The sequence below is a fragment of the Cucumis melo genome, chromosome 5 (genome assembly GCF_025177605.1).
Source record: "Cucumis melo cultivar AY chromosome 5, USDA_Cmelo_AY_1.0, whole genome shotgun sequence".
NCBI lineage: Eukaryota > Viridiplantae > Streptophyta > Magnoliopsida > Cucurbitales > Cucurbitaceae > Cucumis > Cucumis melo.
The window spans coordinates 6366476-6438564 of NC_066861.1; the positions used below are offsets into that span (position 1 = coordinate 6366476).

Below are 72089 nucleotides of genomic sequence, written 5' to 3' on the forward strand. Positions count from 1 at the left end.
CAGAACCATGAAACGTCTAAAAGAAAGCAAGTTCCACGACTCAATCCAACAGTTAACAAGCTTCTGTTTTGCAGGTTTTGACGTTTTAACGAAGTGTTCCAGCGAAGCGGCTTCAACAAATATCTAGCAATATTTCACAAACATCTCGCACATATTTCACACACATCTCGCAGATATCTTGCAATATCAACATTTGAAATACTCAACTATAAATCAATTCTATACTTGTTTGAGGTGATTTAGGGTGATTTTACAACATGTTTGATGGAGCTTTTTAAGACCCGTTTGATAACGTTCTCGTTTCCTATTTCCTGTTTCTGTTTTCATTTCTTAAAAAATGGAGGTGTTTGGTAAGTTTCCGTTTCTTGATTCTTAAAAAAAAAAGAGAAACGTTTTCCATTTTATAAGGAATTATTGGGAACAAAAAAAAGTAGTTTCTCTCGTTTCATTTCTCAATTATTTCTATTGGTTTCCTTGTCCTTTTCTCAATTTATTTCTATTTGTTTCCTTTTCTCTTTTTTTTCAATTATTTTATTGATTTCCTTTTCCTTGTTCTTAATTATTTTTATTGGTTTCATTTCCCTTTTTCTCAATTACTTTTTGGTTTCCTTTTCCTTTTCCATTTTATTTTTTTGGTTTCCGTTTCCTTTTCCATTTTACTCTCCACGTGATTTTCTTTTTATTCCTATCCACGTGATTTCCTTTTCACCAAACTCTTCCTCTTCGACAAACTCTCCATGTGATTTTCTTTTCACCAGACTCTTCCTCTTCGCCACATCCATAATTTTTGTCTTCCTCGTCGCATGATCTAGGTTTTTGTTGTGGGTTTTCGTCGTCTCTCATCATCTTCCTTTACAAGCCTTCTCTCCGCCAAACTCTTCCTCTTCGTCGGATCTGTAGTTTCCATCGAACTCTTTGCTCAGATAAAGGTTAAATTTTGTTTTGTTTCTTTCAATTCTGAATATTTAGGGCATAGTAACAGATGTCACAAAATATCGATGAGGTTGTTGAAATTGATAGATTAAGAAGTGAGGGACTATGGTCAGACAAGAGTGAAGTTTTATTTGTAGACTTGATGGATGAAAATGTTGCAAAAGGCAATCGACCAATAACAATATTTGCAAAGACTAGTGGGAATTATATGAGAAGACAACTAAATTCTAGTACAGGATATAATTATTCTCATGATCAATTGAAAAACACGTTCAATAAATTAAGACAAATCTATAGAGAATTTTAAAAGATATTGAGTAATATGATAGGAAATGGTTGGGGATCCATTATTAGGCACTATCAATCTTGAAGAGGAGCAATGGAACAAACTTTTTAAGGTATAATACTTGCATTTTTTTCTATTTATAACCATCTATAGGCGAAGAAGAGAGCTAAAACATTTTCATTCTCTATAGGGGAATAATTGAGCTAAAAAGTTTAAGAAAAGTGGTTGCCCACATTATGAAAAGCTCGTAAGGATTTTTGGAGATACTACTGCAACAGGTGTAAATGCTTGCCCATCAACAAGACTTATTTTAGATTCTAAAGAAGAAAATGAAAATGAAAATGATGTTGCAAATAATACAAACTTCGGTGTTCAAGAAAATGATAAAGAAAAAAGCAGAAAATAAGTTCGAAGAAAGAAAGACGAGTTTGGCAATTTCTTTTCTACATTCATCGATGTATATGCTGGGAATGCAAAGAGAAAAAATGACATCCTTGAGAAAAGATGTCTTGGTTGTACATCTAGTCAAGTTGATGAGAGCCAAACATCAGACAAAAAAGATGATCTCAATGAAGACTTGATGGAATGCTTGAACATTTTAAATACAATGGAGGACGTTGAAGGAGAGGCTTATTCCAAAATACTGAAACTCTAGCACGAAGATCTTGTTTGAAGAAAAGTATTTTTGCAAATGCTTGATTCAAGGAGGAGAGATTTCATAAATAGTCTCCAGATGTCACTTGGGGATATTTTAGGATTATGTCACTTACTTTTTAATATTAGCTTAAACATGGATTTTGTACTTTTGACTTCATGGTTTTATGTTGTTTTTTTAACATGGCTACGTTTATTTTCTGATGAGATGGATTTATATATTTTTTGTGTTTGATTTAGGGATATACTAGTGAATTCAAATGGATTTAATTCAAGCCAATCATTTTGAGGAATCTGATTCTGACGATGATGACGATGCTATCTACATCCTTTTCACTATCTTGTACATGAGCTTGCACAAGGTACAATCTTCTAAACAACCATGTAGAACCTCTGCACTAAGAGGACATAATTATGTCATCGAGTTGTTAAATGGAAACGATAGTAGATGTTTTGATTGTTTTAGGATGAAAAAAGTTACATTCATAAGGTTTTGTAAAGATTTAAAATCCAAGACAAATCTACAAGCATCTAGGTATCTCACCGTTCAAGAAAAAGTTGTTATATTCTTATTAATCATATCACATAATGAAAGCAATCGTATAGTAGCAGAAATATTTCAACATTCAGGTATTCTCTAGCTTTTAACCTTGTTTTGAGGAAGGTTTGCAAGCTTGGACTAGAAATTATTAGTCCACAGGATATGGACATTGTACCAATGAGGATCGTAACAAATTCAAAATATTACCCTTTCTTTAAGGTAATGTGTTTATGATTATCCTTTAGAATTGTATTGGTGCAATTGATGGCACTCACATTGCTGCAAGTATTCTCCAAAATGAACAAATATCGTTTCATGGAAGAAAAACTAACACAACATAGAATATAATGTGTGCCTGTTAATTTGATATGTTATTCACGTATGTCATGTCTGGTTGGAAAGGATCGACCAATGATTCTTGCATACTTCTTGAATGTATCAAGAATCCCGAGAATAAATTTCATATGCCTAAGAGAGGTAAATAATTATGTGTTTTTAGAACTTTAAATGAAATGGATGACTTTATGATAATTTTTTATTTGCTTTGTTATATGCAGATCAATACTATCTTGTCGATTCAAGATATTCAAATATGCTAGGATTTTTAGCACCATTTCGTGGTCAAAGATATCATTTACGAGATTTTAAAGAAAGGAGACATCGTCCTCGAGGTAAAGAAGAAGTGTTTAACTATCGACATTCTTCACTGCGAATGTCATTAAACGTTGTTTTGATGTGTTGAAGGCTCGATTTCCTATTCTCAAGAAAATGCCTCAGTACCCGATCAAGACACAAAAATATATACCGATAGCATGTTGCACAATTCACAATTATATTAGAATGAATGATCGTCAAGATGATATATTCAATGACTTTAGCAATGAATGAATGATCATTGAAGATACACAAAATTTGTCAGCCAATTTGCAGAGTAATATAATTGAATTAGATGTGAGTCGTTATCATCTAAGATAAATGTCCCGAGTGAGAGATGATATTGTTAATCTAATTTGGGCAACATTTGAAGGATAGGTACAATTTTATGTTTATGTTATTAGTCTTATTTGTGCACTGGTACTTCTTTGTATTAAATGAATAAACTTTTGATAATTTTATTTTTTATATTTAATGGAGAATATATATTTTTGTTCAATGTTTAATTGAATTAGATGTGAATAAAATAACATGAATAAAATAAAAAAAAATAAATATCAAAGAAAATCAGGAAACAAGAAACAGTTATTAAACACATTTTTTATTTCTATTTTTTTTTCAAGAAACAAGAAAATAGAAACAGTTATCAAACACATTCCTATTTCATGTTCTAAAAAAAGAAGAAACATGAAACAAAGAATGGAAACGTTACCAAATGGGCCATTAACTACTTTTTTCGTATCTCGCAACTTCCAAACTTCAAATGTCAAATGTCAAATGTCAAATCAATTATATACTTGTTTTATGTGATCTAAAGTGATTCTAATCATATAATTTTAGGAAAACAGTTTGACAAGGGATTGGTTGATTCTCAACAAATTGAAGTTTTTGGAATTTTGTGACTTGGCTATGTAGGTTGGTGATTTGTTACTAGTTTGGCATTTTTGTTGACGTGGTTTTCTTATCTAATATTGTAGACAAATTTAAATATTTTAAGTTAATAAAAAATATACTTAAAAAAAGAAAAGAAAAGAAATAAGTAGCCTAACAACACAACTCAGATTTTAAGGATTGAGTTGAAGATCCTATTTAGTTTATTTGGATTGCCAATTTGATCCACACAAAAATTGGGTTAGTCCAACAAATCTCCACCCTATTCATTTAAACTTCTAGAGTGCACCACTTACATCTTGGTTCAATCCCCAAAAAGTTAGTTTTCTTTTCCTCAATTTTTAGAACTTATGTAGTTTTAAATTGAGATTTTTTTAAAAAAATATAATTTGATCAATAATTTTTCATATTAGGTATTTTACTACATGTTTTTTTTTTTTATTGTTTTGTTTTATAAACATATACAAAAAGAATCAAAGTACTCCATAAGCAATACTTAAAATTTTAAATCATTAAATAAAATTATTGTTAAACATTTGAACATAGAGTTTAAACTAAATAATTATTATATAAGTTAACACATATTAAACAACAAAGGACAACTTAGTTTAAAAAATGAAAAGTTAAAAGAGAAAAAACACTTTAAGTTGGAAAGAGAAAGAAAAGTTAGGTTGCAAATAAATAAATAAAGTTAAATTGCAGAAAAAAGTTGCGAGGAATTGAACCAAAAATATCAGAGGGAACAATCAACATATTGGTAGTAAAAAACAATGACTTGTTTGAATCACAATTGGTAACAAAATTTTTATATCTTAGTTGGAAATCATGGATTAGGTCTACCTCTTTTTGTCAATTTTTTTTCCTCTATCCATTATTTCTGTCGTCATTATACATTAAAATAATATAATGTATTAAAAAAAGTTGATAGAAACTACAATAAAAATGAAATTAAATAAAAATACGAAAATAGCTTTCGTAGTGAATAATAATATTATTCTACTTGAGCCCTACAAAACAATCATCTTAGGTCAAAATAAGACGAAGAACCCCTGTTTTGAGGATGATATATATTTTGTAGATGTGCCCCACAAGAAGACTTAAGGGCATGGACCCATGTACGAGGAAATCATGCAACAAAGTAGGGTTGTCTCTAAAACACACACACATTTATATATATATATATATGGTGTATATAGTTTAAAATATTTATCTTCAAATTGTCAACTTTTTTCTAATAATAATAAAAGATGGAGATCAAACTTTCGATCTCTAAACAAGAAAAATGTGTCCATTAGCTTAACTTGCTTTAGTCTAAATATTTGTCACCAAAGATTTTATTGACATATTTACACGATACGTTGTTTTAAAATTTAATAAATGTTTTGGAAATATTGACATATTTACACGATATGTCGTTTTAAAATTTAATAAATGTTTTGGAAATATTGTTTACATATACAGTGATTTGTAGATTATATTGCAGTGTGTATTTAATATAAGCACTCATCTAGTTTGATGCACTCTTTCATGAATTACATATTTTGGTACATTTATATGCTGTTTTTAATTTAATAAATAACACATAAACACACCAAAAAGGAAGATCAATTCTTAGTCCATCCTTCATAAATTAATTTTCTTATAATTAGACGTTACATAGAAAGAGAATAAAAAGTAGATTAGAAAGTAGGGTTTCCCTTCAAAAAATTATTGAAAATAATGACAATTAAAAATATTCATAAAAATATAACAAAACTTTATAAAACTCAATCACATAATACTAAACTTGACGCGTCTCAATTTACATTAATATCTACGTTATTTTAGTTTGATTCTATCAAATCATAAATTTAAGTGTTATACAAAGTAAATATTCTTTAGTATTTGATAGTATGAGATTTCATCTAAAAACCAATTGATAATAAGAAAAGTAACTCATCTATTTTTACAAAAATCCTTAGTCCCTTAGTTGTTTCAATATGAGGTTGGATGTGTGATCTCCATGTACACATATCACAAAAACAATCTCAATTTGACATTCAAGTAATGCAAACCCCCAAGTACATAAACTTCCTTTTTTTTTTTTTTTTTGAAATCCTAGCAAATAAACCTAGAGTACACAAATAAGTTTAAACTAAAAAAAATGATGGAACAACCTAGCAAAAACGAGGAAAAAGTGATAAATCTTTCATTAAAAATGTAAAACTCAATCAATTAAGGATATTGATATAATTGCACACCCAGGTTTGAGTTTAAATTAATATAATCCCTCTGTAAAGTTTTGAGTTTAAATTGATAAAAAGAAAAACTATTATGAAAAGGTAAAAACAAATCTCTAAATAAAAAGAAGTAATATTATATAATTTTTTGTTTTTAAATAAGTTGAATTAAACACATTGCATGCTTACGTTAATAATGAGTATGATATAGGTAAAAGGGTGAATCAGCTCTACTTTGATTTCCCTTAAATTAAAAAATTGTCTGATTATTGTCTCTCAAAATATTTGTAATAATTAATGAAAGTGAAAAATACTCCAAACTTTACTTTGCCAACATCCATGCTTTGTCGGTGAACCCATTTTTTACAAATTTCAAATTAATATATAACACAATAATTCATTTCTTTTATCTCAAACATTCATACTAATTCAAACTTCCATTTTTATCATTTTTTTTTAAAACTAAAAACCTACTTATTATTCACATCAATTGTGTAAAATTCATACCTTGGAAATTTATTTAAGTTTTTTCTCCTATATATAAAAGTTCTCCTAAATATAAAGAGTTTCGTCTACAATTTTTAAAGTTTATTTTATTAATAGGTATCTAAATTGTATAAAATGTCTTGTATATCTTAAAACTTTTTAAATATTTCTTTATTCTTTTAAATTCTTAATTCTTGTCAAATAAATTATTAAATATGTTTTAGACACAAAACTTAGTAATTCTATCCTTATTAATCGTGTCAATTTAAAGCATAATTTTGTAAGGTGAATTAAAAATTAAAGTTACATCTAAACATATCACAAAAAGAGTTAAATAGGATACGGAGAGTTTAATAGATTTTATTATATTTTATAATTAATGTCAAGATTTTATTATTTTTGAAAATGTTCACTAACATTCTTAAACCTAGTTCTTTAATAGTTAAGTAGATAAATAATAATAATAGTTTTCATTCCAGAAAATTAAATATAGTCATGTTTTCAAAATTAATAATAATAATAATGTAAATAAAAAACGTTTATTAAAAAAATCAATAATAAAACTACTATTTAGCTCATAAGTTTCAAATTTTCTATTATATAATAAGTTTCTTTTTGATAAAAACATTACTAATAAAAGAAAAAACTTTATAATTTAGATATTATTATTATTTAATTTAAGGAAACGGTTGTTTTTCAAATTTTAATATTTAGAAAAAATGAAAGAAAAGGACAAAAATTTGTTTTTAGTAAAAGCGTAAAAACGAAGGAGAAAAATGTGGTGTAGTTTTTATGTCCGGTTTGTGTTTGTGATTGAAAGAAAAGGTCAAACGATCACCGGTCTACTCCTGAATATTGTCGGCTGACGTGGCCCCCAATGGACCCACTCAACCACGTGATTGGCTCCCACCTGTCCCCTCATTTCCCTTCATTTACCAATTTTTTTCTTCCATTATTAAAATTCTCTAATTTTCATATTTAAATTCTATCGATTCTTTAAACATTATAATTCATATGTTTACAAGCCTACCACAAATAGAAATCACCTTCTCTTATTTCACTAATGTCTTAACTTTTTATTTAATATCTTTAAATACAAAATTCTAATTTTTCATAATAATCTTAACCATCATATTATTATTTAATAATTATTATTTTTGAAATTTATTAAAAAAATAATTTTCTTAATTATCCAATACCATATTTATTATATAAATTATAACTTTCATAGTTATTAATACTTATATATTTATATTTAAATATGGTATAAATTATTATATAATGTGTTAATAATATTTTTAATTATTCTACAAATTAAATATTTTCAATTTCATAATCAAAACAAAAGTATTATTCTGATGATCATCAATTCCAGCATCGTCGTTGTTCTCCAATTTCTATTTCAGAAAAAAAAAAAAATTTCTTTTTTCTTCGCTTTCGATTTGTTTCATAATATCTTGTTAGTTCTTTTTTTCCTTCATTTTTCATATTTTTTTCGTAGTTTTTTCCCTTTCGTTTCTTCTTAAAATTAGCTCCTTAATATTTTCCTGTCATGTTATTAATATATTATAGGGATGTTCTTCATTTTTCTGTTTAATTACAACACCTTTCGGTAATGTTTATCATATATTACTTTTATGTTTGACATATTTTCTTTATTTACAGCATAGTCTCGTCATATTCTTCATATTTTGTATAATTTTTTATTGTTCAATTCATCTTCCTGTCATGTTCGACATAGATTTTTTTTTATTAAATATCGTATATACTATATTATACCACTTAATAATAAATTTATATTATGTGATTTGTTACATATATATACTACTGCATATATTCAATAATACATACACATATTTTTTTTCATGTTCTTAATATTTTGTTTAATTACGGCATGTTCGTGTAATCTTATTAATATTTTCGTTTAGTAAAGTTTTCGTGAACAATATATACTTTTATATACCACTATTTAATCTATTTCTATTATATGATTTAGCAGCTATATACATTTTATTCATATTTATGTTATGTGATTCGTTACATATATACTACTACATATATTCAATAATCCATAAATTGTAGTTGAATTTCATTTTATATATCACTGCATACACAGATAATGTTATCAGTATATACATTTGTATATATACAATAACACGTATTTAGTGACACATATAGTTTAGATTTTTCCCTTCATGTTTCGTATCGTTTTCTTTATTTTTTTTCTCAATCTGATTAATATTTTCTTTGATTTATTACATATATACTACTACATAATACGTTTATGTTCTGTGATTTGATTTAAATATACTATTGCATATATTCAATAATACAGAAATTAAAGTTGTCATCCTCCCACCGAATGTAAAACGTTCAGTTGGTTGACCAAAGAAAATTAGAATTCCTTCTAAAATGGAGTTCAAGAGACACGTTAAATGTGATCGTTGTAGACGAGTTGGTCATAATCGAAAGATATGCAAGTCTTCCTTATTGAACTAGTTTTTCCTTCTTATCATTAAACTTTTAGTATGTTGTTTCATACTTTTCTTTGAAATATTCATATTCCAGTTTTTAGTTCAATTATTTTATTTCCATATTTTTTCATAAATTTCCATCAATTGTACTAATCAAAGTTACACAATTTATTATATTTAATATACTACCTTTCATACATAATCACTATTATTTCAAACCTAACTTATTATTTATTACATATAATATGAATATTTGAAATAAAATACATAAACCAATTTAACAAATTGAAATCACAACCTTTTATTCATAACATATCCTTCCCATTCAACCATTTTTTCATACAATTCTCTGAATCTTCAATTCTTTCATCAAAGTCCCTACGTCGCAAACATATTCAGTTTTTCTCAACATTACATATTACCAGAGAACATTAAATATATACTATAATTATGTGTAATATATGAAAAACAATGCAAAACGAAAGAAATAATAGATGGAAGAGATATTGGAAAGTAAAACTTTTTTAACAAAATCACCAAAAGAAAATAATTAAGAAGTAATTTTGATTATGATATTACCTTAATATAATTAATCACTTATCATATTTACATAGTCTAATAAATCACTTACCATAATAGAATTAATCACTTACCATACTTTACACCTATAACGCCTATGCACATTCCTTTATTTATTATTTATTTATTTTGTATTTTTAATGTAAATAGGTAATAAGGTAAATTGGATCATACATTTGTGAAATTTTATAGCTCATTTAGGACTTTCCTGAAATTTCTTAGTGAAAAATGTCAACTATGTAAAATGATACACCAATTTAGGCTATTCTAGTTGAAACCACATTCTTTTTCTATGAACTTAAACTATGTTATGCTCATTGATCTTAAAAAATTTAGTCTAAAGAAGCGCTTGGAGCAAGAAGTGATATTATTGTAGTCATAGATTATTATAGTTATGTTAGAATAGTTTGTTTTTATGTATTTGAGATATAAATTGTTTTAGTTTGAGAATGAAATAATAATCACTGTATCGTAAAATAAAAAATAATAAATGTGAAATAATAACAATCACAACAAATAAGAGGTTTTGAAATAAAGTTAAGAGTGGCTAATTGAAAAGTACAAAATAGTATAATTTACTGTAGCAAAAAATGATTATTATAGTATTGAATAATCCTGGCCTCAAACGTCTCGTAAAGTATTAACCGAGTTACATTCTTCCTCCATCACTTTTTAAAGGTAACAAATTAATATGTGAAGTAAGAGAATTGAACCTTAAAGTTCGAGGCTAATGATACAAACATCGTATTTATTTATCATTAATTGAATTATAACTCGTTTGTTATTTTTAATTGTCATTTTAAACATATTTTCTAATTATTTACTGTTGATGTAACTTATTTGAAATGTCGTGGTGTGGTGGAGTAAAAAGTAAGAGTCGAACATCAATTGCTTATAGAACAATTTGATTAAGTTTAAGGGATAATTTATTTTAAAACAATGATTCTTTTTCTTTATTAAATGACAACATTTTAATTAAAGATTCTATTTTACAATAAATAACAGCTGTCCGGATTAGAAAAATTCAAAAAATAGTTTTGGAAAACAAAAAGTAGGAAATTGTTTTGTAATCCTTCTTGCAAATAAGTCCTTGGCTCTCTTACTTTCTTTTCTTTTCTTTTCTTTTAAAATTAAAAGGCTATTAATTTAATATAATTATTTTTTTAAAAAAACTTTAATATTTATTATAATTATTAAAATATGTGTCTTGAACCTTTTTGTCTTGAAAATAGTAGGCAACATAAAGGTATAAAGCAAATATGAATAAAGTATGAAGAATTAAAATATGCTTTTTACTCTTAAAAAGATTACATCTTTTTTCTTTAAGACCTTAATTATTATGTATATTAATTAAGGACTAATACCTTTTCTAAAAGCTTTGTAATTATAATGCTAGATTATTACTAAAATTAAGATTAATTAATTAGGATATGGATGAGTGTCAAGAAAAGCATACACATAGCTTTATACGTGGATGTTGCATGCTTTATATAAACCTTTGTATTAAAATTAGGGATATATTTATATATAATAAAACGATCTAATTTATTTATAAATATAACAAATTTTTAGTTTCTACTTGTGATAGATTTCAATAGACATCTATCGTTTAAGTGATAGTACGAATAAATGTCCATCTAGATTTATTATGTAAATTTTAGTATGCTTATAAATATTTTCAACAGATTTGTTATTTTCGTTAAAATTAAGATTTTAATTATAATTTTTATGTTTTTTTTTAATAAATGAAGTTAATTTATAAACTTTTTTTTTTCTTTAATTGTTTTAAAATTAATTTTGAAATTTTGATTGAGTTTTTTCTTCTCTCATTTAATTTGGAAAAATGTTATGAATAGCAAAATATTGAAATCATTTACAACATAAAAAAAACATAAATAAGCTATAGAAAGTGCGATGGATTTGTTAAATTTTATTAATAATTTTAATATTATATTATTTTTGAAAATTTCTAGTGTAGAAATGTACTTGAAGAAAAAAAATTTATTAAAAATAAACATAATTTTTTCATAAAAAACCTACATAATGAAAAGGTCTCAAATTGACATAAAACTTGAAGACAATTGTATCTTAAAATTTCAGTGAAATGTAATTACAAAAAGAAAAAAAAGGAAAATTACAATGCAATATGATTTTTTTTTTCTTTTTCAAAACTAAATAAAAATAAACATATAAAAATATGGTTCTTTTAAAAAAAACATACCAAACATAATATATTTTCTAAAATACTTTGAAGAGTAAAATAGATAGTGACAATTTGAGGTTCTAATTCGATTTTAATGTCTTATGATGTTTTAAAGTATTGATATATTTATAATGATTTGATGAAAGCTCAGATTAAAAATAATACTAATTTAAAAGGAAAAAAGATTTTTTTAGATTTTTTTCTTTTAACTAAAGAGATATAATTAAGATTATGGAGATTATTATAGGTTATGAAAAAGGTTATAAATGAAATGATTTACCATCATACTAATTAAGACCAAAAACCCATAAAAATGAAGACAAATTAGTTCCAATTACACCTGTTGATACACAAAACTTAATTATTAGACAAATGGACTGCAATAAGAAACACACCAATTTTATTACATGTTCCACTTTTTCCAAACTTTTCACGTTTTGGAGTTTGGACCTTCCTATTTCAACGATTTACAATTCTCAATTCTTTCCTTTCTTTTTGCACATTTATGATTTAACTAGTTGTTTAAAATAAAATACAAATTAATTTTAGTCTTTTTTTTTTTTTTAACATTTAAAATATTGATTGGCACTCAATATACTACCTGTCTCAAAGCACTAAGTTTGCACTCTGAATATATTAGAAAAATTGAAAAGAGAGAGTGGATAAGGGTTTGAAGTTTGGAGAAATGTATTGGAAACAAGGGTGTGTATAGAGAGAAAGTGATTGAAATGAGGAAATGAATAGTTTTGTTATGAGATGGAGGTGAAGGAGATATTACTCCAAATCTTTCCAACTAAGGCTCTCTTGTCTCAGATGGTTCTGATGACTTTCCTATGTTGTTTTTATCAACAGTATTATAACATTTTGAAGGGCAAAATGTTGGATGCTTGGTCAAGGGGCATTCATGCATTAGTTTAGTCACTCTCGCACACATATATTATTGTTTTTATACCAAAGCTCATACATATCCAATGGAAGTATTCGATTATAATTCTATCGGTCTATGCAATTTGTCTTACAAAATCACCTCCAAGTCTTTTGTCCATAGATAATGTTAATTAGAGTATTTTTGTTCCTCATACATTGATTTCAAATAATATTTTGGTGGGATACGAGTGCATTGGTCATATTATGACTCATAGATAGGGAGGAAGAGTACGACAACCTTAAAGTTGGATATGGACAAAACATATGATAGGGTTGAGTGATCCTTTTTTAGAGGTATTGTGAGGCAAGATATGACAAAAAGTGGGCTTGCTTAATCATGGACCGTGTATCATCATTCATCAGTGACAACTTTTGTAATGAACAATCGAGGGAAATGCGTTTGAGCCAAAGAGATTGATCTTTGTCCCCATATCTAATTTTACATTGTGTTGAAGGCTCTTGTCAAGGGGAGAGGTTTCTTGGATAGAACAATCGTAACTTATGTGTAGAGAAGCTTCATATATATATATATGGGAGAAGTCACTTTTCTTAGGTATTTGGAATGGGAAGGAAACAAATGTGTATTGCCTCTCCATATATAGATTTCTAGGATTTATCTCTTCAAACCTATTATGTCCACTAAGCAAGGAAATAAGGCTGGAATTGGCTATTTTTTGTGTAGAGTGATTAATGCATGATTTGTGAGTTTTTTACTTTGAAAAAACTTTTGTATGCCCTATATATTTCCTAAAGAAAAATTGAGACAAAATTTACTTTACGCGTTATTTTACGTAAATGACTTAAGAATTCATTAATTTTCTAACTAAGATTTTAAGATTTTAATGATCATTTCATCCCTCACATTAATTACAAATAATATATATCATAATTAACTTATATTATATTTATTATGAATCTTAAAAGCTTATGTATTTAATGAATTAAATATATAATAATTTTATTTTATTGTTCTTATATTATATGTAAATTAATTATGGTATATATTTTATTAAATTTGGTATTAATATATTGAATATTTTTCATAAAAGTAAAATATTTGTCTTATTTGCATATTGAACAAATGTTTTCTATCTACGCGCGGTTTACTACTTTCAGTGTCTTTCACCATTGTTTCGTTCACTTTCCGTTGTATTTCACTCGATTTCCGTCTGATTTATATCCCACCGATCAATATTTATTTTTTCAGTCATCTCCTATCCAATATCTTTCACCATTTTTCGTCCACTTATCTAATGAGTGCATATTTCGATTTATTTATTCGTTCGAGTTTCCGATAAAAAAAAAAATTCACTGTGAACTTTCCAGTCATCTTCTTCAACTATTAGTTTCATGCTATTAATTTTTTTTTCTTGAATTGTGAAATATATAGTATACAATAATATATAATCAACTTTTTTTCCCTTTGTTATTTAAATACTAGTGTGCGATTAATTATGAACTTCTTTTTTAAATATAGTATATATACAATATACGATAAATTTCTTGTTCCTTTCTTAATATATACGATTGCATTATTAAAATGATTCTAGATATGATGTGCTCATTATGTACACTTTCATTTTTATAGGAATACATAAGTAGTAACACATATTTATTATATACCAATGCAAATTTCAAATATTGTTATTATATGATCATTATATACTCATGCATATTTGCAATAACACGTAAGTAGTGACTCATATATATTTGTATCATTACTTGTCAAGTATGTCCAAAATTGAAGTCTATTATAATGATTTTTTCAATAATTGTGACGACTACATTAGTTATAGTGTTTCTGAAATATTAGTGAATGAACATATGTCTTTTCAAGACTTGTACATTAGTCTTCTATCCAAGTTAAGTAGTGATATTGATATGGATAATATTGATATATACTTATATTCCTTTCAGTGCATATTTGTTTCATTATTATTATATACCACTGTATATTTAAAACAATTATGTGATATGACCTATATATACACCTGTATATTTAAAATAATACGTAAGCAGTAACATATATAGTTTTATTATTTCTTGTCAGATATGACCAAAATTGCTAAATATTATGATGGTCGTCTCCTTCAACTAATTGTTTAATGTTATTAATTTTCTTTCTAAAATTATGTAATATAGTATACAGTGTATAGTGAGCTTCTTTTTCCTTTCTTATTTAATACTACTGTGTGGTTAATGAGCTTCTTTTTTTAAGTTTTTGGACTTTGAACCATTTATTCTTTTTTAGGATCACGAAACGTACAACATAAAAAAATATATCATATAGTTTACAGTATATATCATTAAGCATTAAGCGTCATACACATAATATATAATTAAGCAGCAGACACATAATATCTCATATATTATACAATATATATTAAAATATCATTAAGCATTACACGCAAACTATATCTTTAAGTAGCAAACAAATAGCACATCATATATTATACAATATATATAAAATATCATTAGCATTACTTTTTCTTAATTGTATTGATATAAATTTGTACTTTCACATAATGTAAATTTTGTTACAAAATTAAAATACAACGTAAAATATACACCCATACATTGTTATCTAATATTATGTTAAATATACATAGGTATATAATGATCTATTTAAATCGAAAACAGTTTCAGTCATGATAATTATTTTACAAATTAACTTCCAATATATGAAAATCAATGCAAATTTGATGAAATATATTAAGTATACATAAGAAATTATTAAATTACGTGGAATATATGAAAAACAGTGCAAAACGAAAGAAAAAATGGACAAATAAAGATATTAGAAAGTGAGAGAGGTCAAACGTAAGAAAGAATTTTTAAACAAAACCACTAAAAGAAAAATAATTAAAAGATAATTTTGATTATAATATTACCATAATATAATTAATCACATATTATATTTACATATGATATCTAATAAATACAAATCTTAATTAATATCTATTTTCCTTATTTTATTTTTTTAATTTTTCAATATATTATTAATGATAAAGATGTGTAGTTTGGTCTTTTGAGTAAATATATTTTACTTCAAAAAATATGGATTGATTGTGGATTTGAAAAATAATTATAGAAATAGTGTATTGGGAGATTTTGGAAGGTGAGGTTTCCAACCCAATACCTTAGCCATCTTCCTCTCTCTCCAAGAAACCCCACCTTCCTTCTTTTTTTCTTTTTATTTTATAAATAACTAAACTAACCAACAAATGACTTTCTATATATATATACATAGTTGAAAACTCAAAACTCTTTTTCTTAATTCCTAGTCTAACTACTAAACAAACTACCACTTTGTGGATATATTTTTTTATTTATCGGGTTTAAAACCTCACATTTTATATATAATATTTTTGGGTTCAAAACATCATTTTGTATCCATTTTCTTTCTATTTTTATAGTTTGCGAACAATTTAATTAAACAAGTCACTAACTTTCTATCTTCTTTATATTATTTTTTTATTTTATAATTAATTTAACTAAACAATTAATTTAAATCAAATTGCCTTCAATTTTTAATTCTTTTTATAGATTATGTTTTATCTTTCATTGTTTGAAAAGTTATAATTATATTTTTTAATTATTTAGAAAAATATGATTCGTTTTTAATAATGATTCGTAATTAAAACACTTAAACGTAAATTAAAATATTTGTACAATATTTTAATAAATATTTCTAAAACTACAACAGACTTCTAAATATTTTTTCTATTTACTAAATTTAAATAAAACCTCTTTTTACTTTATTGCATGAAATGTCTTTTTTTTCTTCATATTCCTAGCTACAAACCAACCACTTTTTCGTTAAGATCGGAAGCATATATTGATGATACTAACAATTATATAATTACAAAAAAAAAAAAATCTAAAATGTACATACCATAATTTATTATTTTTTTTATTTGACATATTTACAAATATATCGAAAAATGTAAATGTACATCACATATAATGATATTGTTAGCAAGCATATACGATAATATAATAAACAAATTGTCTTGTTCATTCACTAACAAATATATTTTAGTTTATTTCTAGAAAATTCAAATATATATCGAAGATATTATGTTGTATATATCAAAAATATATTTTTTATTCTTTCGAAACTTCTTCCTGATTCCTACTTTGGTTTATGAGAGAACACCATTTTCTTATTTATATAAGTTTTAAAGAGAAGGTTGTTTTTGAAAAGTCCATAACTGTGAGAAACTTCTTTTACACACATCTTTTGATATATATGTATGCATATGTGTGTGTATATGTTTAACTTAATTGTAAAGAGGTCTCAAAATGTAAATCGGGTAGAAGTTTGCATAAATTAATAGTTCATTAAAATATTAATGTAAAAAATAGTAAAATTTAGACAATTGTACAAGGGGTTCTTTTAAAAAAAATATAACAATTTTAAAAACAGACAAAGTTCACGGGCCTACCATGAAAAATAATTGTTCAAATCTGGCTATTGTATAATTTCTCTCAAAATTATTTATACTTAAATTTGATTATTTAGATGATTTTGGTAACCAAATCTAAACAATGTTTTTTTCAAGATTCTTTGTCCACCCACGTTTAGATTTTTTTAGTTTAGATTTCAAGACTTTTCACAAGTATACTATTTTTTCAAAATATTTTATATTTAGTATACAATCTTTAACAACCAAATAATATTTTGAAAAAAAATAAAAATTACATCTTTTATATTTGATACTAAGAGGAAGAAAAATAAGAGAAAAAAAAAGGAACATTTAGATTATTTGTTATGTTCGTTAAAATTGAGGTAATATTTATACATATACTCAAAATTGAAGCAACACAATCCAAATATTTATATATTGCTATATATTACAATAAAATTTAATTAAATCACATAATTTATTTATTTTTGAGAAGAATAGATATCACATTACTAATTTACACATTACAAAATGAAAGTAGAAGAAAAAAACTTAAATTAAAATTATTATAATATAAACATAAAGTTGAAATTTATTTTTCCATTAATTAGTTAATATGTTTATTAGATTAGAGGAATATGATTGTTGTCGGGAAAAAAGAGGAAGCATGGATTACTGGTATGAGTGGTATGCGCACCACCAGACATCCTGACCCCATCACTTCTCTTCTCTCTCTCTCCCTCCTGCTTCAATTCATGGCGTAGACACTTCCCTTTCTTCTTCAATACCCTCTTAATTCCCTTCTCTTCCATTCCCATTTCCCATTTCCCGTTCTCTAAACCTTCCCTTCTTTTCTAATCCCCATTTTCCTCCATGGAATCTACTTTGGGCCTTTTCCGCCCTTCTCCCCTGTGTGGGTCTGTTTCTGGGTCCGCCATTAACGACTCTAATGCCTCCACAATGGACATTCTTCAGAAAGATTTTGTGGGTAACGTTCCAATTCACTCATCTACCTCTCCTGCCTCCTCTGACCTCGAATTGGGCCTTGGTTTAGCCCTTGGCGGCGGCGGTGGCAAGGTTACCGGTGCTACTTGGGGTGAGCGTGGTCGGATTTTGACTGCTCAGGATTTCCCTGTTCATTGTGGCTCTTCTTCTACTTCTTCTACTTCTTCTTCTTCTTCTTCTTCCTCTTCTCGTTTTCATGGAAGAGAGGTTACTTGTTCTGTTTCTGTTTCTGGGACTAAACGAGCTGCTGACTCTGCTCCTAATGAAGGAGGATCTCCAACTGCTCTTAAGTTCGTTCTGATTACCCCCATTTGTTTGTTTTTTATAGCTATACGTCATTTTGCATTTTGTTATAAAACTTGAGAATGTTTTAACTCCTTTTTTTCTCTGGATTTGTTATGTGTTTTTTCATTTGTTGGAGTTTTCTGATGACTTCGTTGTAAATATGTGAAGCAGTCAGGTTGTGGGATGGCCACCTATTAGAACATATAGGATGAATAGCTTGGTTAACCAAGCTAAGACAGCCAGGGCTGAGGAAGAGGATGCTGGCTGTGAGGAGAAGAAAGATCAGTCCAAGGACACTTTGAAGAACAAAACATGCGATGTTGATGGAAAAGGGCACTTGGGATTTGTCAAAGTGAATGTGGATGGGGTTGTGATAGGGAGGAAAGTGGATCTCAATGCCCATTCTTGCTATGAGACCTTGGCCCTGATGCTGGAGGACATGTTTTTCAGGTCTGCTGGAGCCTCCATTCCCAATGGTTAGTTTTTGTCTTTGGAATTTCAGCTTCAACAGTTCATTAACAAACGTGGGACAAAAAATCATTTTTTCCCTTTTGATTTACTTTTGATATTATGGTGTTTCTCAGGGAAAAGTGGAGACAAAGAACAAGCAAAGAAGCAGTCTAAGCTTTTGGATGGATCCTCTGAGTTTGTACTCACATATGAAGATAGAGAGGGAGATTGGATGTTGGTTGGGGATGTCCCTTGGGGGTATGTTGCTTTACTTGTTAGTTTAGATCTAATCTCTATGCTTTAGTATTGTAGAAGACCAAATATAGATGATTGAATTTTGTGGACAAAAGAAGATAGATTCTGCATCCGGTTGTCTGATTATGTTCGGTTTAGAATCTCGACTCTCAGTTCTAAAAGAGCAAATTTTTTTAATAAAGAAGCAAAAGCTGAACTAGTTTGATGAAAAATATTTGGGCCACTTGGCATATTAAATTCCCTTGTGATTCATGAGATGCAATTTAGTCTATTGAGGAAGACAAGTTACAAAAGAGTACGAGATTTGAGAGGATCTATATACATATCTGATCTTGTTTGACTAGATCAATGCACTATTGGCTCTCATTTCTTAAGTCTTGCTATGTCATCAAATGAAAAAAAAAAAGGTTTAGATCATCTCCAATTCAATCAACCGAAGTGTAAAGGAGATCGATGGATGGGTTGATGCTAAACATTTGAACCGTACTTTTAATTCACCTTTGCTCTTATATGTCATTTTACATAAAGTTCATGCTTTTCATGGATTAGGATGTTCGTAAGCTCTGTTCGAAGACTTCGTATCATGAGGACATCCGAAGCCAACGGACTAGGTAGTTGATGTTCTTCTTGTACTCAGCTTCCTATATTCTCCTTAGTTACGCATTTTTCCTTAACTTAGCTAGCTTCATTGCAGCACCAAGATCTCAAGACAATAAAATGAAACAAAGGAGCAAACCTATCTGAAAAATACTACTGTCTGTCTTGAGTACATCCTAGATCTACCCAAACCTGAAATACAATGCACAGTTTGACTACAGAACAGAAGTAGAGAAGACAAAGAGAAATGGGTTGCTGTTGAAAGATTTACATTTACATCTACTTTTTTGCTTTTTTGTTGGCTTTATTTTTTGGTCTTTTGGGATTTTGAAGTGTTTCAAAGCAGCTGGTTCTGTTCTTGCTGGCCTTAGTTTTTTTCCTTTCGTTTTGCTTTTGGGTTTTATAGGCCATATGATTTTAGCCCTTAAAATCTCTTATTATAGAGTGGTTACCATACAGAAGTGTATACTTTGGGTGGATGCTTTCTCATACTGTACATAAGGGAAAACACTTTGATTTGATATCAATGGACTTGAGTTTGTTGCAATTTGCTAGAAAAATGAGAAGTTTGTGGCTTTCAACTTATTCTTGTTGCCAGGTTTTTGGTTGGTTTTCCTCATTGATATGTAATTATTTATGTTTGTAGAGCTATTTTGTTATTTTCTCAAGTTTTAAGAGCAAAAGTGTGGCTCAAAATTACCTCATCATCAATTTAGTAAAAGTGAATAACTGCACATAGGTAAAACTATAAGATTTGAGGGAGCTGTTGGAGGTGAAGGAACTCCGCTCCCATCTAAGCAAGCATTGTAGCAGGCACTCTAGCTATAGGAAAAATATGCTTTTCATTCATCTGACGGTAGACAACTACTCTCGATTCAGTTGAGCTTGTGTTATGAGGGGCTTTATTGTGCAAGGTGGTAGTTCAGCTGTCAATGTCAGCCAGTCGAAACGAGAACTCATAGCAGCAGGGGAGGAAGCAATTTAAAGGGACTTTGTATTTATGTAGTTGATTCTGAATTTCTTGAAGTAGAGTTCTGGACAACTCCAAGGGGTTCACTGTCTTATAAGAGAGAGATGAGATCTAGTGCACTTGCTTCTCTGTTTTATCAGTCAATTGGATACCTACTTTCAAGCTGTGCTCTCTCTTGGGACAACCACTGACATATGTTTTCAATAATATGCTATCGTGTATTTTGGATATAAGTTAATGGATTTTTGGCTTCACTCAAAAAACTTTAGGTAATTAATTCCTCTTATATATCTTTGTCTATCATTTTAGCAATCTTTTCAAAAGAGATTTTACAAACTTTTTTAATCATTATTGGTTTAGAATAATTCAAATTTGGATTTTTTTTTTAGAAAATCCAAGAAATTAGTCGAATATGTAAAGAAAAACTTGGTGAAATTTAATGAAAATAAAAGGAAAACCTTATATTATGAATGGTCACTTTAAATGTGACAACAAATAATGTCATTGGAAATTGGATCCAAAATGTTGGAAACTTTTCCAATGAAATTTATAGGGCCACTAAAATTGCAACCAAGTCTACAGTGCAGAGACATTAATTAAGTAACATTCTTGTTTTTTTCTATATAGAAAATATTCACTCTACTTTATCAATCAATAACATACAATGGAGTATCAAAATTTATTTTCATATTCATTAATTTATCAAAATTCTTAAACTCTTTATGTTGATCTGTAACCAAAACATAAAATACTATTTACTTAATTGCAAATTATTAAAATAACAATCTTAAAAAAGTCATTAAAAAAATGTACACAACTTGTATTTACTTCTGTGTGAAGGAGATGTTGACATACACCGAGACAGACCTCTATAAAAAATGGAGGAAAATCATGTAAAGATTCTCAATATTTCTTATCACCAATTCAATAATTCCTCGTGTGTCAAAAGTGGAGAAAATGGAGGAGGAAAGTGGTGAAGATGAGGAATATGATGGATTAGAAAAGATAAGGTGTTAACCATACACTTATCAGACTTCAAAATTTTAATTTGATTAAATTGGGAGTGTTGCAATTTTTATGTTAGGAAAATCCATAAATTTCAACCCAAAAAAGCTCTAAACTCCCAAAGATCTAAACATAGACTTCATAACTCTGAATTAAATAAAATTGTAACTCTTCGTGCCAATAACTCCACTACTAAGTTCCATAGTACTGGACATGACCTTTCTCAACTCTGCTACTTGTTCTAAACTCTTCCTTAGAAAGTTGAAGTTGCGAATGCTATTTAAGGTGGATTTTTACACTAAGCGGAAGTTTAGGATTAAAAATTGATACAAACTAACCTGTGAAAGGTTTTTTTTTTACAAAATAATATTAATATTCATTAACAGATTGATAAAGAGAGAGAGCATGTTAATGATATCAATCACTCTCATGTTAAAATGGCTAGTGAGGAGTGCGATAGTAAGGATAAAAGATGTATTTTCTCCTTTTCTCCTACAAGTATACGTTTACCTGCTCTGACTTACTTCAGCCAAGTAGATGGGAGTGAAAATAGAGGGTGAAAGTGCCACCAAATAATGGCAATACAACAATTTCAGCAAAAAAATCATAATACTTTAAGAAATTCTGCAGCTCTACCTATTCATCACCATTTTTGTCCAGAGGAGCTTGACGGGGAGACCAAGACTGAAATCTGCTCCAATATTTTACAGTCATCGTTGTCTGGAGCAACCCAAATCTCAACAAATTATACGTACCCATTGAACAAAATCATCAGCTTTTCGCATTCAGTTTCTCCAGGAGGATCTTGTTTAGAAGCCCTGGATTTGCTTTACCTTTGGATGCTTTCATTTCCTGCGAAACTAGATTATTGTTTCGATAAGCATGACAGAGGAAAAACGAGAATCAGCAAGCGCGGATTTGCGATGGTGATAAATCAAGTTTTGACTAGACTTTGACTTCACCTGGCCTGCAAAAAAGCCTTGCAACTTGGTTTTGCCCCCACGATATTGCTCAAGCTGCTTCGGATTCTTTGCGGTTAGTTATTCGTGTCCTATTGTCATTATTAAGTAAAATATAAGACAGCTATCCATTGGCATCATTCCTTTTAACAATTAGTCTAAGCTATTCTAGCTTCCCTCAACGCCACTACAATATGTAGAATGAATAGATCCGCCAGTAAAAAAGCTCCAACTTGCATCAGAGTAAAATTCTATGGGGCTCTTGTTCATTGAACTATATATATAATCCTTGCTGAAGTACTATGGCAGTATATTTTTTGAGGTAAACTGAGTTCAAATAGTCCATTAAGCAATACTACACAATACAAATTATTCTTGAGTGGAAGTGTTTAAACTATTTCTCTATCCAGACAGTTACAAGTCCAAAAAATCAATCAATTTAGCCACTCAAGAAGCAATCAATTCAGCCACTCAACATTTAACATAAAAGATAATTTGAATCGAGGGAAAACAATTGACAATCAACTTTTGATAATAAACAACTTGCCTGAACCAAATCCTTTTCTTTAATCAGCCCCTTCATAGTTCCACCTTTAGCGAGCAACTCGAAAAGAATCTATACAGCATATGAAAAGAAAATGCATCAATAAGACTGAGGATGAAAATCTGTCATCTTATTAGAAGGAAAAGACGTTAACATCTAGATTAGAATCAATCATCAAATTAAGGATGCCGTAACACTATGAAAAACATTTTGAAGACTCCCATATGCAAGAAGAAAAACTTGCCTCTTTCCCAATCTTTCCACTAATAGTACCGCCTTTTATTGAAGCGATCAATTTAGCAAGCTCTTGAAGAGTGTGAGCTTTATGTCGTTTATAGTCAACTTCTCACTTTTCATGTAGGCAGCAATATCACCCATTATCCAATTAGCAGCCAGCTTCACTTCGTCCCCTCTTGCAATAGTTGCATCAAAAAACTCAGCCACCTACAATGTCACACAGCTTAGAAAAATTGTGCTTTGAACTTTAGCTTGTTTTCTTTAAGATATTTTAGAACTCAAGAACACGAAAGTACCACAGATAGAAAAGATAAATTGTAGGGGCAATCCTTCTGATTAAACAAAAAAGTTTTTCTTTGCTCCTATTTGCCTTGGAAGTTTGCTCCCTTTTCAAGAGATTTCTTTTGAAGACAGAAATCTTTACTTATATTAGGTATTGTTCTGCTCCTGCCTTATTTCTACAAGATGTAACAAGTCTTAATAAAATGGTTGGTTTTGTAAAAACTTTATATTTATCCTTACCTTCAATTCCCTTTTACAACATAGTTACATTGCAATACCCAAAACCAACTTATAGAGTGTGTAGTAGAATCTCAACTCACACTAATGTCATTTGCCAGGAAAAGTACATCCTGCATGCTCAGGCCCATACTCATATATTTTCTACGTTTCATTTCTGGAAGTTCGGGCAAAGAATCATGAATATTATCAACATATTCTTTTGTGAGGATGACTTCTGGGAGATCAGGCTCTGGAAAATATCGATAATCAGAAAGTCCTTCCTTTTTCCTCATTGTAATTGTTTTCTAAGCAATAATACACAGGTGAGCACATGAGAGGACAGGAATAGAAAGAACCATCATAAGTTATGCCTGATGATAAAAGGATAGGATACATAAACCTAAGAAAAACCTGGGCGCCTTCTTCCCAGAGTCTGGTTTCCTGTACAATTTGATCACTTTGGCCTTGACTATGGAGAAGCACTTGTCTTGAAATTTCAAAATCAATTGCTCTGCTCACCGATGAAAATGAGTTCAAGTTTTTTATCTCTACCTGAAAATCAATGTGTGACTAAATATTTAATGAGACCACACAATACCAAAACTGGTTCTTAGTCAAAAGAAAGAACATAGACTTGATAGAAAATACAAAGATCCTGCATTTCTACTACTCTGTAAATTCTTCTTACTCTCACATTTTGTCTACATCTTTACAAACAGAGCCTCCTTCCCTACAACTGCTCACCTCCTAGCGAACTTAAACAAACTACTATAAATTTAAGACTTTTTGATCAATAGATCAATGAAAATAAGCATACATAATTTCACAAACATAAGTTCAGCCAGTAGGTGCTATAATAATTGAATCAAAGTAGCTAATCATTAGTTGCTGATAATGGTATTTATAAAGAAGCTAAGAACAATTTATCATCAACCACCCATTCATCTAAAACTTATGAAAGGAAAAAGATGTTGATTGAGTCCCTTCAAGGACATCCAATACAAACATGCTTCTAGAATTTGCAAGGATTCAACTACATTCTTGCAAATTTATGCTAATGGGGACTACATACCAAATCATAAAACACTCAAGGGGTCGTTTGGATGACCAACTTCTTAAGTTGATGTTAATCAACTCAACTTCAATGTTTACTATTGAAGTTCGCATATTTATTGAGTAACTTCATCTTCCCATCTTTGTCTACTTTTCACATTTATCGAGGGAATCCATCTTAAAACTCCACACCATAAATACAAACTTCCTAACTCCAACATATTAAATCCACTCGATGGACCAAACGGTCCTTAAGTGTCTTCCAATCACCAATTACTGCAGAGAAACAATACTTGTAAGAAATAAGTTTACCTTTGTTCCAAATTGTGACTGCCCAATAGGACGGACCGAGACATTCACATCACACCATATAGAACCTTCTTGCATGTTTCCATTACTTACACCCAAATATCTAACCAACCTCTGTAATTCTGCAACATACTCCGCAGCCTCAATCCCAGTTCTTATGTCAGGTTCATAAACAATCTCAAGCAATGGCACTCCTGCTCTGTTCAAATCAACATGAAAAAAACAACTTAAAATAATCAAACTTCCAGCCAAGGAAGAAAAAAAGTTCAACATTAATAAAATTCATATATTGAAACTGATCTTAAACTTGACCAAAATGCAGGTGTGCTAAGACCGTATTGATGTGAACTCAACGATGGAATATTTGCATGTACCCGAAGGACCAATTACAAAAAGAAAGGTAAAGAAGATTCAAGAGACTTTTACATTACACCTTCAAAAACTAACAAATTCACATGAAGCTATAAATAATTTTGAGCCAAAAATTATTTACAATGTTACTTCAATGAGTCAAGATGAGAATTGATTAAAGATGACATGAAAAAAGTTCTAGAAGAGTTATTTAAGGTATTGTGAAGACTTTCTACATTTTTTAGTTTTTCAATTTGGCCTTCAATTTAGTATGCAATCTTGATTTAAGTTCCTAGGTTTTATTTTCTTTTAGAGGCATTTAAGTGTATTTGGATGGCTATTAGGCTTCCACCCATGCATGTATTTTCATTAACTAGCATTTAAGTGTGACTATTGGGCTTCCACCCAATCCATGACCATTTAGCCTATAAAATGACTTGTAATGCTCTGATAAAGTAGAATATGAACATTGAAAAGCTTATGCTTATTCAAACCTTTTTGGTGTTATTTCTATTTCAAGTCTTGCTTCCCTGCATCCTCTTCCATGTGAACCCTGGTGATACCGAATCGCCTATGCCCTCCACCATACTCAATTGGAAGATCGAGATCAATATAACCACCACTTGCAATTGGGACATCAAACTGAGATATTTGATATCCCTTAGGAAGGTCTGGGTAGAAGTATTGTTTCCTATCAAATTTTGAGTTAAAAGATAAACTGCAGTTTAGTGCAAGACCCAACTTCACTGCAGACTCAATCACTTGTTCAAAACAGGCAAGGCACCAGGAAGCCCCATGCAAATAGGGCAGATTTTAGTGTTTGGTGAAGAACCATAATGGTAAAGGAAGCTACAGAAGACTTTGGTGAGAGTGGAGGGGTGGACACGGTTTCAATACCAATAATTGCTTCATAATCCTTAGATATTTTATCAATAATCTATTTATCAAAATGTGGTGAAATGGCTATAGGTCTTTGCTTTTCTTGAGTAGCTCTTTGGGATTGTGAGGCTTTCACAGATAAATACAAAACTTTCTTCCTTCTTGAAAACAAAGCAGCAAGGTGAAACAACAATGGTAGAGTTCCAACGCTTCTTAATCCTACAAATGCCATTGTTGTAGTCCCTAATATTCTTCCAGCATCAATAGTTTAAAAAAACGCAAGAATGGACTGGAAATGAGGAAAAAAAAGTGAGAACTGAAAGCAACTTAATAAAAGAGGTAAAAATGAAGAAGCCCATGAAAAATTTCAAAGTTTTAAGGCAATTGAAATCAAATTAAGAAGCACCCATGGAACCAAAGGGGTGATTAAAGAAATCAAGAAGATTACTTGCTGTAATTTGTAGACTAACCCAAATAAAAACTTGCCGCCGGCGTGACCCGTTCAGAGTTCCGATGAGGTGGTTCGCTTAAAGAAACATCGGTCACTCTATTATCTTGCGGCTTACTAAAATTCAGAGGGAGCTGCCCAGTTATCCGTTCAATTGTTTGCGTTTCAGATAAAAGGGAAATACCCACTAGACACTATATGAGTTTGAAGAATAGCAAAATATAGGAGCGAACTTCTAAGATCGTGGGTTGAGGAGAGGGGAGACAACTAGTGTCAAGAGTGAGAAGATCAATCCTCAATGTTGTGCGATTGATGGTGAAAAAAACTTATAGTGATGGTGAAAAAAATATTTAGGTGAGTATTTCAAAGAAATTTTGAGAAATAGCTTACTTTTGGTTTTACATTTCAAAAGTAACGTACTTTTTAAAAAACTCATAATTTTGTTTTTATCAATTCTGGCCGATCCAAACACCAAGATTCTTCACAAAATTTAAAAAATTGTTTCAACGTAATTTCTCGACCCATCTCGGTCGATATCATCACCAAGTTTGTGTGTTTTTTTTTAATTTCAAAATAAAGGGTATTCTTAAATGACCAAAATACCCTTGGAAGCCCGAACGTTAGATATTCTCACAAAACCCTAAACCATGTGCTCAGTTCAACCAAGACTAAACGAGTTTGCTTCCAAAATTGAAGACAATTCTCTAATTTTTGCTACGCAAAATTTCCAGAAGTCATCCTCGAACTTAAATCTCTGAAAGTGAATTACTTTGAACCATAGTTTAGGGTTTAGTTTTTAGTTTTAGTGCTTTCTATGAAATCTAAGGCAGATGGAAAAATATGTAATTGGTTTTCTGTTGTAGTTGAATGTATAACTAAAATTTAAGTAAATACAGTTGGTTTCATTCAATGAATCTCGACAATTTCATCAATTAGGGCCCATGCAAATTAGGAATCTTGACCAAGACCGATGAAATTGCCTCGAGATTCATTGAAGGAGTTTCGAGATTTGTTGCATTTCACATGCATTTTGTGAGTAATCTTAAGGACATTTTTGCCCGAGATTGGGTCGAGATATATCACGAAATGCATGTAAAACTCTCTTATCTTGTAGCATTTGACCTATGCAATGTTACCTGAGTTCAATTAGCAATTCATGTTGTTCTCGGTTAAGAATGCTCCGAGTTTTAGGGCAGATTATTGATTGTGATTTGTTACTTGTGTTTTCTATTTTACAGATGTCTCTTGTCACTAAGATCAACCCTAAAGACTTCTTATTAGCTAACTTGACATATTGTTCACACTTAGAGACCATGTCGAACATAAAAAATAAACTAATACCCAAAGAGATACAAATGTTTAAGAGAACCCTATTTGGTCATTTTCTGGATGTTAAGCTAGTGTTTAATGGACCTCTTTACCACTACATTCTGTTGAGAGAGGTGGATGATGAATGAGACGATGTAATCAGTTTTAAATTACTTGGTCAAAAGGTCTCCTTTGGGCGAAGGATTTTGATACCATTAAGGGGTTGGAGGTTTAGGTCGAGACGTCCCATTCAATTTGAAAAGGATAAAACCCTGAGGTTGAGATGATTGTACCTAGGCGATAGGTCAAATATGAATGGATCAAAGTTGGACAAAGAATATCTGACCCTTAATTTTGAGAGCAACGAGGATGCTACGGAGATGTTGTTCTTTTATTTCATCGAATTGGCCATAATGGGGAGAGAGAAGAAACAACACATGGACTGGACCATGTTAGGTTTCATTAACGACTTAGAGAACTTTGTGAGCTACGACTAGAGGTGAGTTGATATGGATTAAGACCCTAGGTAGCTTGGAAGGGCCACTGAGGGGAAAGGTTGCCTTGTATAAGAAGAAGCCCCCAAACAAAAAGTTCGTGAAGTCCTATAGCCTATATGGCTTCCCCTTCGCCTTTTAGGTTAGTAACCAAATTCTATGCTTGTTATGTTTTTTTTTTTTTTTTTTTTTGCTTTGTGCTTTTTGTTCTTTTGTTGACGTTGTTGTTGCATTTTTAGGTTTGGATGTATGAGATAGTGTTGTCTATAGTGGGCAGGTTGTAATGTCCCCAAAATTAAGATAGTTTTAGAGCTAATTATCTTAGTTTGATTTAATTAGATTTAATTTATTGAGTGTTATTTTGAATTCATCCTATGAGAATTATTTGATTTTAGGGTTGAGTGAGGATATAGCATTGGGCCCTAAATTAATTAAGGATATAGAAAAAGTTTAAAAAAATTGCAAATATGACAAATTTTAACAACAAAGACGAAAATGTCCCTACAGATACACATTAAGCTTCTGGAATACGATTTCAAGACTTCTTCACGTTTTCCTTCCATTTTCTACTTTCTTCATACTCCGATTTGGTTTTCCGGTGCCGGTACTAGTGCCTTCCGTTGCGCTACGTTCTCCACTTCATCTTACAGACTTCCTTGCTTTGCGTTATTCACTTCGCTACGTTCTACACTTCGTTACGTTCTCCACTTCACCTGTACAATCGTAAGTTATTTACTTTTTGTTTGAAATAGTAAGTTTTTTTCGTAAGGTATCTTTGTTTTCGTTTGGTCGTAACCTGTTTGAAGAAGATTTTCTTCTTTTTCTATTTGTTTGAAATTGATTCCTTCATTTTCTATTTGGTTGGGCTCTATTTTTCAGTTTGTGTTTCTAACAGTGATGTGTTTCTATCACTAATTGACATATTTAGAGGATGTTTAACTTGTTTATGTCGGAATGTTTAACATGCTGATATGTTTTAGGTTTGTGTATTAGTGTATAGCGTTAGGGTCTATCAGTGATATATTTGTATCACTGATAGTCTTGAGGGATGTTTAGTTTGTTTGCATTGAGATGTTAGTACATAATTTAGTTTAATGTATATTTTTATGTGATGTTTATATTTTATTAGTGATATGTTTCTATCAACTTGAAGGATGTTTTACTTGTTTCGTTAGATTGTTATTAGATATTTTAGTTTAATGTCCACTTTTTATATGTTGTTGCCTAGGGTCTATCGTTGATATGTTTCAAACCCTGATAATCTTGGAAGATGTTTAGCCCGTTTGACTTGGGAAGTTAGTAGAAGCTCTAGTTTAATTTGGATTTTGTGTGTTATGTTGCTTAGGGTCTATCAGTGATATGTTTCTATCACTGATTGATGAATTTGGAGGATGTTTAACTGGTTTATGTTGGAATGTTTAATTTGTTTGTTTGATATGCTGATTTGTTTTAGGTTTGTGTGTTAGTGTATAGGGTTAGAGTCTATGCGTGATATATTTGTATCACTGATAATCTTGAGGGATATTTAGTATATTTGCATTGGAATGCTAGTAGATAATTTAGTTTAATGTATATTTTATGTGATGTTGTTATGTTCTATCAGTGATATGTTTCTATCAGCTTGAAGGATGTTTTACTTGTTTGTGTTGAATTATTATTATATGTTTGTATCACTGATATATTTTGGGGATGTTTAGTTCATTGGGTTGATGTGTTTGTTGTAATTTTAGTAGATGAATAAGAAAAAAGATATTATGGAAAGTGAACCAAATGAAAAATGTGCAAAAAGATAAGGTATTCCATTATATATATTGTTTTGTTTCTAAGTTAGTATGTTGCATATTTGTAACAATTATTTAGTTCTAAACAGGGAAATCAATTAATTATTCCCAAAGAAATGTGGAAGTCAACCTTAAGAATCACTGTGTACTGTAATCTACAAACTTCTGACCATATTATTGAAAGTTTATCACCTAGTTATCTAGACTTGTTTAAAGAAGGACCATTTTGTTATTTTATGATAGACTTAATGTGTATATGTATAAACTCTAATTCAATATTATTTTTTCAGGTTGTTTAAGAAAAGACAAAAGTGGAAATTATGGAAATAACGAAGAATATTGAAAATTCTAGGTCGAAGAGACAACCTAAACCATCAAAGAAAGTGTTGGAGAATGTGAAAGAGCAAAAGAAAGAAAAAGATCAAAAGAATGCAAGAGGCAAGAAGAATGATTCTCCAAAACCAACAAGGCATTCTCCTAGAATAAAGGATTGCACCAAGTTTTGATTTGCAAATCTCTCAATTATAAGTAGATGGATATTGTAGTGCAGTAGTTTTGTTGATATTTGTGATAGAGTTCACATTGTTTTGATGTATAAATCTCTCAATATTGAGTAGATGGATATTGTAGTGCATTAGTTTTGTAGATGTTTGTGAGAGAGATCACATTGCACCATCATATACAGTTAGTTGATTTTACCATATTAATGAAGAAAAATGTTGGATTACAAGTTGAAACATTACAAGTTTTTGTCTCTGTTTGCATTGAGATTAGTATTTATTGAACCATTCCTTTCATCAATTATCCCTTCTAGTTCCTTCAATTGTATATTGATTTCTATCACTAATAGAAACTATTGGTGATGACTATACAATAAAATCTACATTGATAGAAACTATCTGTGATAGACTTTATAGTGAATTACTTCATATTACTACTTTACAATAAAGTCACTTTTACTTTTATAGTCTTGAGAAAAAGGTAGATTATTATTGAAAGGTTTGAGTCAAACAAATAGAAAATATTTACTACACACACAAAATAAAAATTCTATATGCTCAAGCTAAAAGATTATTATAAAAAAAACATAATGTCACGTCATTGTAAAAATGGTGGAAATCTACAATTTCTACGATTGTTACCAACACGATGACAATGGCTACATCTTGAGTGACTTTTCTTCTCGTCAATTGATAGTATTCTTTGTTTTCACGGTTGTTCTGCTCGACGCTTGAAAGTTAGAGGTAGTATGTTCATGTCAATCCCAATAGACTTCCAATTAACATGGTTCCGATTGGACGAACTGATCTAGTATCATCCCACTGTCCACTATGAAACACTACTATTGGAAGATTAATCATAATTCCAAATTACTGCAAAATTAAAAAAAAAACAGTTATCATTCTAATATTACATTGAAGTATTGATAGAAGACAAAGTGTCTATCAGTGATAGACTTCTATCAATATCATTAATAGACATGTAATTCTACTAAGAAGATGAAATCATGTCATTAATGTTTAAAAATAATAATAAAAGGAACATGTAATTCTTTTAACCTAAAAACATGAAATTAACAAAAAAAAAATTCTACAAATATTCAAACTGAAAAATTATTAAAATTAGAGGAAACAACTAAAAACAAAAATTACAAAGATTCAAACGGAAAAACTAAAATAAGAGGAAACAACTAAAAAGAAAGATCAAATTTAAGAGGACGACTAGTTGGAGGCTGAAGAAGGTGTGGTTGGAGGCGGAAGAAGGTGTTCTTAACTTAGGAGAAAATCACAAAGAATATGGAGAAAGATGGTAAAGATGGAGAAGGGAGAAAATCGCGGAGAACATATTGGAGAAGGGAGAAAATCGTGGAGAAGAGGAATGACGGTGAAAATGGAGAAGGAGAAAATCGCGCCTATTTCCTTTTTAAAACAAGGACAATATTGGAATATATTTTAAAAAAAACAAAAAATTTGCTATATTTGTAAATTGTTTAATAAATTGACCTATACTTAATATTTTATACTAAAACGGTTATACGTTATAAAATCACTTGATTTGGTGGAAATTGAAATTAATTAAATATTTATTGAATGAATATTTAATTAATTAGAGATTTTGATTTATATTTGTAGAAAATTTGATTAAATTGTACGTTAAGAGATACGAAGAAATTACTTTAAGTTTATTAAACGAACCACCTACCTACCATATATATGTATGAAAAGAAAAGAATAGTAAAAAAAATAAAGATTGTATAATATGTACCCAAACACAAACTATAATAATTTGCATACCACTATTACTCTATTATAATAACAAATTATAATATCCTGTCCAGCATCCCAAACACAGGAAAGTAGTTGTAGTTGCCATGGTGAAATCAAAGTAGCTGTCACTTGTCATTAATGTTTAATCAAAGTAATTAAGACATTATTTAATACATAAACAATAAGAAGGAAACAAAGCTGAAGAGAATAACAGAGAGGAGAAGCAGTTGAACTGAGTCGAAGAATTTCTCTCCTTTTCACTACCAATTTCAGAGAGAAGAGTTTTTATATGAATCTCTTCCCATTTTTCCCAATTACCCACAAACTGATTTCCTTCATTTCTTCGGAATCATCACCTGCAGATTTCTCTGGTGTTGCCTCCAATTTGTGCGGCTTCGATGTAACCAGCTGAATGGTATTTGGGAAAGCAAAGGGAATACCCGTTGAGAGTATCTATAGAAGAAGAAAATGGAGGTCCAACAGTCATGGAGATTGAGATTCTCGTTTAGGAATGCCACCATAGCTTTGTGCTTGTTGAACCTAGTGGCTGCTTTTCTTCTGCTTCAGGGTTTTTTATCTGCTGCTTCTTCCCGCAGCAGACCCTTGTCGACAAATCAGAAACTGGGTTTGTCTTATCTTCTCCTCTTTATTTTTCCCAATTTCTTTTATAAATTCCTTGTGACGTAATCGAAATATTTGTTGATGGAGTTAGGTGGGATTTTTCCTTGGCTTTGAGTTTTGATTCCGAAATGACAAAGTAGTTGTTTGAACTGGATATTGCTTGTCGGCGATTGATAAGTTGAGGATTAAGGTGTTATATATGTACCACCAGGAAACAAGAAATTGCATCTTTGAGGACTTGAAATGTAATCCTTGAACCCAGTTAATCAGAATCTAAGAATGATGGCTGTTGTAGACTTCAACAAGATAATGAAACTTGTCTTCTTCTAAGTTCCCAACATTTACATTCTTCTGTTGTGATCAAATTAGCACTGTGAAGTTTGATCTCCCCTAGTTGTCATTGTAAATCGCTAAAGATCTGTATCTGAGATGGATTGGATATCTCATTATTGCAATTTTTGATATCCTGGAAGTTCAGACTCCCACAAATATCATAAGCACCCGAAATTTCTGCTAGCAACAGCAACTGTTGTGTTGATTATATTAGTCCAAAATTGGCTTATAAGATTTGCTGGCAACCTCTGTTATTTGGGAACAAGAAACAACTTGATAATATGAAAAGGAAGTGTTTATGGAACAAACTCCCAAGGGAATGAAAAGAAAGCAAAAGAACTTTGGTGTCCAAGACTTGTTTGCATCTTCTGTTATTTGCATGTTTGGCTTTCCTGGAAATCTCTACTCTGTCAGGTGTCATTTGTACCTAGAATTTTTTGTTCTTAAATCCTGCATTTTTGGATTAAGTTTTTTGGCAGAGATTTCCTGTAGGAGTTGAGTGAAGGTGATCTGATTTGGGAAAGCACAATTGTAACATCAAAATTTCAGTTTTTACTCCCGTTTCTTCTGTTTTAAAATCGGCCGTTATTGGAATGGAACATTATATCTATGTGTTCTCCAAATTTCGAGGGTCCTATTATTGCATGACCTTTCATTACTTGAGTTGAGATAACAGGTGAAAACTTCAGAAGATTGTGGTAGCGCCTATGTCTCCTTTCACAAAAGAAGAGAGATTGAAAGTGGGGAACATAGTAAGTCCGTTACTTGTAAGCTCCCAAACTGATTGAAACCTTACTCAAGGGTTAGAGGGAGACAATGATCTAAAACTTCGACCCCCTTCAAAACAAAAGTTTGGAACTGAAATCGGATTCCCTCCTTCATGCTTTAAGCAATCAATTGAGGTTCTTAAAAGGGACAAGTTTAGGCTCAAGGTCGACCATTATCTTGCCATGTGCGAAAGCTTAAACTTTCAAACTTTGCTTGTCATCGTTATATTTTGACATTTCACATCAAACCTTATAACTTGGCATTATGTGATGCCATGCCATAGCTATTTTGTTATCTGTATAATTGGATCAATTTTCATTCGTCACATATTCTTGGAGAATCTAAAAGCTGGCTGTAGTCAGTAAACTTGCTCAAAAGTCTGGTAGTTCTCTTAGCATATAATTTGGATCGGTATTGTTCTTTAGGAAGTTTCTATTAGAGCTTGCCAATTGTTTGGATAAATAATGATCCTGCAACCTTCAGGCCATTTTGATAACACAGTTCTATGAGTTTCTTTTCCTCTTTATATTTTGCTCCGATTGTTATTATCACCCTTGACCTGGTAATGCAAGACAACAATTTCAGCAAATATTCCCCATTAGAGGGTAAACAGTGTCACCAAATAATGGAAGACAACAATTTCAGAAAAGAAAAATCATATTAGTTAGCAACTCTGCAGCTCTGCCTGTTTCTCCCCAGTAGAGCTTGAAGGAAAGAACGGGCATAGTCTTTTGCCCTGATTGTTTGTTATCACTCTTGAACTAGTAATAGATTTATATAGTTCTTCAGACATTATTTAGATTAATATTTTGATATTTGAAACATTACTAAGCGTAAAGGTAATACTTTTTGTCTAATCTGACTTATTATCTGAAACTTTGCTGTGTGAACAAATTGTGGTCTGAATTTGGTGTTCTGTTCTACTTCGATTATTCTCTCTAATTTTTGCTGTTGCTGATGGTTGTGTGACTCAATTAGATTGCTAACTTAGATAATGTCTGAAAATTGGCACTGCAGATCAACTCAAATATATCAGGGAAGCTCAAGAGATTCGACTTTCTATGCAACCTTTGGAACTGATTAAAAGGGTAAGCACTTCATCAAGCATACCCCATAACCCATCAAAACATAAGACTTAGGTTTTATGAGTAAATTGTCAATTCAACATGGTAGTTCCAAGAAAATAAAAACCAAACCTCTCGAGATTAAGACTTTTTAGTCATTTATTTTATTTTATTTTATCTGAGTACAAACAACGGTGGGAAGAGAGATCGAACCTCTAATCAATAGGAAAAAATTCTATACAAATGCCAGTTACCATAGAGTTAAGCTCATGGCTTGACCTCTTGAGAAAAAGGATGGAGAAAGAAACAACAAACGACTGAAAAATAGACTATTTAGACTTGAATTTCCTTGAATTATCTGTTTTTCCATCCTTTTTAGTTTGCACTCCGGTGCCAGTGCACGTTTGGAATTTTCTTTTGCATTGGAGTTCAGATCTTCATAATTCTTCAGGTTAGGGAAATTCAGGAGGAAGCATATTATGAAACAGAAGCTGTACAAGACAAAGACTCCAAGCAGAATGCTGCCATTGATCTTTCTAAAAGATTGAAAGACTTCCGTTCTCTCAATGATGCTTCTAGTTTAAAAGGTACAATATTTCTGCTATGAAATTTTCTCCCTCCCAGCCCACCCTCCTTTATGCCAGCCGTAAATGAAAAGAACTGAATTCTTTTGGTTTGTCTTCAGGTCCCTAGGCTTTGAGATTGATTTTTGCCAACTTGATTCCGAAACTTCCAATTTTCAATCTTAATCTCTCTAATTTTTCGGATTTTAAAATTGTGTGGATCTACTAAAAATACAAAATTGAAATTTATATCAATTACCAATTAGTTTTTAAAGAATCTTCAAATTGGTCTTTTACTAGACGCAAAAGTGAAAGGTTAAAACCTATAAACACTTTTAAAAATTATCTCAAAGTTAAAGGAATAAACTTATACTCTAACCAATAAAAAATTGATATATTTCGCTCGATAGCTTTTTCAACCTCCATTTGGTGGATTTTTTCTTGTTGGCTTCAACCAGTTTAAGCAGCTCTGTAGTTCCATTTCAACTTTGGGTATATTTTCCCTTCAGCCCCAATTATTAGTTTGATATTGATTCTAACGAAAAAAAAAAAGAAAAAAAAAGAACAAGAAGATCAACTCAAACCACCATCTTGTATCTCATCTAATACAATGTGAATGGTTTGTGACACAGCTCTGGAGGAATGGCGCAAAAGGAAGATGGAAAGAGCAAGGCTGCGTGAAATGGAGAAAAATGGGACACTGAATTCTCCTTCTCAGCTTCGAAAACATAACATCTAAATCTGCATGAACTTTCCTTGTGCCTTGTATGACAAACTTGTCTATGTTGATTCTAAAGTCAAAAGCATCATACCTCTTCTTTTTATATCGGACTGCTCTTTTACAGAAACAGAGTTTGAGTGATTCAGAAGCTCAAAGATTATTCTATATATATTAAACTAATACAACAAATGTTTATGGACAACCTATGACAATATCTATAATGTTTTACCTGTCACATTATTACTATATTTCAAACGGTATCACAATATCTCAAAAATATCAAACTTTTAAAATCTAAAGAGGGATCTCAAGCATATTTAATTAGGGATGTTCCAAAATTCTCGAAAAGATGAGAGATAAAAAGTGAGTCACATAGAGATGAAACCATGGTAGATTGATGTATTAGTGGTTAATAAAAATTCTACTTTTAGTTGAAGAACGTAAATAGAATGAGTTCAATTTATCAGTAGTTTATTAGTTAATAAAGATCTTAATTTTAAATGAACCACTCAGAAAGAATGTATTGAATTCTCAATGACCACCTATTGATCAAATAAACTGTTTTCTAGAACAATAAATCTGAGTGAAAGAACTAAAGATGATATATTTGTTTCCAACTAAATAAATTATGAACTAAAGAGGATATATTTGTTTCCAACTAAATAAATTATCCACTAATACCATTTGTAATATTCAATATCATCATGGTTATCACATGGGTTGAAATTGGAAAGTGTGATAAATATTGAGGACCAATCATAAATTTAGCATTTTGTTTCTAATCCTTAAGAAACCTTGATGACAGAAAAAAGAAAAAAAAAAGAAAAAAGAAAAAAAAAGAATAGTAGTAGTAGCAGAATGGATATATTTATTACACTTTCCCAACATAAAAGTTCTTATAAGTAGTTCTGTTGTTGGGTAAAAAAATAAATAAATAAATAAATAAAAAACTCTAAGCTCCCACAGTAATGCATAATGCTTATTCCCATTGAAACAAGCAGCAGCTAGAAACAGACATAATTCTCACATTCATTCATTCATTCTTCTGTTGGCCATATCAAAGAAACACAAAACAAAAGCACTTTTTGATTGAGACCTTACTGGATCAGAAATCTGCACCGTTTGATCAACTTAAGAGAAGGTCATTGACAAGTGTCCTAACACGTGTACCTATGAGAAAGCATGCAAGACATTTGGTTCACACGTGTATGTAATGTACTAACCTTGGTTCTACTATATATGTGTATTTAAATTCAAACTTTGGTTGTTACAGGGAATGTATTAAAAGCGCTTTGGTTTGCCTTATCTGCTTCTCTTATTGTTGTGGATTTGTTATAATATCCATCTATCATCTTTGAAAGTGTTTTTGTTGTGGTTAGAGAGAAAAGATGGCTCAAACAATGGGAAGGAACATGGCAGCTCCATTGTTGTTTCTTAACTTGATTATGTATTTGATTCTCTTGGGTTTTGCTAGTTGGTGTCTTAATAGATTCATCAATGGCACTACCTACCATCCAAGTAACTTCTGTTTTCATTCTCTTTTGCCCTTACTTTAAATGCAAATGCTTCTGTACTTTCTTTGTTTTATAGTTCCGACTGTTTTCCTTTTTTTTTTTTTTTTTTTTTTTTTTAAATATTTTAAGAAAATAATTTTCCTTTATTAACATTCCAAATTAGTAGAATAATTTTTTTAAAACCATATCCTTATTTAACAAAACTAGAGGAGAATTTTCAATGATCTTTTGAACTTATTATTTGAGAAATAAAATACAAATAGATTGTATTACATTTCAAACTGGACGAAGGTAAGAAAATTGATTAAAAAACTAAAACATGTATTGCCAGTTCTGTTATTCTGTAATTTTGAGGGCATATTAAGATTTCAATTATAATTTGGAAAAGAAAGATTTAAAAAGAAAAGAAATATTGCTAAGTTTCCCAAATTGGTCCTAAAGATTATATCGTTGAGTTTGGACTGAACCTTTGATATTATGTCTTATTTGATTATATCTTGATCTTGAAACTAAAAGAAGAAATGTTGATGGTTTTTTTTTTGGACTGCACAAGGTATGGGAGGAAACGGAGCGACGCCGTTTTTCCTGACATTTGCAATGCTGACGGCTGTTCTCGGAATAGCATCAAAACTGGCCGGACTCTACCATATCAGAGCATGGAGGAGCGACAGCCTCGCCGGTGCCGGCTCAACTTCCTTGCTCACTTGGGCTGTAACTGTTCTAGCTTTTGGGTAATTTTCAATCAACTCCATAAAATATTTCTCTTCTTTAGACTGTGGTAGCCTTCAACATGATACTTTTCCCTTTCTACAGGTTGGCCTGTAAGCAAATCAACATAGGAGGCCACAGAGGGTGGAGGCTGAGAGTGGTGGAAGCTTTCATAATTATCTTGACTTTCACTCAGCTTCTGTATCTGCTCTTGCTCCACGCTGGAATCTTCAGCCGCCGCTATGGCCCTGGTTATTGGGACACCGACTACGGCATGGGTGGAGGAACAGCGGCACCCGGCGAGCCTCCCAAAGGAACCGCCGGAACTAGGGTGGTTTAGTAAGGATGGTTGTGTATGATATCAGTTGGGTTTGTTTTTCTCTTGTTTTGTTTTTATGTATAAGAACATAGTTTGTGGTTCTGTCAAATCTCTTTTAAAACCATCAATATAGGAGTGTTTAATAAGCCATTGGGATCTTTCACATAGAAAAAAGGGTGTGCGGTTTCAATTTTTGTTATGCTTAGGCAAATCCATTGTCTTTAAACAAATGGTTGATGTGAACAGGGCATATTCACTAAACAAATATGTGTTACTGTAATGAACCAACTGCTACTTTCATAACAAAAAGACAAATTTACCGAATACTTTAAATGAGAAGAGAAGCAATGGTAACTAATAATAAAATACAAAACGCCGTTGAAGACGGTAACATCTGGGTCTAAATGCATCAGACCATGGGGGATTGTCAAACCAACATAGAGCATTTGATTCGTAAGGAGTAACTTGTACAAAAGTATTGCATTAATTTGATCTCAACGTTTGTATCAAGTTATGAATCCTGATTAATTTGTGGACTAAATTCTTCTCGCTCGGGCAATTGCTGAATCTAAACTCAAAACAAACTACGGTAGAAAACTGATTTGACAGCAATTTGAATCCATATTTGATGTTAAAACGACATCCCTAGACAGACAAGAGATGAAGTTATCAAGGATGTGAATAGATCGACTAGATCGACCAATCTAAATTCAAACCTTAAAACTGGAGAGAAATTGCGAAGGTTACACTCACTTCTCGTCACTTTATGCGCTGCTTTCATTAATGAAACCTTCCTTGCGACCTTCGAAGCCAGGGCGCATTAATTTTTTCTCCCTCTTTTCAATCCGTTTCATCTTCTTGTCATGGATTTTCTGAGCTATGTTTTCGGATCTCTTTTGTTGTCTTTCTGCTTTCATCTTCTGGGTGGTTTCAATTCTGCCTTTCCATTTCTCAACACTCTTCAGCTGTTGTTTCTTTTCCTTCCGCAAACTCTTCATCAGACGCTGTGGATCATCATGAACTTTAACCCCAGCAGCTCTACTTGTTGCTGCCTGCCAAGAATGCTTCTTCAATATTATCTCGCCCTTTCCGGGGTCTTTCTTTGCTTCTTCCAACTTTTTTGCCTTTTCAAGTTCCTTCAACTTGGAGAGTTTTCTCTTCTTATTCTTACCTTGCTCTTCTTCGGTTCCTAGTTTAACATGACCAAACGCAAGTTCTTTGGAGGCCTCAACTACATTCCTCTCCATTTCGACTTTTGAGGGAGTAGTGACTGATTTCTTCTCGTTGGTGTCATTTTCTCTCTTGCGTTTCTTATGGATAGCTTCCCTTCTCTCGTTTCTTTCATTTCTCTTCTTTTCCCTATTTGAACATCCTGTATTTCTATTCACCCGGAACTCTTCAATTTTTCGATGAAGGCGTTGTCTCAGTTCTTCATATGTCACTGACTGGTCATCACTGTCCCACCCAGATGCCACCGGCTTAACATCATCTCCATCATCGTCATTTTTACTTTTCAACTTTTCATTTTCCAAGCTTTCTTTAAGCAAATCAACAGTTGATTTAGAAGACTTCTCTGGATCCATACGATCTCTTCGTGCTTTCTTAAGGTTTTTCTTTGATTCCTTCTTAGCCATGGCCTTTTCTTTCTTGCTAAGGCCCTGAAACCAAGGTTTTCCTTTTTCATCACTAGATAAATAGAATCTCACGGGGATAAGCTCCACTAACTTGTCAAAGAACAATGCATGGTTATGGATGATGGACTTCAGATCTACGCCTGAATTAGAAGCTGCAGCAGTCTTCTGCTTTTTCTTCTTCGCCTGAAACAATTTAATAAATAAGAAAGCGGGAAACGATAAGTAAAAGCAAAACAGAGAGTATTTAAAAACAATCATACTTCACTTTCATTTCCCTTCATTTGCATAAAAACACAACTAGAGAAGAGCAATTTTTTCTCTTCTCGAGAACAAAAGTTAAAACATAGTTGATTTCCACCCGCTTATCTTTTTCTTATAGAGAACACACAATCCTCTAACAGAAGATTCTGCACATTCCTCCAAATCCACGAAGTTCGAAGCTTTTGTGATTAATCAACAAGCACTTGATGAATTTATCTATTCTACAAAGAGGGATTGCCCATCCTGGTTCTAGACAAGGGTGTAATCCCTTTGGTTTGGGATTAGTTTTGATACTGAACTGATGGTCTAGAAAAGGAAAACAGAAAAAGTGATGGAGAGAACCAGTGTGCTCCGATCAAGAGATGATGCTTGCCTGCTAACCTGCTACGTTTTTTCTTTCAGAACCACCGCCCCTTGCGAAGGCCCCATTGTACGGTGTCCACAAACGCTAGGTGTTTAAATCACGAACAGAAAACTGCAATACTCAGACCGACTTATGATCTACTTATGATCCCAATTCCCAAGTCGAAATAAAAGACGAACAGCTGAATGGAAAGCGGAATAGGGACAAGGTGAGTCGTGAAATGAAATACATGAGCTTCTCTGACACTTCTTCAACAACTTCGACTTGGCGATCTGGGAGAGAGAGCTGATCGTTGGTCTACGGGAGGGAGGAGGGGGAAAGTACAGGCACTTTGCCATTTTGAAGAAAAGATGCTAACTTATTTTGGGTTGCTTATATCTATTCGTCAGCTTATGTAACTCACTAAGATCGGGCTCGAGGAACTGTCTTTGTAGATGAGAGCAAAACAATGTCTCATTTGAGCAAGCAATCCGCCATAGCAACACTAAAAACTAAAATGAGCACTCCAACTTCAAGCTAGAGTAACAATGAATCCGAAATACACTCAAAATTAACATCTTCGACAGGCTATTGCCAGTTACTCCCACGGCAGCGTGATAGAGAAAAAAAAAATCAAAATTTATTGAATTGTAGAAGAATCACAACCTATTTAAGACGTATATCGAATAACAACATTTCTTAAAATGAGTAAGAAGTGAACTGCAATCCGAGAAAGATATCAAAATTCAAATAAATCAAAACACCTTAAAACTACTGAACTAAACTACTTGTATCCTACAACAAGGCACCAATAAATTCGACAAGAAACGGAAGACCGAAAGAGTTGAGAAGGTGGTTTTATGCCGAAAGAGAAAGATTATACCTTCACTTGGGAAGACGAAGGGACAACCGGTTCAGTATCCGGCGCAGTCATCTTCACCCTCGTGTTCGACTTTGATGGAAACAACCCAATTCCACACGCACGAAAATTAGGGCAGAAATTTAAAGAGAGGACGGTAAAATTGCCAGAAATACGAAATATTTCATTACCCAAAACCCAAAGAGGAAAATTGGCTAAATATTGGTATTCCTTTATTAAACTAATGGCTCAAATATTGTTGTTTTCTCTTTTCTTTTTTTTTTTGTTCATTTATTCATTTTTTGAATACTATAATTTCTTTATATTAATATGGAACTTTGTAATTTATTTATTTCTTGTAATCCATGTGGAAATTTTGTAATCCATTTTTTAATTTACAATTAATTATTCGTTTAGGTGAAAATTTAAATTTAATTTTATAGTTGATCCAGTTTATATTAACATGGAATAAAAATTTATGGCTGTGATTCATCTAGTTTATGTTAAATTAATTTCTCCTAAATATTTAGAATTTTACTTTTTTCTTATAATGATTTATACTTGAAAAATAATTAAACACAAATTAGAACCTTCTTGGGTTGTTGCTGGTTCTTGTTGCTTGGGTGTTTGTACACACACTTCATGGTATAAATATTTGTTATGCTTTCTAAATCATGTTTGTGTCAACGCATGTATGAATATGATTGGTCGGTCTCTAGATTATAATATCACTAAAGTTTGGCGATTATGGGCTAGCCTCTAAATTGAAATATCCTGATTTGAAGTGTGACGATTGATCAACGCCTGAGCTATAATAACTCATAACGAAGGTTGACATCATAATCATTGAACTAATATAACCATCTTTGTTTTGTGGTTGTATTTCAGAGGCACTTCTTTCACATGGTCAAGTTTACAAACTCATGCTGTTACACTTGGCACGTCTCAGGTACATCGTATATGTAATATATATTCTCCATGCATGTCTCGGGTACATTGTATATGTAATGTATATTCTTCATATACTGATCGTCTACTGTGACTTTTACTATTTTTTTCAGTACTTATCTTTTAACTTGAGTTTTGAATTAGGATACTACTTTACATCATATATGTAATGTTTACTTATTTTTTTATGCTTCATATTATTGTTTTGAATATATTTAACCTAGTTAGTTTGATTATTTTTTTTTTATTGACTTAATGGTAAAAATGATTAATTAATGATAACTAATTCAAATATAAAGTAGAAACTTTTATAATTATGTGCTACTAGTTTGAATGATTCACAAGATTTTATATGGAGGCAAGTCAGTTTCTTAGGGCAAGAGCTTGACTTGGATAATCCGACTTGTTTTCTTGGGTGTTGACTAATGTTTTTCTATTTTTAGTAGGTTACAATTACATTTTTAGTGACATAAAACATTTCTTATTGCTTTATCAATGCCCATTAGTTAACAACGAGAAGATAGAGTTTATTACTGTAATGGAAGCTAACCTATAACTAAGACGTTAGGGAGAACAAAATTTAGCCAATTAAGTGTAGTCATAGTTAATTAATTTATATTCCGCACCTAAAAGTTAAAAATAATGAATCAAAAATTAATACAAAATTAAAAAAATGATTGAAGTTAACAAATAAAGTAATATCCTAATTCAAACCCCTGCCTACAAAAATTATGGAAAAAAAAACATTAATATAATATATAGATGTCCATTATTCACTAGAGCGTGCTGACTGGTTATAGCCACATGTCAACCCATTTATCATTCAACATTTATGTCATATGTCAATCAAACATGATCTTTTAGTGATCATGTATGCCACATCCTACTTGCCAAGTTGTTTATAAAAAATGGTATTTGATGAGGTTGTAAGTTGTATAAACATTGGAGAGAATTCCATGAAAGAGGAAGAAAGTGGAGAAATTTCAAGATTTTCTAATTTTCTTAACTTCTTTTTTCTTATTTATTTATTTATATTATTTTATATTATATTTTATTATTTTATTATTGTATTTTCTCGATTTCTATATTTCGGTTGCCTCATTTCACAACACGTTATCAGCATAAGCACCCGTCGTCTTTTCCATCGAAGGTAGGTCGTCTTCTTTGGTCGTCCTAACGGTATGCTGATTTTTTCCTACTCGTTATAATTAATAAAATAAATATTATTTTGTATGTTTGATATATATTAAATTTCTACTATTTGATACTAATAGTAATAATTATTTATCATGAAAGTTTGATACATTGAAATGTCATTAAGAATATAATCATCAGAAATCAATTATTCTATGTTTCGAATATGCTCTTGCAGTAGCAATGTCAAGAGAAATATTTTAAAGAATATTATATGTACTTATCTTAATTTCTTCTCATGGTTGAATGATACAACGAGTTATTGATTGAAAAATCATAAATATCAGTCGACTAAAGAAACAACATTTTTCTAAAGTAAATGTTGTAAATTTTAGCAACAATGGATGAAAATAAATCAATCTTGACCAACTGGAACAATCACATTTCCTGCGGTGAATGTTGTGAATTTAAAGATTGTTATAAGAAGTAATTATTTTTTGTGCTTGGTCGTTATAATCATCCAAATCTCAAAAGAATCACATGAAATGATGATCATAAAAGAAAAACTTCACAAGAAAAAGAGAAAAATGTGGAAGCAGATTTTGCATATCAAACTGATAAGGCCCATCTAGTATGACAAATTTGGATGCGATAAAAATTTTGAATCTTCTGAAGAGATTATCATATTCGATAAAATAGCAAGTGTTTTATTTATAAATTAATAATTAAAGTTTTTTTTTTATCTCTCATTTTTTATATATATTCTAAGTTTTTTCTGATTGTAGTTATTTTGTTTAATGAAGAAACATGATAATTTTATTACGCTGAATAACTTAAAAATGAGCAATGAAGTTATATGTCTGACAGATTGTGAACTACACACACAATACTGATAGATAAAAAATATTTTTCTAAACTAATAATGCTGAAAGGAAAAGTCAATATAATATCATGTTCTGCGAATCTTATTGAAGAGTTTGGAAAATCAAATATAAAATTCAATTAATAATGCATTGTTCTCTAGTCAATCAAAGAGAAATCTATTGAGTTTTAAAGATATACGTTGCAATGGTTATTATATTGAGACTAATAGAAAGAATGAGATAGAATGTCTTTATATTATTTGAAAATTTGGACATGCATCTTATGGATGTAGTCATAACATATTTATATATGGATCTCTTGATAATGATATTTATATGAAAGTTTCAGAAGGATTTAAGGTACCTGAAACATATAAATCAAGTTTCTGAGAATTATGTTTAATAAAATTAGAGAGATCATTATATGGATTGAAATAAACAAGACGAATGTGGTACAATCGCCTAAGTGAATATTTGTTGAAAGAAGAATATCAAAATAATCCAATATGTCCATGCGTTTTATATAGAAATCACAGTCAGGATTTGCCATTATAACTGTATATGTTAGTGATTTAAATATAATTGGAACTCCTGAAGAGCTTTCAAAGTTAATAGGATATCTTAAGAAAGAATTCGAGATGAAAGATCTCGAAAAAAGTAAAATTTTACCTTGGTTTTCAAATTGAGCATCTAGCAGATGAGATATTTGTTCATCAATCAACTTATACAGAAAAAGTCTTGAAAAGATTTTATATGGATAAAATACATCAATTGAACATTCCAATACAAGTTTGTTCACTAGATGTGAATAAAGATATATTTCGTCTTCGAGATGATAATGACTCCTTGGTCCAAAAGTACCATATCTTAGTGCAATTGGTGCACTTATATATCTTGCTAGTAATAGAAGACCAGATATTGCATTTTCACTAAATTTGTTAGCTAGATACAATTCATCTCCAACAAAAAAGGCATTGAATGGAATTAAACATATACTTTATTATCTCTGAGGAACAATTAATATGTGATTATTTTATTCAAATAAATCAAATTTTTAACTTAGTTGGTTTTGCAGATTTTGGATATTTATCTAATTCGCACAAAGCTAGATCTCAAACAGGTTATCTCTTCACATGTGGAGGAACTGCTATATCTTGGGGATTAGTAAAGCAGACCATAATAATCACCTTCTCAAATTATGCTAAAATTCTTGCAATTCATGAGACTAGCCGAAAATGTATTTCGTTAAGATCGATGACTTAACACATTTGGGAATCATGTGGTTTGTCTTCTAGTAAACTCCTTTCAACAACATTATAAGAAGATAACATGGTATGTATAGCTCAAATAAAAGGAGATTATATTAAAGGTGATAGAACAAAACATATCTCACCGAAGCTTTTCTGTACTTATGATCTTGAAGAAAATGACATCACAGTACAACAAATTTGTTCAAAGGATAATCTGGTAGACTTATTTACAAAATCACTGCCTATTGTAACCTTTGAAAAATTGGTGCACAATAGCATTGAAATACAACAACTTAGAGATCTCAAGTGATGTTACCATGAGGGAGAGTAAATTTCATTTTTATAAGTATATATGAAATATGTACTCTTTTTACTTCACTAGGATTTTTTTCCCATTGAATGTTTTCTTAGTAAGGTTTTAATGAGACATATTTCATATATGTAATGGGCATCTAAGGGGAAGTATTAGAAATATCAATATAATATATAGATGGCCATTATCTATTAGTGTGCTTTGTGGCCATAGCCACATGTCAACTTATTTATCATCCAACACTCATGCCATATGTAAAGCAAACATGGTCTCTTAGTGGCCATGTAATGTCACATTCTACTTGTCAAGTTGTCTATAAATAGTGACATTTGGTGGAGTAGTAAGTTGTACATATATCGGAGAGAATTCCATGAAAGAGGGAGAAAGTGGAGAAATTTTAAGATTGTCTAATTTTCTCAATTTCTTATTTATTTATTTATATTATTTATATTTTATTTTATTATTTTAATATTATATTTTCTCAATTTCCATATTCCGGTTGTGCCTCATTTTCACAGCATAAAAAATATTCTTTTTTATAGAACATAAATTATAAATTTAGTGTTTTTTAAATAAAAATTAAAATTGATTGAAAATAAAAATAAATAAATAAAATGTTAATTTTTATAAATATAACAAACCAGCAAAATATTTACAACCCGTGTAACAAAATGAAAAATCTAAAAAGTTAGTCTTTTTTTTTAAATATTCCAGGTTTGGCCTTTCTTTTCATCGTCTTTCTTCTCTTTCTCATCTACAGTTTTTTTTCTTTCCATCGTCTTTCTTCTCTTCTTCTACAATTTTTCTTTTATTTTTTCTCAAACTGTTATTTGGTTGTTCAAAATTATGTACCAAATATGAAAGATCTTAAAAAAAATATTGTTCAGATATGAGCCAAATCTAAACGATCGTGTACCAAATAATCTTTCATTTAAATTTGGCAAAGAATGAAAAAAATCGTTTAGATTTGGATAGCCAAATATAAATGATCGTGTACAAAAAATAATCGATCATATAGCCAATCCAAACGATCGTGTACCAAATAATCTTGAAAAAAATTGTTTAGGTTTGACTATTCAAATTTAAATGATTAAATCTAAATGATCGTGTACCAAATCTAAACGATAGTGTAACTAAATTTTAAACGATAAAGCACAAAATAAAATCGTTTAGATTTGGGTTCCCTAAATCTAAACGATTGTGTAGCAAATAATAGCAAAATCTAAACGATCGTACCAAAAATGTCATATGCATTGTTGACGGGATATTTTTGGTATTTTTCATTGTGGACTTGTGGGTTTTTTTCATTTTCAAAATTATTTTATACAGTATAAATCTTTTACCATTTTGTTATATTTTTGGAAAAACCCCTAAATAAAACAAAGAAAATATTAAAAGAAAAGAAGAAGAAGAAAGAAAGATAAAAATGTTAAAAATAAAATAGTCATATAAGACAAAAAAGAAAAAAAAAAAACACGGAGGAATGACGGACACTACAAATTATTTTATATAAGTGTTCAACACTCTTCGTTGGTGGGCTTCCAAATTTAATAAATGGGGCAAATTAGTCTCATTTTAAATTAATCTTGGTGGTGAAAAAGAACATAGCTCGTTTGTCATTAAAGTGTGTTAGTATCCCTGAAGTTTGTGATTTGAATCTTCCTACTTAATTATACTAAAATTAAAGTTTATTTTGTTTAGTAATATTTAAATATAAAAAGATAACAAAATAATTTACACGTCACATTAATATTTTCTTTTTAAGTAAATGGTCGAACCAAACACTTCTTTTTAAAAATGTGACCTTTTTACCCTTGTGACATATCATATTTACTCCTACTTTTTCTAACTCTCCTACCAATTAATTTAGACACCGTGAAATACAAATTTATTTAATTTTAGTTTATATACTTTTATATATCTAATTATACTTTCTATTTGGTGGAGATTTTTTCATTGTTTTTTATTTTCTTATTAACATTTTCATTATAAAATTTAATAATATATTCAAAATATCTGATTATTTAATCAATTTCAATAAAAATAAATTATTGTGATTATCTAATCAATTTCAATAAAAATTAACTTCGAGAAACTAAAATTAAGATTTATTAAAAGTACAAGGACTAAAATTGAATAAATGATAAGCAGATAATTGACATATTGGTTGGCTAAAGCATAGAACTTTCAAGCTAAATTTTCAGTCTTTAATGACGAGTTGAAACTTCAAGAGTCACTTTAACACCTGAGCGTCATATTGAATCTAGAAATTTAGATTCATTCACATCTTTAATGCATTTATAGATTTGTTCACATCTTCAATGCATTTATAGATTCATTCACATCTTTAATACGTACTTATTTAACGTTATATATTTTCATTTATTAGAGTAGTTGAAAGAGACATAAAATTAAATATTGTGTCCTTTCATATAACATTTTAATTAGTATAAATAAGGTTGTAATTTTCACATTTTGGAAAGACAACTTGAATTTGAATGAAGGGTGTTATTTCTCGAGCTTTATACTTTTCTTTGTATTCTTGTGTTAGAATACATGTTTAAAACTTTTAATCTAGTTTGATCAATTAAACAATCTCGAAAAAGCTAAACAAGATTTTCTCGAATATCTTTCCAAAAATTATCATTGTTATTATTGGTAGCACAATGATTCCTTCTTTTGTAAAACATAGCATAAAATTTCTAAATCTCCAATAACTTATACAAATTTTGCAGTTTACGGAAATCATGCCAAAAACAATTTCAATCTAACTTGTTTTGAATGTGAAAAGTCACAAAATTGCAAAGTTTTCTCAAAAAGAAAAAGATGAAAAGAAAAGGATTTTTTTTTAATTTTTGTAACAAATAATTTGAAAGATAAAAGAAACAAAAATAAGATGAAAGGTCACAATAAAATATGGATAGATTGATATTTTGTTAGAAAATATAGATGAAAAGAAAAACAATAAGGAAAAGATGTATAATCTATTTAGAGCTGCCAAAGCTCTGATACTGAATGATAAACGAAACTACTTCAATCACGTTTGAGAACTCCCTTTATTCTAGGTAAACTCCCACACCAGTAATAAGAATAATCCCAATTAAACAAAGAGTCAAACAACCCAAGATTAAAGCTAAACAAATTTTGACATGAAAAGATTGACCAAAGAAAAAAAAAAAAAAGAGAACTTGTTTCTAATTTCAAGATTTCGAATTCTCCACAATCTAACTGATCAAACTAGATTAAAAGTCCTAAGCATGCATTCTAACACAAGAATACAAAAGAAAAGCATAAGGCTTAAGAGATAACACTCGATGAGAAATTTCATTCAAATTTAGGTTGTATTTATTAAAGATGTGAATGCATATAGAAAGTAATGCATTAAATATAATTTCAGATTTATTAGGACTTTTTGGATATCCAAGTGACTCTTGAAGTTTCAACTCGTCATTAAAGACTGAAAATTTAATTTGAAAGTTGATCATTCTATGCTTCGACTAATTAATACCAATTATTTGCTTATCAACAAATCTTAAATTACGGAGACTATTTTAACCACTAAACTATAGAAAAGGTAAAATAAAATATGTTCATTGCTCATAGGTTAACAGTAATCTATTTGATACGTTGATTTTTATATATTTTTTCTTTTAAAAATTACTTTTAGTCGATCTATCCTATTCCTTCTCCAATACAAATGAGAAGGACACAAGTCCCAGAAAGAATGTAATAGAAAGTTGGAGGATCATGTCGTAGGATCATCGAACAAGAATATAAAACTTGTGGTGAGTGATATTTTAAATATTGAATTGATGGTGTTAAGCATCTTAAAGATCCTCACGTAAAAAATAACAGGTTCATAATATACTCCTTTTAAATTATTACTTAATAAAGAAAATGGTATTTTTTGTGTACTATATTTATATTTATTAAGTTTAAGGTTCAATTTAATTAGAAACAAAATTGACTTTTTTTTTTTTTTTTTGGTCTAATACAATGTTTAAGCATTTTTTATATTTTAGGAGATTTTTAGATGTTAGATTGAAAGTTTACAGGGAAATTATAAAAAGTAGGGCAATTTTAGAGGAATAAAAGATTTTTAGGATTGAATTTGAAAAGATCGAGAGTTAGGACAAAATTAAAGTAAAATGTCACTTTTACCCTTAATGAATTTTCTATTCCCTTCCCTCTCGTTAACCTAAAACAAAACAAAAAGTAAAAAAAAAAAAAAAAAACTCATTCGTTTGTTCTCCTCGCTCAAAGTGAAAAAAAATTGAACTTTCCCGCTTTGATTTCTTCTCCTCTACTCTGGTGCTGTATTCATCTTCTCATTCGATGAACGTCGCCTTTCCATTGCCTTTCTTCAATTTTCATTGGGATGTCGGAGCATGCTTTCTTGTGGCAATCGAACAATGTAAACCTCTCCTCGCGGCTTTTTCTTCGCAACTCAATTAAACCTCTCTTTCGGTGAATGTCTGAGCACGCATTTCCATTGCCTTTCTTTACGACTCAACTGTCATTGTTCAATTTCTTCGCCAAATCTCGATAGGTAATCACTCTCCTTTCCTCTTGTATGTACTTTTTTTTTTACCATTGTACATATAAATTTATATAAATTTGTGAGAGTTAGGTGTTTCTTGGCCTGTTTGAAAACTTTCTACTGTTGGGTTAGAGTGAGCTTTTGTAAACTGAAATTAGGTAGCATTGAGTAGGATTAATTTCTTTAGTAAAGATGGAAGATGTAAAGTTGTAGTTTGGACTACATGTGATTTAACGTTTGCCTGAATTGCCTCATCATATGTCAATAGTTTTGCTTTGCTTAGAAATTTGAATACTAGTTTATTCAATAAGCTTCTACAACATTTTAGAGCTTCTCAAGGAGATGTTAGGCAACCCTATTAGTAGAAGAACTTTGTTACAAATTCTTAGTATTTCGTTACAAGTTATCAGTATTTTCTTGAGTGAGAAAGACTCTTTTCGGTTCCCTGTTATTACTAGGTTTGAAGAAAATATGTGATCATTCATATAGATTTCTAGAAGAAAATAGCTTTGAAATCAACACTTTCTGACATGCTTTAAAAAGACAACCTCAAAGCATCTATTTCCTTTAAAGTATTACATACATTAAAGAAAAACGCAACGTTTATATATGCTTGAGAATCATTCTAGATGTGACAATATATGTTTAGGAGTGCAAGCAATTTCGTTTAGCTTAGTTATTGTGCAAATTTTTATCCTAATTGACAAGCTTAAGAAAGATAGCAGAAAAGATAAAAGTCAATTTTCTTATATCACCTTCATGGGCAATGAACACGAGAGCATCATGCTATTCCAACGTCATTTAAATATTTTCCTAAACAATTAGGAAATGCAAGAATACTTCTCCATGTTTCTAGGAACGTTGATTCACGACATGTTCTCAATGCATTGTAAAACAAAGTAGCTACCGTGTCATTCTTATATTTATCATTCAAATTTTGAGCCAAATGTTAGACACAAAGGTCGTGGAATGCAGAGGGAAATACCGACGAACTACCTTGAAGAAGCATGTTTACGATATGTCACAAAGCCTAGATTAGACACCTTCCCTATTGCACCTCTCTATTTTTCTAAGAACCACTGTATTAAGGCATCTGTTTCTCTATCAACTACTCTAAAGGCAAGAGGATAAATCTGGTTGTTACCATCCAAGAAAACGTCAACTCTCAACTGACACTGATATTTGTTCTTGAGAAATGTTCAATCCATGACTAATATAATATGACACTAATTGAAAGCAAATCCCAGGTCTAGGTGAGGGGAAAATCCTAGGTCTATGCAAGTTTATAATGAGATGCTGGTTGAATGTGAATCCCATGTTGAGAAAGATTGAATATGACAAAGTGCTGGTGTAAATCTCAGGTAACTCGTGTGATTCTGGTTAAGTGTGAATCTCAAGTCCAAGTGAGGGAAGAATCCCAAGTTTCGATGATGAACGTGTTTTGCGAGACGATCTAAGCACGTGGTGCTTGTCGTATTGATGGTTGTATTGTCTATAGCTTGATGCAATGAGATTTAGTATAACGGTCAGACTTATTTATTGTAATTCTACTATATTTTCTCCAGAAAGGTTTTCTCAAACCCATCACCCACTAAGTTCATTTGACTTATGTTTTAAATTTCTCCTCCCCAAGTTGTCAAGTGTTGAAGCCATGTTAAAGAGGGAAGGCAGAGTTACTTTATAGTCTTATGCGGCATGATAGCCATGTCATCTTATCTTGCGTCTAACGAGTCAGTTGGTAAGCACATTGCTCTTTATTGCAAATGGCTCAACTCAGAATGGAAGCAAGTGCAATACCTAGGTTGGCAAGGCCAAGCCCGGGAAGCTAGAGAGCTAGAGAGTTGAGTCAGGGAAAGAAAGCCTAAACATTGTCCACAAGAGTGATGGTGGATGGACGATCGAGGTGAGGGATAAAGTGTCACCTTTACACCTCTAAGTACCGCCAATAGGAGCAGTGTTTGACGGTGTAGAGAGAAAAGGGTCACTGAGAACTGCCTTTGAGTTGGGGTGTTCAAGATTCAAGGGGAAGGAGTTGAAGAAAGGGATCTCGGATTCCTAAAGACCTCGATGTGAAAAGCTGCACTGTGGTGGCGAATAGAGAATAAGGCATATTGCTACACAATGTGGCAAGCAAACCATATGTCAAGTTGGAAAAGTTGTGCTAAGCAAAGGGAGGCCTAAAAATTATGTTTAAGTCTTGTTGTAAGGAAAAGTCTAAGTTCTAATTGTACTTTGTTATAAAGTGTTAAGTTAATAAAGAAAGAGAAGTTTTTACTCTCTTCTGCAGCATTATTTTGTATTTGTCACGTAAGTAGTTGAAAGGTAGCTAAGTATCAAAAGTTAGAGGCGATTAGGCTAAGTTAATTCTACAAGAAATCGGGAGATTTTCGACGCACAAAACGACGTTGGAAGAAGAAACGTTGGGGTAAAAGCTTATTCTCGACGTCGTTTTGCATACATCGGGACACCAAAAACAGTATTTTAATAGTACCTTGTCCCAATGTTTCACGAAGGGCGTCAAAAAACAAGAAGATATTTTCAACATCTGTGTCTAGGGCGTTGAGAATAGTTCACAATTAAAATAAATATATAACGTATCCCGATGTCCCATGCATGACATCGAGAATAATGACACCTGTTTTGACAGTTCTCATCCGACGTTGGAAATGGATAATATATTTCTTGCAGCTTGCATGGGGCGTCGAAAAAAATTCAAACATTAATTATGTTAGAGTAGGGTTCTTGACGACCCATGCATAGGGTCGAGAATGGTTATAATTGTTTCCGACGCCATTAGTGAATCGTCAGGAATAGTTTGAAACATTCCCAATGATTCACTAATCGAACTATTCCTGACGATTCACTAATGGCGTCGAGAATAGGTAGGACCTCTCGACGCCTTCGTGGTCCGTCAGGAGTTCTCATATATATTTCATTTTAGTTCTGTGAAAGACAGAATTGAAATGAATGAAAGAGAGGAGAAGAGAAGAAGGAGAACTCTAAAGACTTTGCCACCGTGCCCAAGCTTCCCTTCGCTGCCGTCTGTCTCACCTTCGGCCGTCGTTCTTCCGTTTCTGGTAAGTTTAGTGCAATTTCTTGTTAGTTTTGAAGTTGGTTTAGGTTAAAAATTAGTTTAGGTTAGTTAGTTTATAGTTTTATTTCTTTGAAGTTAGCTTAAGATTGAATATTGAATTAGTTTTTGAATGTTGGTTGAAAATTTTAGGGGGAGGGGGGCTATTTGAGAATTTGGGTTGGGGAATTTAAATTTTGAGTTGAAATTGAAAAATTTGAGGAGGAATGAGGTTTAGAATTAATTGAATGGAATGGAATGGGTTAAGAATTAGGGGGGTTGAATTGGAATTTTGAAGGGGTTGAATTGGAACTTTTGAAAGGGGGAGGGGTTGAAGGGAGGGCAAGGGTTATTACTGTTTTAAAAATTATGTAATTTTTGCTAAGATTCATTTTGGCTATCCTACTGTTATGGTAGGTTTTAGTTCAATTCTAGTTGTTTATTTCTTAGTAGTTTTAAATAACTTTGTTGTTAATTTTGGATGGCTATCCTGCAGTTACAGTAGCCTTTTTTGTTTTGAATTTTTTTGTATTTATGAGAGTTTGAAGAGGTGGTAGTAAGGTAGCTTGTAAGGTAGCATTGTTGGAAGGGGTGGATAGGATGCAAAGATTAAAGTTGTTTGTGGTTAATTAGGTTGTGGTGTCTATCCTACAGTTATGGTAGTCTCTGTAGTTTGAAGTTAGTTTTAGTAAAAATTCTGAGAGATTGTATATTCAGGGGAGTAATTAAGTTTAGGATGTGAGAAGAGGAATATGCTTCTAACCAAACCTATTTATGTTTTAGGAGCTTTAACGATGGACAAGGGTTGGATGAAACTTAGGAATAAGTTTTCCATTGAGTATAGAGAGGGAGTGACCCAATTTTTAGAAGTTGTCAAGTTTCACGTTGATGCCTACGAACGAATAAGGTATCCATGCAAAAGATGTATGAACTCAAATTAGAACTCATTAGAGGGTCTGGAACGACATCTACTGACTATTGAAATATCCCCCTACTACACAGAATAAATGTTTCATGGAGAGTCAGTTAGCTTTAGAGGTACAGAAAACTTTGATGAAGGAACTAGTAGTAGACAGTTTCATGAAGAAGATGATATGTTTGGTATGCTGAATGATTTAGAAGCCCCGATTGAACAGGAAGAGGAAATAGAGGAAGGTCGTTTGGAGGATGAAATGTCGAGGAATATTGGGGTAGATTTAGATGAAGATACAACAAACATATTTCAGGACTTATTGAATGAAACACGTAATAAGTTGTACCCTGGTTGTTCTGAATTTTTCTCCTTGAATTTTTTGGTTAAGTTGATGTATGTGAAGGTTCTAAACGGTTGGAGTAACAAGCCCTTCGGCATGTTGTTAAAACTCTTAAGAGCAGCGTTTTCAATGTGTAATAGTACTATTCCTAGTTCATTTTATGAAGCCAAATGAAAACTTTGTGACTTGGGCTTGAGATACAAGACTATTCACGCGTGCAAGTACGACTGTGTATTGTATTGAAAAGAGTTTGCTAATTTGCAACATTGTCCTATATGTGGTGAGACTCGGTAAAGGTTAATCATAATAGAGGAAAAAAAATTTCGCATAAGGTATTGCACCACTTTCCTTTGGTACCGAGATTACAACGTTTGTTTGTATTGTAGGAAGGGTCCACTGACATGAGATGACATAGGGATAAATGTGCTGAAACAAATGATGTATTGAGACATCCAACTAATGTAGAGGGATGGAAACACTTTGATTGTGAATTTTCTGATTTTGCTTATGATCCACGGAACGTGCGTTTGGGGTTAGCTTCAAATGGATTTAATCCATTTGGCATATGAGTACCTCGTACATTATGTGGCTTGTTGTGCTACTTCTTTACAATTTGCCACCATAAAAATGCATGAAAGAGACAAATTTCTTCATGTTACTGCTCATACCCGGTCCTAGATCTCATAGTAGGAAAATCGATGTGTATCTCCAACCATTGATTGAGGAACTGAAAGAGTTATGGAATTTTAGAGTGCGTACATATGACTCTCTTATAGGCCAGTTTTTTCAGCTACATGCAGCGTTTTTGTGGACGATTAATGACTTTCCGCCGTATGGTGATCTATCAGGGTGGAGTACAATGGGGTATCAAGCATGTCCCATATGCATGAGTGATAGATCGTCGTTCGAGATATAAGGTAGAATATCCTTTCTAGGATATCGACATTATCTTTCAGAGAACCATGTGTGGCATAGAAGTAGGCTACACGATGGAAAGGTAGAGTGTAGGGCTCCTCTAGTGGTGATGAATGGACATGAAATCTTAGAATAGCTAGATCAGTTGAAATTTCCAGTTATGAGTAAAAATCCTTCAGTAAAAGATAACAAAAGAAAGAAAGTTCTTATTGGACAAAGAAAAGAAAAGTATTTTTTTCAAACTTTCTTACTAGTCGAGACTACTGTTACGTCACAAACTTGACGTAATGCACATTGAAAAGAATGTTTGTCACAATTTAGTTGGTACATTGTTGAATATCGAAAGGAAAACCAAGGATACCGCGAATGCTCAGTTGGACCTACAAGATTTGAAGATAAGAAAGGATTTACACCTTATAGAAGTTGGTAACTGATTGGTCAAGCCAAATGCAAGCTACAAATTAACTAGTAGCGAAAGAGTTGAGTCTTGCAAGTTCCTGAAATCAGTTAAATTTTTCGATATATTTGTTTCCAATATATCGCGATGTGTGAATGAAAGAGAGGGAAAAATATCAAGTCTCAAAATGCACAATTGTCATATTTTATTACATCGACTGCTGCCTATTGGTATTCGAGCATTCTTACCAAAAAAACGTGTATACTGCTATTACCGAAACTATATAATTTTTTCATGACTTGTGTGTCATAACGATAATAGTAAGTGATTTTGACAGATTGCAAGCGAACATCATAGTTATATTTTGTAAGTTGGAAATAATATTTTTACCTACCTTCTTTAGCGTTATGGTACACCTTGCCTTTCACTTACCATACGAAACCAAGGTTACTAGTTTGATTTTTTACAGTTGGATGTATCTCATTGAAAGAAGTCTACGCACTTTGAAATATTATGTTAAAAAAAAAAGCACGTCCCGAGGGGTCTATTGCAGAAGGGCATGTGATAAATGAATCAAACACCTTTTATTCGCATTACCTAGTAGTATAGAGACTTAATTCACAAGAGATGAGCGAAATGATGATACCATTTCAGAGGATGAGATGATTGGTGAGTTTGAAATTTTCAAGTAAAAAGTACAACCATTAGGTGCGTCAAGTCTTCGTACTCTATTACAGGAAGAGAAACGCCTCTTTCATTTGTACATCCTCAATACTGTAGACGAAATATCAAAGTATCACAAGTAAGCATTTCTTATCTTTGTATTTTTTAGGTATAGTTGTTGAGTATTTGTTATACATTGTTGTTAAATAAATTAAACTCATAACCATCCCCGTCAAAAAACATTTGAGACTAATATGTCGACATGCTCAAAATGCTACTGATTTGTACAAAAGACATCAATGGAGATTTCCTGAACGGTTTCGAGCACAGGTATATAACGGTTTTTCGTGTGACATGTATGCACCAACATATTTATGCATGTAAATGTATGTAATCATTGTTACATTGATTTCAGGTTATAGAATTACGTGAATATGAAAATCTATCTCACGATTTCATCGCACTTGTGATGGGACAATTATTTAACGTTTGTTGTTATAATGGATGCATCGTGGATGGGCTGAGATTTCACACGTCAGAACGTGATTCTCGGTGTACTACACAAAACAATGGAGTGATGGTAATTAGTGAAAGAAATGTAAGTGGAAGTGACGACAATAATTTTACAGTGTTCTGGACAAAGTATTGCACGTTTAATATCCGATGGGAAGAAGTATTTGGCTATTTAAGTTTCGGTGGTATGACATGGATATTAACAAAAGTCAAAGAACACAATTGAATTAGGGTATAAAGCTATCAATGAAGGGATGAAAGCCTTTTGCACAGCGAAAGAAATACAGAGACCTTAACCCAATTTTAATTGAAACCTAAAAATACCAGTACATTGGTAAAATTTAAATTAATTATTGCTAAACATGTTTTCAAGAAAAAACAATACAAAGAAGAACTTACGATCGTTGACGTCTTTGAGTCTATCAAACACCAATTTGGAGCACCGCCACTTGAAAATATTCCTATTCTCTGGATTGAGATGGTTTGTGGGAACCAAATTGGAAGATGGAATTTTTTAGAGAGAAAAAATTTCAGAGAGAATGGGAGAGATTTTTTCTTCATAGAAAAAAACGTTCTGTGTATGGGTACAAGTAACTCCCTCTTCTTCAGACTAAGTTAAGAGAAAAATAAGAATGTGGGAAAACCGCCCATGTTCCCTATTAATTTAATAAATTAATATTAATACTAAATTAATTAATTAATTAATTAAATCATATTTAATTATTATTTCATTTAAATCATATCTCTCGCATAACATATAATTTTAATTTAATTAATTTAATTAAATCAAAATAAGCTAAACTTGAAATTAATTCTCAAATTAATTAATTTCTAAATTAAATATCTTATATTTAATTTAATGCAAATTTGAATCATAATCGAATATGAATTTCTCTCATAACCTATAGTTTTAATATGCATCATATACACATTAAATTTTAACCTATAGTTTTAGTATGAATCTAATTCATACTAAATTAATATTTGAACTTATTCAAATATTTTATTCTCTCATAAATTAATCTTGAATCATATCCAAAATTAAATTTATATATTAAAGCCTAATTAAAATAGACCAATAAACTTTATATTATAACGTATCACCGTACATTATATTAATTCCTAAAGTAAATTTGAACATTTAAAATTACAACCAATATAAATAAATCTCATTACCCTTTACGAGCTAGGAAGCGGACCTAATGGACCTACAGATCAGAAGCTATAATGATATGAGATTAATTGGCTAAACTCATTAACCACATTAATCAATATTTGTTAATTGTGTGTACACTCCACTAACGACTCATAGCTGAACTCTTCTCACTGTAGATATATTTCTGTGTCCACGTATATAGACCAATACCAGTAAGTTAGCCATCACAAGTGTTTGTAACACCAGCTGGGTCAAATTACCGTTTTACCACTAGATTACTTCAATCCTTAAATACCAGTGGTCCTCTAGTGAACAATTGTTTATGGTCCAACCACTAAACTGAAACCCCTCTCGTGCCATAGAGAGGGTAAGGCTCTTTGTTCAAGTCCCGGAGATACCATTTAAGGGAACACTTATCTACTTACCCTAAAGGTGGGAATGAGTGAATTCCATCTTGTGTGATTATGTTCCTAGCTCCCCACTCGGTCTTGTCCTCAAAATGATAAGCATATTGAGTCAGCAATCTGGCCACTCTTACCCGTATAAATCAAAGGACAATCCCTCGCAAACAGGAGTTCATAATACACTTGGAATTTATATTAAGTTACCTAGGTCATCCTACTGAAATAGAAACTCAACTAGTTAACGGAGTTACATCTAGTGATTGCTATTTCATGGTCTAGTCTTATGCAAACTCATTGCATAGGATACCCTCACTTGCATGTTTGCACACATGAACGCATTGGATCAATGTGTTTGTATCAAATACAAAGTGAGTTGTATCCATAGTGTTACCATGATAAGGTACCCAGCCTTAACCCTATACTATAGACCCTTTAAGCTAATCTTGAACATTGATCCCCATATGTTTCTACATATTGTTCAAGACTCATCAAACAGCTTAGGATGTTAGTTTATTGGATTTAGGTTATTAAGACAAAACTAATAATATAATCAATAACACTTATTGAAATTATAATAATAAAACACTTTATTAATAACGTCCAATGGGTTATATTTACTATCTACGAGTTTTAGGACATAAAACCCAACAATCAACACGTTCCATTTTTTGTTTTTCAAGAAACCTGTAATTCTTGCGACACAGACACAAGTATTTTACCTAGATGATCAGAGGAATGGTAGTAATTGGAATGTTGTGCAAGTCGTCCAGAATAAGCATATATGGGACGTGCTGGAAGTGGATGATGTTGAGAATGAGCAACTGAACGTACTAGAAATCGTTGTCGGCCATTAAGTGGATGAACACATCGATGATGACACTCTATGCAGGACTGACGTTGATCCCATAATCGTTGAAAGATCGATTGTGCGTTATGTCACTGACAACTTTATAGAATATGTAGATGAAGAATTGTCACATGAAAGCAGAACAAGTGACGAAGAATGATAGTGACGAACCACGTACCTACATATTTATTTAATTTATATTTCAAATCTGATTATGTGTTCGTATTTGCTTATGTCCACAGGCACTATGTCATCATTCCCGAGTGGTTTCAACAAGACAGATGTGATGTTCCTCGAGTTTGCTAAGGGTCTAGATAACCCTGTGGAAGGGTCGTCGTCGGTGGGCGACAATTCAAGCAAGTCTAATAATGGTATATGTTCTAACTCACAAAGTATTTGAATTTTTTTCTCACATTAACTTGTTCTTATAATTTATTCAACAAGTACTTCTCAACCATCTACGACTCTGACTCCTAGGAGACGTGTGTAGTCTCAACTCCTAGAATTGGAGCATTATATTGTAGCCAATGGAAGGATTCCCATGTTGATCGCCCCTGGCGCGGAGAAGCATATTTCGTCATATGCTGTCCTCAGTTAGGTGATAAGCATGTGTGTGCAAAAGACATTTTCAGTCTACTGCCTTAAGTGAGGGGACATAAGTAGAGAATACATCGAGGTCATCAAGGGCGACCTACAGGTACGTCCACTGCACAATTATGTTTTCATTTGAAACATATTTAAGTTAACCAAACTAATATGTTGTTTTTTTTTTATAATGTGTAGCAGTTTTTTATGCTTGATTTCAATGGTCAAGCAATGAATAGGTTTATTGAGCATCAAATGCTCAGTAACTTTAAAGAGTTTCGGGACGACTGTCACAGGCATTTCAAAAAGTACAGCGACCCCGAGGAGGCACGTACCCAACCTACCACACGTATTGGTGGGACGTAATAAGGATTAACACTACCTTTGTGATCATTACATGAATTATGTATTCCAGGTGAGCAACTAAACACTTTGTAATGGTTAATTATAATTTCAACTTGTAATATGTATAAGAAATAAACAATATAATTGTTTTCATGTAGGAGTAATCACGGACCAACAAGGCTGCTAGACAAAAGTAGCCTTACAATCATAGCAGTAGGTTGAAGTCGTTTCTACACGACAGCACGAGCTCAATGAGCAAAAATGGGAGTTAGTTAACCTTGTGGAGTTGTTCTGACAAACACACGTTCGAGACGAGACATTCATGTCGCAGGCTGTAAAGGATACACATGTAAGTTATCCAAGCAACATTTCTGCCTTTATTTGTTCTTTTTAATAATATATTTTTGACTTATTAACTTAGTTTTTAAATTTGTTGCAGAATCAAATGTTGGAACTCCAGTCCCAGCCTACCCTAGAGGATACTCAGTCACTATCTAGGGACGAGATATACAAGACGGTGTTGGGTAGATGACAGGATACTCAAAAGCCCTTGGTTAGGGACCTAAGCTCAAGGCCCGCAAGACAGTCAATGCGAGCAATGCCACGACCTCATGTTCGCAGTCTACGATAGAGCTCCAATTACAGGCTGAGCTTGATGAAGCTAAGCTACATATTAAAAAACAAATAATAAATCACGATGCGTTAGCTTTAGAAGCAGAACGAATTCACAAGCTCATGGAAGACATGACTTGGGCACAACAAGGACCACCACATGATCCCTTGCTTTGCGATATGTATATATGTTTCCATTATTCTTATGTTCTTGAAATGACATTATTCAGTGATGATATGCATATGTACTAAACTTAGGCACTTTTGTACCATTGTAGGATCAGCGGTGTAGTATGGTGTACGAGGCTCGTTAGGAGACGTACATTATTTTGTACGGCTTTCTGTGCACTTTTTTTTTTGAACGATTACTATTTTTATTTGTATTATGAACTTTGTTAAATTTTTTAACTTCTTTGTATTATGAACATTTACTATTTTCTATTATGTAATCATATTTAATTTTTTGTTCAATTTGATATTGTATTTCATAATTTACCAATTTATTGTGAATTACGAAAACGAATGGAAAGCAAGAAAATATTACAAGAAAACGAATGCAAATATTATAGGAAAATATTTTAGAAATATATATATTTAAAATGTTTCCTGACACATTACATACATCGGGAATATGGTCTGAACGTTACGTCGGGATGGTCATTTCCAACGCATGGCTGACGTCAGACATACAAACGTCGAGGATTGTTATGTTTAAAGCAATGATGATGTCAGACATGTAGACGTCGAGGATGACTTGTTTCTGACGCATGGAAGACGTTGGTAATGTCGTCATCAGGGGACATATATTTCCGATGCCGTGTTGGTGACACGATGGAAATCTCTCTTCCGAAGATCTTCTCGATGTCTCTTCTTGTGTCAGGAACTTAATTTTCGACCTTATTTACACTTCTGTCGATGTTTTTATGCGTTGGGAGTGACTCCACTTCTTGTAGTGATAATGAAAGTTAAAGTTGTTTTATTCCACTGCGTTGTGTTAAGAAAGTTTGATGTTTAAGCCTTGCATTTAAGCACTTGTTGAGGAGTTGTTCCACTCACTAGGTGTTCGGCGTCATCCTGGAGTGTGGTATGCGTTAAGGGCCTATGCGACATACCTCCACTAATTAAGTTGTGAGAAGCGATTTTTGGGACGGGACGTGACAGTCTCAGTCTGCGATCCCGTAGAATCACATATCAATCAGTCTAGTAATCCCATAGAATCACACATCAATCAATCTAATGGGTCAGTCTAAACCCCATAGACATACAATATATACTAGTTTAGCTTTAGTCCCCCTTCACGTTCAGCTTCAATCCCCAACAACCACACTTCAATCGCCGACAACCACACTTCAGTCCCCGTTCTGCTAGCTTCAATCCCCATTCGACGTTTAGCTTCAGTCCCTGTTCAGCTTTCAAACTTCAACCCAATCGACTGCCATTGTAACAGGTTTGTTCTATTTGAATTTTGAAATTTAAATTACATTTTATATAAATTATTGTTTGTATTTTGAAACATATTTATATAAATTTTTGTTGGTTACCATAGAGTGCTTGCTGGAAATTACATATTTATATGAGTTGATTGGATGCTTGCTGGAAATAATTGCGGTGATGGTTGATTGAATGGTTGCTGGAAATAATTACTAAATTACATAGAGTGCCTGCTGGAAATAATTTTAATTATGGTTGTCGTAATTGTTTATATTGTTGGTTGATTGTGTGAGCTATCTGACTTTAGCTGTTATACTCTTTTAGAAAATTGAAAATAGTGGTTGTTTGCTGAAAAGAGTGGCAGTGTTGACTAGTATTAGATCTTTTGTTGGTTGTCGAAAATAATGCATGGCAATGGCCAATGGTGACGTGACTGAAAATAATACTTATATTTTTTTGTTGGTTGCGGTTGCCTTGACTGTTTAAAATTGTTGGTTCATTGTGTGAGTTATCTGACTTTAGTTGTTATATTCTTTTAGACCATGGAGACAAGTAGTGGACAACATAGTGAAACTAGCCCCAGTCTTAGTCCTAGTCCTGCCCCTTCCACTAATAACACAACGGGAACTGTGAGTTCAAGTAAACCACCACTACCAGATAAGAAGAAAGTTAGAGCCACTAAGAAAACAACTTCCACGGTATGGGATCACTTCACAAAGTTGGAAGAGAATAGTTCTAGGTGCACATGCAATTATTGTGATAAAGAGTATTGTTGTGATACTACATCATGTGGAACTAGCACATTATGGAAGCACCTAAAAAATCAGTGTAAGAAGTACCCATATAAGGAAGTAGAAGTAGGACAAACTATTTTGACTCTCCAAACTTCCACTAGTGGAAAAAGTGGTAGTAACTTTGTGACCTCTCTTTTTAGTCAACAATTATGTAGGGAAGCATGTGCTAAGATGATAATTGTTGATGAGTTGCCATTCAAGTTTATCGAGAATGAGGGATTTAGAAATTTTTGTAGAGTGGCTTGTCCTAAGTTTGACCCTCCTTCAAGAGTTACAATTGCTAAAGATATATATCAATTGTACCTTGATGAAAAGAAGAAGTTGAAATCATTCTTAGTTTGCAATTCTCAAAGGGTATGTTTAACAACTGACACATGGACTTCTTTGCAAAATGTTAACTACATGGTACTCACTGCACACTTGATTGATTCAGATTGGGTTTTGCATAAAAAGATTTTAAACTTTTGTCAAGTTGCTAATCACAAGGGTGAGACTATTGGGAAGTTGATAGAGAGTTGTTTATTGGAATGGGGGATCGATAAAGTCTTTTCTATAACTGTTGATAATGCAAGTTCAAATGATGGGGCAATTTCGTATATTATGAAAAGACTTAGAAGTTGGAAAACCCTAATTTTGGAAGGAGAACTGTTACACATGAGGTGTTGTGCTCACGTAATTAACTTGATTGTAAATGAGGGATTAAAAGAAATGCACGATTCAATTGCTTGTGTTCGTAATGTTGTACGGTATGTTAGATCATCTCCTAAAAGATTGATAAAGTTTAAAACTTGTGTAGAGCAAGAAAAAATTGATTGCAAAGCTCTTGTTTGTTTAGATGTTCCAACAAGATGGAATTCTACATATCTTATGCTTGAGCATGCACTTAAATTTGAAAAAGCTTTTCAAATATTAGAGGAAGAAGAGTTAGATTATCAAGACTATTTTGCAGAAGATGAACATGGGAAGAAAAAGATTGGGCCACCAAGTAATTATGATTGGAAGAATGTTGAAGTGTTTGTCATGTTTTTGAAGGTGTTTTATAATGTCACTAATAAGATTAGTGGTTCCTTATATGTGACTGCCAATTCTTTCTTTCATGAGATGTGGGGGATTAATGATCTTTTAATTGGTTGGAGCAACGAGCATAACTCTATTTTACGTAATATGGCTATAAATATGAAGTTAAAATATGACAAGTACTGGGGTTCAATTGAGAAAATTAACAAGCTTGTATTTCTAGCTGTGGTGCTGGACCCTCGATATAAATTGGACTATGTTGGCTTTTGCTTTGGAAGTATACATGATGATGCTATGGTTAAAGTTCTTGTTGATGGGATTCAAGCTTATTTGATGCGTTTGTATAATTGTTACAAATCACAAAATGGTGGCTTTGCCTTTCGTAATGATTTGAGTGGTCAAGCTGTTGTTTGCGAACAAGTTGAATCAAGTGATAGTTTAAAAGTATTGAGTTCGGGAACTACAATGGAAACTGACGCGAGTTGTAGAGTATTATCACGCTACAAGAGAAGAAGACAAGAACAAAATACTTTAGAATTGAGGAATGATGTTGATCGGTACTTATCCGACCCTTGTGAGGAGCTAAATGATCAGTTTGATGTTCTAACTTGGTGGAAATTAAATGCGGTCAAATATCCAATTTTGTCAAAAATTGCTCAAGATATTTTTGCCGTTCCGGTGTCTACTGTGGCTTCTGAATCTGCATTTAGTACTGGAGGAAGGATTCTTGATTCTTTTAGGAGTTCCTTATCACCTAAAACAATGGAAGCTTTGATTTGTACACAAAATTGGATTCGTGGCAAAACAACCTTATTGGATCTTTGTCCAGAGCTTGAAGAAATGGAAATTTGTGAAAAAATTGAGAACGGTAAGTTTTGTACTCTCCAACTTTTATTTTTATTGAACATTGTATTCTTATATAGTTATATTATACTTTATAATTTTATTTTGTGTTTTTAGATAATATCAAGTCCTCCATCACATCATCAACGTGATCTAAACATGATTTATGGGTTGACAATTTTCATGGTAAGTTGATTACTTGTATTTTCGTCATTTCGTTTATTTTATATATTTAAACTACTAACTTGGTATTTTTTTTTTTTTTCAATTTTCAGGACAAATTTGATTGCTTGGGATGCTTATTGGATTTTAGAAATTTATATTTGGCTTCTCTTATGTTTAAGAACTTTTTTATTCCTTTATTATTAAAGTTGTACTTAATGTTCTTTTATGAGTAATTTGTTTGGATTTATGTATCTTTCAGAACTTTGAATTTATCTATGTTTGTAACTCTTGAAACCTTCGATTTATGTATGTTTAAGAACTTTAAATTTATCTATGTTTGTAAGTGTAACACTTGAAACTTCGAATTTATGTATGTATGCACTTTAAATTTATCTATGTTTGAAATTTGAATGTCCAGTTTTCAATTCTTTTTAAAAGAACAAGTTTGAGCTTTATAAACTTTGGTATTTAAAAATTTAAAAAGAAAAAACCAACCCGACAACCCAACCCATATTTTATGGGTTGGGTTGGGTTGGGTTGGATACTTAATTCGGGTTATTCGGGTTGGTAACCCACCCAACCCGAAAATATGGGTTGGGTTGAGAATATCTCCCAACCCTTCCCAACCCAACCCAACCCATTTACACCCCTATTATTCATTCTTACTCATATCGAGAATTTGATAGTAAACCTCTTACCTTGAAATTAGAAAATTGAATTTTGGGATTGCAATTTAATAGCAATCTCGACCTTGTTGGTAAAACCACGATTAATTCCAAAAAGTTTCTCAAATTAAATCCTTCAATAAAAAAAAAACCCAATTTTATTCCAAAATAAATCCTCAATTAAACCTTGAATGGGTACTCAAAACCCATAACAAAACATCAATAATTTTTCAAAAACTCACTCAAAACTCAACCACATGCAGGCACCGGCGGCGGGCGGCAGTCGATCAACGGCAACTAATGGAAGACAAGACTTAAAGAAGAAGAAAGGAGGAGGAAGAAGATGAAAACTCCAAAATTAATTTATTTTCTTTTTTTAAAAGCTGGGATATTTAACACCTCAAAACCCTAATCACCTTTTCAAATTATTATTTCTCTTTTCCAATTTATATATATATATGTATGTTGTATGTAAAAATCTTATTTTTCATATAATTAAATATATAAACATTATATATTTAAGTTTCTCTCTCCTTATTAGATACAATCTTTTCCACACAGATAATTATCTATATTATATATAAAGAGACTTATAGGAAGAAACACTTTTTCTCCCATTTTGCCCCTTTCCTTTTAGTAATTCTAACTATATCGTTACGGTAATTTTGTTGATTTTAAAATTTTAAAACTTATTAATTAAAATTTCAAAAGAAAGTTGTAAAGCTACCTGATTTGTTAAATTAATTAGCAATTAATATCTAAGCATTAATTACATTTAAAATAATCATATAACATACCACCTTAATCTTAATGTTGTTTACTTATAGATAATAATTACACTTATTCTTTTTAATTTTAAAAACCTTTTAGCTTCCCAGATTTTCATTTATTTTTTAGAAAATGATTTTCATTCATTTTTTTATTGTTACAAAGCCATCCACTAACTACATTAATTAGGCAGTTCACGCCAATAATATAAATAAATAAATTTTTGTATTTAAGGTCTCTTCTCATTCTACAAATTTAATTTATTGTCCATTATGCTAATTGAAAAATATTATTCTCTCAAGCGACGAGGACAACGTTATAGAAATATGAGAATGTTCGAGGCCACACCATTGGAGCATCAAGTCACGTACAAGGCAATCCATTGAGACAAAAACCAAAACAGAGGAATGAGACACCAAAAATCACTAGCTAGCAAAATTAATAAAGATTTTCATATTGGAGTATTGTTGGTTAAGGTAAGTATACACAATAGTTATTGGAGTAATATCAAGAATCGCTTATTTAAAATTTTTTATTTGATAAATAGTGAGCAAAAGATTTTTGTCATGATAATGTCAATTAATTGCTACTCATGGTAATTGCATTTTCACTACTTATAGCAGTTTGATTTGGAGATTGTCTTTGCCTTTATTTTATCACATGAAGATGAAAGGGTGATTCTAAGATTTATTTTTATTGTATTTCATAATATGGGTTGTCTTTAAAAAAAATAGATAATTAATAACTTATGGTTATTAATATATAAAAAAAAGTTATTAGCAATATGCAAAGAAAAACACACATACGTACTTCTAAGAAACTTTTTTCCATTTAAAAATTTATTGTTCTAATAATTTACTTTACTTTGTATTTGTACTATGTAGAAAATATTGTATTTGTACTATATAGAAAATATTGTATGGAAAAATATCCTTTAATAAGAACATAATGAAAAATATAATATATGTATTTGAAAATATCAATAAAAATGTTTGATTTATTGGGTATATTACAATACCTAAGATGTCTATTAAACAAATAATTTATTAGCACAGTTTCTATGATTTTTTTTTAACTTCAAACAACTTTATAAAAATAAAAGTAGGTTATAAATAAAAAAAGAAATAAATATTATCTCCAAAATTTCTTTTTGGAAAAAAGTATATTTTAAAATTTTAATAAAACCTTGAGATTTGGCATCCATCGCAAGTGTTGTTGCTTGTATATATAAAAAATATATATATTATCATTTTGGTTAATTTTCATAAATACGACAAAACATCATAATATTTATAGTTCTCGTGACAAAATCAAAAAGCTCATGATATTTTCATAAATTTCAAGTTTGCCCTTGAATATTGCAGACGATTTTTCACCTCTTTTTCTTCTTCTTTATGATTTATTCATCTCCTCTTCATATTATTACTTCTTCTTCTTCATTTCACACTTGTTCTTGTTCGTAATTTCTTCATTTCCTCTTTTAGAATTTCTTCCTTCTTCATCATCTCTCGTATTTTTTTTTTCTATTTCTTTTCTCACTTCTTCAAATTTTCCCACTTGGTAAACGATTTTCGTCACTTCTCATATATTTCCTCTTCCAGATCTACTCAATTGTGTACCAATATCTAAACGATATTCTTGGTTTGAGATTGTGTACCAAATATAAAAGATCTTGGTACATGATCTTGAATAAAAATTATTTAGATCTTGATACATGATCGTTTAGCTCTTGGTACTCGATCGTGTACGAGCTAAATGATCGTGTACCAAATCTAAACGATATTGGTACATGATCTTTTACTAAATATAAACGATCTTGGTTCACGATCGTTTGGAAGAAGAATTACATGCATGCATGTGGTCGGTGTTGATACTACCTACACGATCGTGTATCATTTCCTACATGATCGCGTATTATGATCGTTTAAAAAAAGAATTACATGGGTGCATGTAGTTGATTAATCGCGTGTTGATTGTGACATTTTTTGTATTTTCCATTGTGGGCCTGTGGGCTTTTCTCATTTTCAAGTTGTTCTATACAGTTTAAATATTTTGCTGCTTTGTTATATTTTTTAAAAAACACTATCATTTTTCTATTACTTTTCCACATTTTTCTCCCTTAAATATATACCCATATATATTATGAGACCCATACCTAAGAAAAACAGAAATTTTTGCTAAGTATTCTAAAGAAGTGTGTTTTGGGTGAACTAAGTGTTTGAGTTATTTTATAGGCAATAGTAGAGTTATGCCTCCAAGGAGAGCAAGAGTCGGATCAAGGACAACCACTAAGCCCACAATGGACTCAAAAGTACATTCAGTTAACCCGGATGTGAGAAGAGAACAAGAAGAGACAATATATGATAGAGTTGCTCAAAGAGTGATTGACGTTATATGGCACAACAACCAGATAGAAAATTTGAAATAGAGAGATTGAAGATGTTAGGAGCTATTGAGTTTAGGGGAACGACTGAACCAAAGGAAGTTGAGAAATGGATAAGGACATTGGAGAAGTTATTTAGAGTTATGCAATGTCTAGAAGAAAGAAAAGTAGACTTAACAGTACTTTTATTACAAGAAGATGCAGAAGATTGGTGGATTCTAGAGGAAGGGTTGATTGGGAAGACTTCAAGGAGATTTTCAATAGTAAGTATTTCTCTGAGACTTATAGAGATGAAAAGGGAGATGAATTTCTCGATTTGGAACAAGGAGAACTCTTTGTCGTTGGATATCAGAATAAGTTAACGAAATTGACCAAGTATGCAATGGTGTTAATCTCCTTGGGGACCGAAAGATGTAGGCAATTTGTAAATGGATTAAGAAGAGAAATTAGAACTCTAGTTGTGTCAATCGCGGTAAGATGTAATATACAGAGTTGGTAGACACAGCTCTACGGGTGCAAAAGAGTTTAAACATAAAAAGACCAAGTGTTGAGTTACGTAGAAAAGAAGAAAGAGAGAGTATAGGGAATCCTAAAAAATTTAAGACTATGATGAATCAAGGGTTGTGCTGGAATGGGGATCAGAAACAAAAGTGTAATGATTGTGGTAGAAGACATGAATGAACTTGAAGGTGAAAGAGCATCACTTGCTGTCGATGTGGCAAGAAGGGGTATTACAAGAGTGAATGTCAAAACAAGTTTGGAGAAGATGAAGAAAAATTAACTCAAATAGGGGTGGCATCTTACTCAGTTCAACAGCTTACGTGAGTAGGCTCTACGATTGATAAAGAAAAAAGTTAAGTAATGAAGAAAGTAGTTTTGAAAGTTTAAAGCAACATTTGATATTAAAGTTTTGTCCTTAAGCTTGCTAGGCGAAAAGAGTTGCAGTGTTTTACTTTTAAAGTTTAAGTGTTGTGTTTATGTATTTTGGTTTTATGTTGTAAAGCTTGTGGTAAACACATAACTTAAGTAATAAAAAGTTTAAGATTTTGATACTTCTCTTGTATTAAGTGCTTGTCGCCTAAAGTATATTTTCTAAGCTAAGTTAAAGAAGCCAAGCGATTAAGCAAAGCTTAAGAATCTCAAGCTGAGTGATTTTGGCATTTAAGGCATCAAGAATACTCAAAGTCATACTGCGTCTCGCATAACGAGTAAAGTCGTGTGCCGGATGGGGTGTAACACATACATTTTTAATTACTTAGCCAATTTCCACCAAATCTCACTTATCCCCTAAACTTCCAAATTCAAATTAATTAACCTCTATCATAATTTAATCTTAAATAAATCAACTTAAACTTTAAATAATTTAAGATAATTAATTAAAATTATCCTAAACTTGAGATGTTAGTGTGTGTATATATATATATATATATATATATATATATATATATATATATATATATATATATAGATAAATTTACATAAATATAACAAAAGTGCTAAATATTTACGACTCGTCTAACAATTTAAGAAAAGTCCATGAGCTCAATTACTTT

At 31.3% G+C, this 72089-nt stretch overlaps 4 protein-coding genes and 1 pseudogene across 6 annotated transcripts; 3 read left to right on the forward strand and 2 right to left on the reverse strand.

Moving 5' to 3' along the window:
- The first annotated feature begins 17904 nt into the window (after nt 1-17904).
- Nucleotides 17905-20433, forward strand: LOC103499461 (auxin-responsive protein IAA13). 2 transcript variants are annotated; one of them, XM_051084573.1, is made up of 5 exons: nt 17905-18551; nt 18715-19022; nt 19131-19254; nt 19801-19862; nt 19946-20433. In XM_051084573.1, exons 1-5 carry the CDS (start codon nt 18130-18132, stop codon nt 19993-19995), a joined length of 966 nt encoding a protein of 321 aa, XP_050940530.1. In that variant the 5' UTR covers nt 17905-18129; the 3' UTR covers nt 19996-20433. The 2 variants fall into 2 exon arrangements, with proteins under 2 accessions (XP_050940530.1, XP_008460695.1); XM_008462473.3 differs by having other exon boundaries at nt 17906-18551; nt 18718-19022.
- Nucleotides 20434-22146: 1713 nt separating this feature from the next.
- On the reverse strand, nt 22147-27381 carry LOC103499463 (glutamyl-tRNA(Gln) amidotransferase subunit B, chloroplastic/mitochondrial-like; annotated as a pseudogene).
- A 5757-nt stretch (nt 27382-33138) lies between these two features.
- On the forward strand, nt 33139-37226 carry LOC103499464 (uncharacterized). The gene is made up of 4 exons (XM_008462474.3): nt 33139-33579; nt 35694-35764; nt 36192-36327; nt 36936-37226. Exons 1-4 carry the CDS (start codon nt 33423-33425, stop codon nt 37040-37042), a joined length of 471 nt encoding a protein of 156 aa, XP_008460696.2. The 5' UTR covers nt 33139-33422; the 3' UTR covers nt 37043-37226.
- A 1055-nt stretch (nt 37227-38281) lies between these two features.
- LOC103499466 (membrane protein PM19L) lies at nt 38282-39715 on the forward strand. Its single transcript, XM_008462476.3, has 3 exons — nt 38282-38542; nt 39092-39269; nt 39352-39715. Exons 1-3 carry the CDS (start codon nt 38413-38415, stop codon nt 39584-39586), a joined length of 543 nt encoding a protein of 180 aa, XP_008460698.1. The 5' UTR covers nt 38282-38412; the 3' UTR covers nt 39587-39715.
- A 274-nt stretch (nt 39716-39989) lies between these two features.
- Nucleotides 39990-42857, reverse strand: LOC103499465 (uncharacterized). 2 transcript variants are annotated; one of them, XM_051084953.1, is made up of 3 exons: nt 42687-42857; nt 40319-41382; nt 39990-40210 (listed from the first exon to the last, which is right to left on the reverse strand). In XM_051084953.1, the coding sequence occupies exons 1-2, from the start codon at nt 42735-42737 to the stop codon at nt 40330-40332; spliced, it is 1104 nt and encodes a 367-aa protein (XP_050940910.1). In that variant the 5' UTR covers nt 42738-42857; the 3' UTR covers nt 39990-40210; nt 40319-40329. The 2 variants fall into 2 exon arrangements, with proteins under 2 accessions (XP_050940910.1, XP_008460697.2); XM_008462475.3 differs by having other exon boundaries at nt 39990-41382.
- Between the last annotated feature and the right edge of the window lie 29232 nt (nt 42858-72089).

What these genes read in the sequence shown, in the direction of transcription:
- LOC103499461 (XM_051084573.1), top strand. Translation starts at nt 18,130, where the DNA reads ATGGAATCTACTTTGGGCCTTTTCCGCCCTTCTCCCCTGTGTGGGTCT. An exon ending in GGATCTCCAACTGCTCTTAA is followed by an intron (nt 18,552 to 18,714) that starts GTTCGTTCTGAT and finishes AAATATGTGAAG; the next exon opens with CAGTCAGGTTGTGGGATGGC. An exon ending in ATCCGAAGCCAACGGACTAG is followed by an intron (nt 19,863 to 19,945) that starts GTAGTTGATGTT and finishes GCTTCATTGCAG; the next exon opens with CACCAAGATCTCAAGACAAT.
- LOC103499464 (XM_008462474.3), top strand. Translation starts at nt 33,423, where the DNA reads ATGGAGGTCCAACAGTCATGGAGATTGAGATTCTCGTTTAGGAATGCC. An exon ending in GTCGACAAATCAGAAACTGG is followed by an intron (nt 33,580 to 35,693) that starts GTTTGTCTTATC and finishes TTGGCACTGCAG; the next exon opens with ATCAACTCAAATATATCAGG. An exon ending in CTTTGGAACTGATTAAAAGG is followed by an intron (nt 35,765 to 36,191) that starts GTAAGCACTTCA and finishes ATAATTCTTCAG; the next exon opens with GTTAGGGAAATTCAGGAGGA.
- LOC103499466 (XM_008462476.3), top strand. Translation starts at nt 38,413, where the DNA reads ATGGCTCAAACAATGGGAAGGAACATGGCAGCTCCATTGTTGTTTCTT. An exon ending in TGGCACTACCTACCATCCAA is followed by an intron (nt 38,543 to 39,091) that starts GTAACTTCTGTT and finishes GGACTGCACAAG; the next exon opens with GTATGGGAGGAAACGGAGCG. An exon ending in GTAACTGTTCTAGCTTTTGG is followed by an intron (nt 39,270 to 39,351) that starts GTAATTTTCAAT and finishes CCCTTTCTACAG; the next exon opens with GTTGGCCTGTAAGCAAATCA.
- LOC103499465 (XM_051084953.1), bottom strand. Translation starts at nt 42,737, where the DNA reads ATGACTGCGCCGGATACTGAACCGGTTGTCCCTTCGTCTTCCCAAGTG. An exon ending in CTTCGTCTTCCCAAGTGAAG is followed by an intron (nt 41,383 to 42,686) that starts GTATAATCTTTC and finishes AAATTGTTTCAG; the next exon opens with GCGAAGAAGAAAAAGCAGAA.